Below are 68,906 nucleotides of genomic sequence, written 5' to 3'. Positions count from 1 at the left end.
CTCACCGCAACTGGGATCATCTGGGAACTTTTTAAAAATACAGATGCCCGGGGGCACCTGCGTGGCTGAGGGGGTTAAGCCTCTGCCTTCAGCTCAGGTCATGATCTCAGGGTCCTGGGATTGAACCCCACATGGGGCTCTCTGCTCAGCGGGGAGCCTGCTTCTCCCTCTCCTTCTGCCTGCCTCTCTGCCTACTTAATATGATGTCTCTCTCTTTGTCAAATAAATAAATAAAATCTTAAAAAAAAAATACAGAGGGGCACCTGGGTGGCTCTGTGGGTTAGGCTGCTCCCTTCGGCTCAGGTCATGATCTCAGGGTCTTGGGATTGAGTCCTGCATCGGGCTCTCTGCTCAGCCGGGAGCCTGCTTCCCTCTCTCTCTCTCTCTCTGCCTAACTCTCCATCTACTTGTGATTTCTCTCTGTCAAATAAATAAATAAAATCTTAAAAAAAAAATACAGATGTCCAGGCTGTCTTCTCACCAATTAAATCAGAATGTCTGGAGGTGGGGCCGGGGTATGGGTGTTCTCCAGACGCTCCCCAGGTAATTAGGATCGGAAGCTCCCACTGGGCTACATGACGCTTGTTATTCCCACCTCTAGTATTCCTTTGATGATCCCTTAATTAAATAAAGTGTGGCCATAAAGCAGTGGGATGGCTTCCCAAACCTCTCATGAAAAGCTATCTGAATGCCAATCTTTCTCTTTGCGTAGTTGATGGAATCCAGGGCAGCTGTGGACAGACCAATTTGCAGCATGGTTTTAGAATCTTCCAGTGCTACACATCTGGGAGATAATGATGAAATCTTAGACCAAAGGAGTGTTGAAGTCAAATTCTTATGCGGCCAGGCAAGGAATATAAATGTGTGACTGGCGCCTGGGAGGCTCAGTGGGTTAGAGCCTCTGCCTTCGGCTCAGGTCATGATCACAGGGTCCTGGGATCGAGTCCACGTATCGGGCTCTCTGCTCAGTGGGGAGCCTGCTTCCTCCTCTCTCTCTGCCTGCCTCTCTGTCTACTTGTGATCTCTATCTGTCAAATAAATAAATAAAATCTAAATAAATAAATAAATAAATGTGTGACTGAGGCCAGGTATAACAATAGGGAGGGGTGGGGTTTGTGGAACTAAATGCATGTGTCCTGCCTACAGGCATTCAAACAATCTTCTCTCCCTTCCTTCCTTCCTTCCTCTCTACACTCCTCCTTCCCTTTCTTTCCTTTCCCTTCTCTTCCTTTCCCTTTCTCCTTCCCTACCCCTTCCCTTCCTGCTCTCCCCTCCCTTTCTTTCCTCTCCCTTCCCTTCCTTCCTTCTTTTCCACTTTCCTCCCTTCCTTCATTTGTTTCTTAAATATCATCTTGGCAGAATGCATGATTAACTTGTGTGCTTGCTTCACCTGTGCGTCGCCCGTTTGAGACCCCTACTCAAGACATTATGATACATTAGAAAAATAAATAATGAAAATATCGTAAAAACTACTGCCTCCTTACTAGGGCTCCCAAAAGATATGTCTCCTACATTCCACATTGCACTAGACAATGACATTGAGAGAGAGACAAGAGGACCTACTGTCAAACGCTGCTCAGACCTACCCAACCTCCCTTTCTTCACACATCTCCGTGGTTCTACAAATTTGGTTCTTTAATCTTCAATCAAATATATGCTTCCTGTTCTTTGGGTTCTGTGCACCACTCTGATTTCCCTCTTGGGCTTACTGTACCATCTTCCTACATGGAATTCTGAGCAGAAGCTCCTCTCAAGAAAGCATACTCTATAGCTTCAGGGAGGAGAGCCTCTCCAATCCCCTCAACCCTGGAGGGCCTCCCAACCAGCCATCTCCTAACTCAGGATTTCTCGGTCTCAGTATTATTGACATTTTGGGCCAGATAATTCCTTTGTGGGGTGCTAGCCTATACCTTGTAGGATGGTTAGCAGGATATCTGACTCCTACCCACTAGATGCCAGCAGCAACCCCTCCCACAGTAATGACAATCAAAAATGTCTCCAGACATTTCCCAGTGTCCCCTGAGGAGTGGAGACCCACTGCTCTAAGTGCACACAGTGTTCCGGTGCCTGCGAGGAAAATGGTACAGTAAACTCCATCAGTTTGGGACATTGCCAACATAATATCTAAGCTTCCAAAAGAAAGGCCCAGCTGAAAAGGGAACAAGCTTCAGTATGATCAGCTGTGTCAGTTCTATTTAATTGTAAATTTGGACAGGCTCTGCTGACTGAAGTACAGAATGTTTTTCGCCTTGGGCACTGATATTATATTAGAATAAAAGCAACCTGAGAGGCATTTGTTTTTGTGGAAAGTGCATGCATGGGCAAATCTCTGCTCATCAGATTGTTTTGAATTAATGTGGAAGCTATAAATAAAGTTTTTTCTCTTTTGGGGGCTGGCTTTGATCTATTGTTATCCCTTCCTTTTTAGAATCCTTTAAAGGCAATTTTCATTCAGATTCTTCATCAGCGAAGCAAGCCGACTTCAATAATTCCACTCAAAAGCCTCTGTCGCTTTCTGCACACAAACCCCATGTCAATCAGCCAGGCAGCCCTCTCCCCTAGATGACTGTCCCCCTAATGCCCTGGAGAATGGAGGGTGGATAGGCTAGGTTGAGATAACTCAGACAGGCGTGTAATGTGAAGAGAACACGTTTGACTGACATTTTCCTCTTATGTTAAGGTTATTGAATAATTATGGGAGAATTACTGCAGTCACAATTCTTATGTACCCTGGAGGAAGGGGCAAAAAAGAGATGATTGGGGTTATGGGCATGATTCAGAATTCTTATGCCTGGTTGAGTCATTAATAAGTAAATTTCTAAAGCAGCCAGCATTTCTGCAATTGCCGAAATCCACATGTGAAAGATGACACGAGCTTCCATTGTCACAAGGCAGAAGTGAGTCCAGAGTAATCGAGCATTAATGTTGCAGATGGGTCTGGGAGGAGTGTGGTAGGAAGAAGAGAACAACCCCTCCTCTGAAAGAGTCCCAGGCCTGCCTCATACTTGTCTTGTAGTGTGAATTCCTCTGAGACTCAAGTTCCCTTGTGTTTAAAATAAGGGCAGTCCTATTTTCTTCATAAGGCCATAAGAAGTTCTAGATACTACAGCAAGTGCCTGGCATAATTCTTTGTCCATGGAATGTGCTCCCCATCATCATTGCCATCATCATCATCATTCTCTTCCTCATCATTGTCATCATCACTGTGACCACAGCCATCATCATAACTGACACCCTCATTTCTTCTTAGAGAGGTGAATGGGTCAGTGGGTATGTGTTATAGTCTCCTTTTTGTCAATGAAGATAGGTTATTCTTTCCCTGGGCAGGTGGGAGAGAACTTTCTCAGTCTCTTATTTCTACATAAAAGTGGAAAATTCCCCAGAAGTCTGGTCATTGTAGACATTCCATAACCAAGTGGATAATAGGAATATTCACAAAGACTTAGTTCAAAATTCCAGATGGCTACAGAAGGGCTTGTGCAAATTGAATGTATGCTTTCCTGCCTTTCTTTCCCTTGAAGAGTGTGGGCTGTGATTTCATAGATAGTGAAGACCCACTTGTCAGCAAATATCCTCTCCACTCCAACTTGCATGCCAGGGTTGGTTAGTGAAACAGTGTGGATTAATGGGTAGGCCTTGGATAAAGAAGTCAAGTGCATAGGGGATTTTAACACTCCCCTCACTGAAATGGACAGATCATCCAAGCAAAAGATCAACAAGGAAATAAAGGCCTTAAATGACACACTGGACCAGATGGACATCACAGATATATTCAGAACATTTCATCCCAAAGCAACAGAATACACATTCTTCTCTAGTGCACATGGAACATTCTCCAGAATAGACCACATCCTGGGTCATAAATCAGGTCTCAACCGGTATCAAAAGATTGGGATCATTCCCTGCATATTTTCAGACTACAATGTTCTGAAGCTAGAACTCCATCACAAGAGGAAATTTGGAAAGAACCTAAACACATGGAGACTAAACAGCATCCTTCTAAAGAATGAATGGGTCAACAAGGAAATTAAAGAAGAATTGAAAAAAATCATGGAAACAAATGATAATGAAAACACAACGGTTCAAAATCTGTGGGACACAACAAAGGCAGTCCTGAGAGGAAAATATATAGCGGTACAAGCCTTTCTCAAGAAACAAGAAAGGTCTCAGGTACACAACCTAACCCTACACCTAAAGGAGATGGAGAAAGGACAAGAAAGAAACCCTAAACCCAGCAGGAGAAGAGAAATCATAAAGCTCAGAGCAGAAATCAATGAAATAGAAACCAAAAAAACAATAGAACAAATCAATGATACTAGGAGCTGGTTCTTTGAAAGAATTAATAAGATTGATAAACCCCTGGCCAGACTTATCAAAAGGAAAAGAGAAAGGACCCAAATAAATAAAATCATGAATGAAAGAGGAGAGATCACAACTAACACCCAAGAAATACAGACAATTATAAGAACATACTATGAGCAACTCTATGACAACAAATTTGACAATCTGGAAGAAATGGATGCATTCCTAGAGACATATAAACTACCACAACTGAACCAGGAAGAAATAGAAAGCCTGAACAGACCCATAACCAGTAAGGAGATTGAAACAGTCATCAAAAATCTCCAAACAAACAAAGCCCAGGGCCAGATGGCTTCCCAGGGGAATTCTACCAAACATTTAAAGAAGAACTAATTCCCATTCTCCTGAAACTGTTCCAAAAAATAGAAATGGAAGGAAAACTTCCAAACTCATTTCATGAGGCCAGCATCACCTTGATCCCAAAACCAGACAAAGATCCCATCAAAAAAGAGAACTACAGACCAATATCCTTGATGAACACAGATGTAAAAATTCTCACCAAAATACTAGCCAATAGGATTCAACAGTACATTAAAAGGATTATTCACCACGACCAAGTGAGATTTATTCCAGGGCTGCAAGTTTGGTTCAACATCCACAAGTCAATCAATGTGATACAACACATTAATAAAAGAAAGAACAAGAACCATATGATACTCTCCATAGATGCGGAAAAAGCATTTAACAAAGTACAGCATCCCTTCCTGATCAAAACTCTTCAAAGTGTAGGGATAGAGGGCACATACCTCAATATTATCAAAGCCATCTATGAAAAACCCACCGCAAATATCATTCTCAATGGAGAAAAACTGAAAGCTTTTCTGCTAAGTTCAGGAACATGACTGGGATGTCCATTATCACCACTGCTATTCAACATAGTACTAGAAGTCCTAGCCTCAGCAATCAGACAACAAAAGGAAATTAAAGGCATCCAAATCGGCAAAGAAGAAGTCAAACTATCACTCTTTGCAGATGATATGATACGATATGTGGAAAACCCAAAAGACTCCACTCCAAAACTGCTAGAACTTGTACAGGAATTCAGTAAAGTGTCAGGATATAAAATCAATGCACAGAAATCTGTTGCATTTCTCTACACCAAGACAGAAGAAAGAGAGATTAAGGAGTCAATCCCATTTACAATTGCACCCAAAACTATAAGATACCTAGGAATAAACCTAACCAAAGAGGCTAAGAATCTATACACAGATAACTATAAAGTACTCATGAAAGAAATTGAGGAAGACACAAAGAAATGGAAAAATGTTCCATGCTCCTGGATTGGAAGAATAAATATTGTGAAAATGTCTATGCTACCTAAAGCAATCTACACATTTAATTCAATTCCTATCAAAGTGCCATCCATTTTTTTTCAAAGAAATGGAACAAATAATCCTAAAATTTATATGGAACCAGAAAAGACCTCGAATAGCCAAAGGAATATTGAAAAAGAAAGCCAAAGTTGTTGGCATCACAATTCCGGACTTCAAGCTCTATTACAAAGCTGTCATCATCAAGACAGCATGGTACAGGCACAAAAACAGACACATAGATCAATGGAACAGAATAGAGAGCCCAAAAATAGACCCTCAACTCTATGGTCAACTAATCTTCGACAAAGCAGGAAAGTATGTCCAATGGAAAAACAACAGCCTCTTCAATAAATGGTGTTGGGAAAATTGGACAGCCACATGCAGAAAAATGAAATTGGATCATTTCCTTACACCACACATGAAAATAGACTCAAAATGGATGAAGGACCTCAATGTGAGAAAGGGATCCATCAAAATCCTTGAGGAGAACACAGGCAGCAACCTCTTCGACCTCAGCCACAGCAACATCTTCCTAGGAACATCGCCAAAGGCAAGGGAAGCAAGGGCAAAAATGAACTATTGGGATTTTATCAAGATCAAAAGCTTTTGCACAGCAAAGGAAACAGTTAACAAAACCAAAAGACAACTGACAGAATGGGAGAAGATATTTGCAAACGACATATCAGATAAAGGGCTAGTGTCCAAAATCTATAAAGAACTTAGCAAACTCAACACCCAGAGAACAAATAATCCAATCAAGAAATGGGCAGAAGACATGAACAGACATTTCTCCAAAGAAGACATCCAGATGGCCAACAGATACATGAAAAAGTGCTCCATATCACTCGGCATCAGGGAAATACAAATCAAAACCACAATGAGATATCACCTCACACCAGTCAGAATGGCTAAAATTAACAAGTCGGGAAATGACAGATGCTGGCGAGGATGCGGAGAAAGGGGAACCCTCCTACACTGTTGGTGGGAATGCAAGCTGGTGCAACCACTCTGGAAAATAGCATGGAGGTTCCTCAAAATGTTGAAAATAGAACTACCCTATGACCCAGCAATTGCACTACTGGGTATTTACCCTAGAGATACAAACGTAGTGATCCGAAGGGGCACGTGCACCCGAATGTTTATAGCAGCAATGTCTGCAATAGCCAAACTATGGAAAGAACCTAGATGTCCATCAACAGAGGAATGGATAAAGAAGATGTGGTATATATATACAGTGGAATACTATGCAGCCATCAAAAGAAATGAAATCTTGCCATTTGCGACGACGTGGATGGAATTAGAGGGTATCGTGCTTAGCAAAATAAGTCAATCGGAGAAAGACAACTATCATATGATCTCCCTGATATGAGGGAGAGGAGATGCAACATGGGGGGTTATGGGGGTAGGAGAAGAGTAAATGAAACAAGATGGGATTGGGAGGGAGACAAACCATAAATGACTCTTAATCTCACAAAACAAACTGAGGGTTGATGGGGGAGAGGGGGGGTGGAGTTATGGACATCGGGAGGGTATGTGCTATGGTGAGTGCTGTGAAGTGTGTAAACATGGCGATTCACAGACCTGTACCCCTGGGGATAAAAATATATTATATGTTTATAAAAAATAAGAATAAATAAAAAAAGAAAGAAAGAAAGAAAGAAAGAAAAGAAAGAAAGAAAGAAAGAAAGAAAATCAATTGCACATGGAATCAAATACCAATTCTTCCATGTATTGGTTGTGGGACCCTTACTCTCTCTAGGCTTCAATGTCTTATCCTGAAAAGATGGGTAAAATAATTGTTACCTCACAGAGGATTATTCTGGTGCAGTTTCTGCTAGGATGTGAGATGAACTAGAGGGGAGGATTGTGTTCAGTGACAGAAGCGCATCAAACAAAAATAATTTGAAAACTAAGTGCTGTAAGATGCTGAGGCCAAGGCAACTGTTTTGTCCTAAGTCAAGAGTTGAATACCAATGAGAGAGGAGAATTTCCTTCTCCTCCACCCAAGTTACTGGCCACACTGTGTAAGGCTGGAGGGAGAGTAGAGGGGGAGGCTCTTTTACATCTGTGATCTAAGATGCAGCTGGTCCCAGACACAAAGGATCAGAGAGCCACAGGCAAAATATCAGGAGCATCGGAAATGTTTCCTTAGGAGGAGAGTCAAAGTCATCTGTGGGTTCACAAAAGACAATCCAAGAGATCTGTGAGCCAGAAAGGAAGATTAGGAAGGAGCCGAGTCTCATAAATTGTGTTGTTTAGGATGAAGTCGGAAACTGTTGCTTGTTTATTGTGACCCTAGTGTGTCATGGGAAGCAATGGTGACATGTGGATTTACAAACTGCTCATCCTTGCAGCAAACAACAAATGCAATGTTAGGTTTTTTTGGAAAGGCAGAATTCTGTCCCAAAGTGCCTTACTAGTAATTAGGATTCCAGTTCCTAGACCCAGCTCTGCCCTCCCTGTGCTGCTGTGGATCATAAACTAGATTTTGCTGATTTGACAGTCATCTATAAGATCAATTGTTGACTTTGCTGGAGAATCCTCATCTGGAAGGTCAAGCTATTGAATTTGGTAGTAATTCTGTGGTTGTTCTATCTGAACCTTCAGGAACCTATGTCCAAAGTTCTCGGGATGTGTTTCAGTGAACAAAGAAAGACTTCAATCTTCAGTCCTCCTAGAACAGAGGACAATCTCTCTACACCAAACCTAGCTATTAGCCCCAAACACTCAAGGAATCAATTTTATTCTGTTACACAATTTAGAACTCTGTTCTCTCAGCAAAACGTGGCTAGCACATAGGTCTTCCCTAAGGAAAGAAAAAATACCCTGGAGAGAAATCCCATTTTAACCAAAATATGACATGTGCACCTCAGAATGGCATCATCCCCCTACAACGAGATGTCTCACCTGTCCTATTATACAGACCTGAATTGCTCACCGAAGGCTCTCAGTAGCCCATGGGGAAATAAAAGCAAAAACAACTTCGCTTTTCAGAGACTTTAGAGACTTTTCCTCATTTGGAGTGTGTGCGGAAATGAATTTTAAGCACAAATCCGTGCTTACTGAGCTTGAAACAAATTGGAATCTTGACCACAAGGAATGAAGGTGGCTAATCTAATTTGAAGAATGCATGCAAGCAAATGAGTGCCTGTGAGCTTCCTGGAACCCATGGCCTTCTATTGCCAAATACTTGAGAAAGAGAGCGAGAGGAATAATGCATTCATCTTCTAGGCAGGATAGGTCCTCAAGAAATGCTGAGAGCTTGCTTCCAGCTTTAAAACAGTTTGACTGCATGGGTCTGGCCTTCTGATCCTTAAAAATTACCTGATGAACATAGAAATACACTTCAATAGGTTCACAAATACTAGTAATGGAAGTTATCCAAGCTACTTTTAGCAAACACCTACAATATGCCAAGAAATATTAAACAAATCTCTCTTTCTCTCTATATTTTCCCTTCATAGACAGATATAAATATAGTTTCACACCAAGAACCCTAGGATTAGCATTACTATAGCTATTTTAAGATGAAGAGATTGAAGTTCAAAAAGGTTACAGAACTTGACACTGATAACCAGCTAGAAGATGGAAGAGTCCACCCTTAAACTCTGATCAGTCTGACTCTAAGTCAGACTCTAAAGTATCTTCTACCATTTCATCCTTCACAGCCATGTATTGGATATAGCATATCTACAGAAACATAAAGTAAAAAACAGTCCTAGTCATAGTGGTTTAGTCAGTATAGTTTGGTTTAACTATATATAACTAATATATACATTAGCTAGAAATATCCCCCAAAGAAAAGAAAATGGATGGCAGTTTCCTGTGATGATTCAAAATAATAGGACAGGACTATACCCTAAAGTATGAGGTGTCACATTTGGAGGGCATTTCCTCCCAGGAGTCATTTAGGGTCTTGCTACACAAAATATGGCCCATGGACTAATGGCATTGACATTCACCTGAGAGCTTGTAAGAATCTCAAGCTTAGTTCTATGGCTACTAGATCAGAATCTGCCTCTCAACTCCAGGAGTGATCCTTATTGGCATTAAAAGTTTGGGAAGTATTGATTTAAGGACACCAAAGAATAATATGGATTGTTCATGAAACCATGGATACCCACAGATCTAGGCTTCTGGAGGGGTGTGAATTATGAAGATTTTAAAATCTTTTACAGGGGTGCCTGAGTGGCTCAGTGGGTTAAGCCTCTGCCTTTGGCTCAGGTCATGATCTCAGGGTCCTGGGATCGAGTCCCGCATCGGGCTCGCTGCTCAGCAGGGAGCCTGCTTCCCCCACCTCTCTCTGCCTGCCTCTCTGCCTACTTGTGATCTCTGTCAAATAAATAAATAAAATCTTTAAAAAAATAAAAATAAATTTAAAAAAAGAGAACAGTATATGATAAAATGACAACATGTATTGAACACTAACTCTATCTCAGACACAGTATTAAGCACTTTGCATTTATTGTTTTATTTAATTCTTATAATAGCTCAAAAAAGTGGCCAATCAGAGGCACCTGGGTAGCTCAGTTGGTTAAGCATCTGACTCTTGATTTCATTATAGGTCATGATCTCAAGGTTGTGAGATCAAGCCCCGAGCACTCAATGGAGAGTCTGCTTGTCCCTCTCCCTCTCCTTGCTTGTGCTTTCATTCTCTCTCTTTCTCTCTCTCTCAAAAATTAAAGATGGCCAGTCATTATCCTCATTTTGTAGAGTAGGCACTGAAGTTTATAGATATCAATGAACATGTTCAAAGTCACTGAGCTAGTAAAAGGTGGTTCTGGGATTTGAACCCAGACAGCGTAATATTAGGGCTTCCACTTTGAGTTGATTAGTGTACTATGCTGCCTCTCCAGCCCAAATAAGGGAACATTCATGGGAGTCAGATGGAGCACTGTGCTTCATGGAGGTTAGGTAGCATTTCAGTTTTCAACAAGAGCTTCACTACACCCAGGTACAACCTCCCCATCAGTTACCAGTTCTACAGAAGGAAAATTTATTAGCAATTAAATGTATTAAATTAAATTTATTACTAATTAATTAAATGGAGATTAATTAAAAAGTAAATTAAGCACAGTGATCAAGCAGTATCAATAATAATGGTGAGAATGGACACGATCTGCCTCCTGGTATGACACACTGACATAAGCCCAACCTCACCACATACCTGCTTGCCAAAAGATGTTTAACCTGGGCGCACCTGGGTGGCTCAGTGGGTTAAGCCTCTGCCTCAGCTCAGGTCATGATCTCAGGGTCCTGGGATTGAGTCCTGCATCAGGCTCTCTGTTTGGCAAGGAGCCTGCTTCCTCCTCTCTCTCTGCCTGTGTCTCTGCTTACTTGTGATCTCTCTCTGTCAAATAAATAAATAAAATCTTAAAAAAAAAAAAGATGTTTAACCTGGATCAGATCAGAAGGGTGACAAACCCAGAATGCTGTTATAGATTACAGAAGACTGAATAGACAAGCCAACCCAATGCTCTGGGTAACTCCTGTCTGAATCCTGAAAGGGTTAATGCTGGCAGAGATACCTGTAAGTGGTTATGGACACAGTTCAGGATATATGATTAGGAACAGTCTGTATCTTAAGTAATAGAATTTTAGTGGTGTTGAATTAATTGAGTGTGACCATTGTATTCTAATTGTGCAGAATGAGTCCTTGTTCTTGGGCTATAGATGATGAAGGATTTTGGGTTTGAGAATGATTTATATGTTTCTTCTTACATGGTTCAAAAATAGAGGAGCAAGATAAATCAGATGTGTCAAAATGTTAATTTGTGACTGCAGATGAAATAAATATGGATGTTCGTTATACTATTCTTTTGACTTTTCTATAGGTTTAAAACCTCAAATTTAATATTTGGGAAAAAGTCACTGGAGTAAGAAAAAGGATAGTGTGTGGTGGGGAAGAGATGTAAGGATGAGGAGCTAGGGAGAGAGTCATGCTTGGACGACCATAAACTACCCGAAACTTCGTTGAGACAAAGGTAGGTCACCTGCCAGTGAATGTCATCTGTATGTATTTGGAAGTATAAAATTACAACCTACAGACAGATCATTGATGACTTTGGTGTGGTTTGTCAGCCCTGCTCTACTATCATTGGTGGGTAGTTAACACTAGAGTCCCAGGATTCCCCCAACACCGTTCATTTTGAACCAATATCCCCAAGCATCTTTTGCCTCAACCCAGAAATGTTTGGGGAAGTTCCTCATGACCCCCAACCCACTTTTTTTTTTGTTGAAGAGTTTGTCCTGGGCAGTCACATTTGTCCCACTTTACACTCACCCATAGCCACAGGGACTATATGATTAGACACCTAAACTGAGCTGGATCAGTCAGATTTCTCTCCCAGGAATCTGAAACACAGAGAAATGAATCTGTTCTGGAGAATCTGAGCTGTAAAGTAAACCATGTAGGACTAGAGCAAATTATGGCCAAGAGGATGCTGAAGCTATAAGGAAACAGAAACCATAAACGCACAGAGAAAGGTAGTCATTGGCAGAGAGGAGAATGGACAAGGTGTGTGGAAAAATACAGGTGAGAGACTTAAGTCCCCAGAGAATCAGAAACAACATATCTTTTGCATCATCCGAAGGATTCTTTTTTTTTTTTTTCATACAAAGGATTCTTAACTCCTACCTCCATTGCCCATTAGCCTTCACTTCCTCCTCACCCACCCCCTGAGAATCCTCTCTTCCTCCCTTCTCTGAACTAATAATTAGGTAAGTTTCATTCCTCTAGCAGGCAACATTCCCAAGCCCCAAAATATTCATTCCACCCTCCCCATCCCTTCATTCAATCCCTGTCTCTGAGCCAGCCCTACACCTTGGCTCACTTGAATAGCAACATGATTTATTTTACTGTTTCCTTCGTTAATGTACAGGTTGGTGGGATATTTGTTCTATTTCCAGTATACTGATTGCCTTAGGGATTCTAGAGGGCCAGGGACAGGAGCTTATGTTTTTATTAAAAAAGTAATACATGTTGATAATAGAATTCTTGGGGAGAAATAGAAAAGGTGAAAGAAGAAAAAGAAAAATCATTTATAATTCTATCATCCAGAGATAAGTCCTATTAATATTTGGGCTTATTTCTTTCAAGTCTTTTTAGACTTAACAGTATAATTCAGATTACATAGCACATACAATTTTGAACCCTCATTTCCATTACGTAGAAAGCATTTACTTATATATATACATTTTTTTTAAGATTTTATTTATGTACTTATTTGAAAGAGAGAAAGAGACAGTGCACAAGAAGGGGGGTGGAGGAGCAGAGGGGGAGCGAGAGGAAAAGAATGCCAAGCAGACTCAGCACTAAGCACGGAGTCTGATGCGGGGCTAAATCTGGTGACCCTGAGACTATCACCTGAACCAAAATCAAGAACCTCAACTTACCAAGCCACTCAGGTGCCCCACCTATATTTTTAAAGTTCTGTTAAAGTATTCTAAAATCAGCATGATGTTCAATTTGATATAAAAAATGTAAAACATATAAATATATGAAATAGTCTATTTATACCCCTATTACTGTACATGTTGGTTATTTTCATTGCTTGTCAACATAAATAACTCTGGGATCAATATCTGTGTGTGTTTTAGATTCTTAATGCAAATGGACAAACCAGTTTCACAAAAGGTTTCACTATTCACTTTCTCCTCTGGTATAAAACTTTCTTGCATAGCATTGCTGCCATTGTTTCAATGTTTACAGATTTAATCAAAAAAATGGTAGCTCATATTTGTTTGCATTTTTTAGTTTTTATTTAAATTCCAGTTAACATACAGTGTAATATTAGCTTCAGGTGTACAATGTAGTGACTCAACACTTCCATACAACACCCAGTGCTCATCCCAACGAGTGCCCTCGTTAATCCCCATCATCTGTTTCCCCCACCCCACCCCACCCAACGCCCCTCTGGTCACCATCAGTTTGTTCTCTAGAGTTAAAGGTCTGTTTTCGGTTCTCTTCTCTCTCTCTCTCTCACTTTTTTTTCCCCTTTGCTCATTTGTTTTGTTTCCTAAATTCCACATATGAGTGAAATCATATAATATTTATGTTTCTCTGATTTATTTCACTTAGCATAATACTTTGTAGCTCCACCCATGTCGTTGTAAATGGTGAGACTTGTTGAACTGATCCTAATATTTTTTTATGGCTAAGTAATATTAATATATATTAATATCTCCTTTTCCTCCCAGGTCTAGGTCAGAATCACTATTCCTGAGTTCCCAAGAAAAGGAATGGAGGTAAGGGAAAGTCTAGTGACTCATTTAAGTTATGCTAAGATTTAGAAGGAGATGGCGAACTTGATGAATGGGCCAAAGGTGCAAACTTCCAATTACAAGATAGAGAAGTACCAGGGATGTGAGTACAACATGATAGCTGTGGTTAACACTGCTCTAGGGTAGATTTGAAAGTTGTTGAGATAGCAGCTTCTAAGAGTTCTCATCCCAGAGAAAAAAAGCATTTTTCCTCTTTTTCCTTTTATCTTTCTATATGAGATGATGGCTATTAACTCACTATGGTCATCATTTTGCAATATATGTAACTCACATCATTATGCTGTACACCTTAAAGTTATACCGTACTGTATGTCAGTTATATCTAAAAAAAAAAAAAAATTAAAAAAGGACTTAAAGACTTTTTTAAATCCTCTTAAAAATGCCAGAGAATCTCACTGTTCAACTGACCCTAAACTTATTTTATATGGGAAGAAGCTATTGAAAATGCAATTTAGTCTTCCTTTGTTCCTAATCTCCAGACTTGTCACAAGATGTTCACATTTCATTTTGTAATTGTAATAGCAGAAGTCATTTTATATGTCTACAATTTTACCTCCCATAGAAGCTAGAGATGGCTCATACCAGATCAGGAAAGCTGATTGTTAAATCTTGAGGAATTTCGTGAGCCCATGGTTAAATTACATCAGCTTAAAAATCTAATAAATTATAATTAAAAAACAACAGTTTAATAAATATTCCAAACATCATTTCCTAATTATTTTGCTATACTTTATTACCATCTGTGTTCTTGAGTTTATTTGCATCTACTGCATCTGTGATGGAGACTCTATACAATGGTGCGTATCTCTTCCCAGCTTTGCATTCTGTGATGTCACATCTGTGCCTTGAAATTTGCCACGGTAGTACGTACTCCACTGAAATTGGAAAACACCACAAATCAGGGCTTTCCCCCTCTCTCCCACAACCATAGTCCACTCTGCAAAGGCGACAGCCATTTTTGAATTCACCAGCCCACCAATGCAAGGAGAGTGTATTCGTTGGTGGACAGATTCAGGATTTATGGCAAAAGCTTGCGTTCCAAAGTCAGATAAACTTTTAAGTTCTCCTTCCGCTTCTGTCATTTACCAACACTGTGACTTTGGGCACATTATACAACTTCTCTGAACCTCACATCTCTCATTTATAGACTGAGAAGAATATCTGTCAAGATGATTTTATTTTGAGATATTGACAACCTAAATTTGCTAGGTATTCTTCAAGGTGTATTGTCATATCAAAGAGATTCAATAAATGCCATTATTATTTTTACTACTATAATTATTGCTCATTAGACATAGAAACATAAAATTAACTCTAAGAGTTATCACGTCAGATAAGACAGGAAAAAAAAATCTCTCCCATTTCTATAGCAGAAGTAACTACGTTAGGGCTGAGAATAATCCAGGCTACATAAATAAAGAGGAAGGAAGTGTTGGGGGGTGGGCAGAGAAACAGAGGCAGGAGACAAAGGTGTTCCAGTGGCACAATTGGTTAGCATGCACGGTACTTCTACAGAAGGAGGAGATGAGGTTGCAGAGGGAAACGGGGACAACGTGTGCAAAGCCTGTGTGCCCCACTAAAAAACTGTACATGTTCTCAGGCCAATTAGCAGCTGTTGAATGGATCCAAGCAAAAGACTGTTACAATCAAATTTTTGTTTTAGGTAGATCATTCTGGCATCTGCATGGAAATGAAATGTAGAGAGTAAAGCTGATGAGAAAAATGAATTGGGAAGCTACTTTGGTCTAAGCAAGAGAGAACAAGGGTTTGAATTAAGGTACAACAGTGAAACCGAGAGCAAGAGCTGGTAAGGAAGACACTAAGGACCTGGCTGCCTACAGAAAGGTCTTGCCATCCTCCCGCCCTTCCTGCAGAGATAAACAGTACTAGACCAAATGCTTGTAACATTCCAATTTATCATGAACTGGAAAGATAAATTCATGCCTCCCTCTCACTGCATTCTTGATTAAAATGGTCATCACCGAGGAGCACTGAAAGATAATGGTATTAAACACTTTTTATTGAGTAAAAATTATCTAAGAATAAAATGACAAATTGATACGCTACCTGGAACTCTCTAGCTCAGGAGTTGGGAAAAGTTTTCTGTAAATGACCTGACAGTAAATACTTACAAATTCAAGAGCCAAACAGTACTGTCGCACTGACTCCATTTTGGGGTTATAGCATGAAAGGCGACATTGACAACTCTTGAATGAACAAGCGTGGCTGTGTTTTCACACTCTAGACTCGGCACTCAAGAGCACATGTTGGGAGGAGAGTCTCTGCCATTTTCAAATCCTGACATGTCATTATTCAGTGCTCAGTGGAAAGTCAAATGGAAGCTTGATCAGATGAAATCCCACACCTTGAGAAGGAGCCTTCACAAGTGTTTTCATTTCTCTCTGTATCCCTTAATGTGCAGTGGACACCCCCATATAACCCTGTTTCCCCAGCTTGACCCAGTGATGACTTGCCAGTAGCCTGGCAGGCTGATGCCCGGAGGTGGACTGCCAATGACCTCTCTTCTTTAAGATCCTGAAGCCTTCTGTACTTCTGAGATAAGCACTGAGCAAAAAGACCAGGTCTTGAGGCACATCTCTAAGACTTTCCCACCATATGACCTTCAGCAATCATTAAAGTGCTACTTCGTAAGTAGAGGTTGTAAGAATCAAGTGAGATAGTGAGCTTTGTTGACTGAAATTTTGAGAGATTGTAACACTGTTTTATTACTACTCCCAAAGCAGCTTTTAAAAAGTGAAACCATTTATACTCAGTCTTCTGTCCTTCTTAAGTGCCATAGAAGTTTGTGTGATCTATGCACACATCACACCACTCCTTCCAACAACCTCCCTTAGTGGTTGTTGTGGACACAATTTAAGAAATAAGTGAAGGGGAGGAGAGAAGTATAGTGAAAAGAGCCAGAAGGCCAGAGGTCTGCTCCTCACTCCATCATCTTTGTGACTTTGGGAAGATAGCATGTCATCTTAAGACCTCACATCTATACAGTGATGGGGTTGGAATACATCACTGCAGAAATGCTCAGACTAAATTTCATTTCTAGGTCCACCTTGGGGCTACATCCTCCTTCATTTTTACCTTCCCCCACTTCCATTTCACAATAAGTCCTCCCTTCTCAGTCAGTGTTTTTAAGGATGTGATCCAGGGCCACCCAATCACAATCAGCTGGGAAGCTTGTTAGAAATTCAGATGCCCAGGGACACCTGGGTAGCTCAGTCAGTTGAGCCTCCAACTCCTGATTTCAGCTCAGGACATGATCTCAGGGTTGTGAGATCAAGCTCTACATCAGGCTCTGACGCTCAGCAGAGTGTCTGCTTGAGATTCTCTCTTCCCCTTTGCCCCTCTCCCTTGAGTGCACATGCCCACTCTCTCTCTCTCCGAAATAAATAAACACATACTAAAAAAAAGAGAGAAAGAAAGAAATGGAGATGCCCAGATTTAAGTGATGAGGAAAAAAAAAAATGGGGGAGGAGGGCGTGAGACTTTGGTATCTTTATTTTAACAAGCCCGCCAAGTGATTTATACTTAAGAGAATTGACAAATTTCTACTCTAAGTTTCCTGCCTTTAATCCTCGAGGACATGGAGCACATCTGTTTTGTTTACAACTGTATTCCAAGCACTTAGTACAGCGTCTGGCACTCAGATGACATGCAATGAGCTTTTTGAATGGGTCAGTTAATGAGTCAATTGAAAGAACTCTTGAGTTCTGGAGATTTGGTCCCTCCCTTCATTGAAAATGTCCACCCTACTGGCTGCTGAGAACCTAATCAATATAGCCAATGGTTATTATTGGAGCTGCTAAAAGCACCAAACTGTGAATCTGTTTCTCCCACATGAGAGAGGCTCTGTGGACCTTTTCCTCCTGTAAGTGCTGGGTGGGGAAGGATTTTTGGACAGGAGAGGAATTTGGTGTCCCTCACTGTCAAATCACCTAAGAAATCTATCTGTTGTAATTCCCAGTGTGAAACCTCCAACTGTCTATGCCTAGAGCCTGGTAGCTTCAGAGCTGGGGTCAGTAAGGTCAAGAGGTCCCTAGTAGCACTCACTGGTCCTGCCAAGGCTTGCTTGGAGGTCACTCTGCACCCTAGTCCCAGCTCTTTGGCTATGCTAAGGATGAATATGAATTTTGGAGGTCTTCCAGTGTCTTTGACTGATTTAATCCCTTATCACTCAGATCCAGCATCCTCATGTTATCACCAAATTGCTCAAATATTATTGATTTATTCACTTAAAATTTACCCAAGACTATTAAACATCTACCAGAAGCTGACACTGTGTTGTGTGCAGACCAAAATAAATAAATAAATAAATAAATAAATAAATAAATAGATGAGTAGAAAGATAATGAATAAATAAATAAGACAGAATTGCTACATTTAAGGAACTCACATGATAAAGGGTTGTTTTATCAGAACAAGGAAGGTTAAGATATATAATAGTAAATCAAAGCAGAGTGATATTCTTAACCTTAGGGGGTGACGTGGAGAGTTGGTAATACAAACAAAGAATATTTGTTTTATACATTTATGCTTTCCACAGACATTTATGGAGTGCCTACCAAGCACCAACCACAGTCTGGATTTTCTGGAAATACACCTTTGAACATTCAAGAGCTTGAGTGAATTTACTAAGTGCTCAAGAATTAAGGAAATCAAAGGCAATGGGAGTGGCCATCATAAAGGAATGGAGCCAACCATCCACAGGACTTTCAGGTATTTTTTTTTTTTTTTCAAAATTTGCCAGTTCCTGTTCCTGTGGTGCACCATAGGATACAAGACAGACTATTTGGTAACTTGCTGATATACACTTCCACCAAGACACTCATGTCCCTAAGGTTTTAAATAATTCCATAAATGAAACTAAGGGCATTTAAGGTAGCTCAGGAGGGAAGATGGATGTGTGTGAAGAGACTGTGTGCTGACTACCAGTCCCCACTTCTAGGCCTTCTTTTATTAGTGATAAGCCTGCCTCTGCAGAGAGCTGCGGGGTTCCTTCATGAAGACTTGATGACTGAAAGGTCCAAGATTGTAGAGATAGCATCCTCTCTCCCTAGATTCTAGTAGAGCTTGTGGAACAGCCCAAGTAATTGTGGCCAAATGGGGTTCACTTTTTCAGATACTCAAAATAAATGAACTTTCTGGTACTCAGAAGTGGCCCTTGCTGTTAGAAGCTTCCAGAAGAGAGGAGGGTGGGTGATGGGAGAAAACTGTTAGTAGCAGAACAGATTGGCCAATCTTTTTTAAAAAAATTTTCCAGCTTCATGTGAATGATTTAGACACTGCAGAACCACTATGTCACATTGGAATATGTGCTTTTCACCCCTCCTGTCTAGAGCAAAACTCTTTTCCTCTTTCTTCAACCCCTTCTGACAATTTGTAGTTGGCATCAAGCATTTTGAATGTGGCATTTTGATTTGGATGATGACAAGATATTTCTTGAAACTGATTTATCTTATGCCGAATATGAAATTGGATTTGTGATGGTTGGAGCAGATGGAAAACCCATGAAAAAAATACCAGAGCGACCACATTGCAGGCCCAGGGGCTGTGAAATCAGCTTGCATTCATATGAGGAGAGGTGGTGCCCTAGGGCCCTAGCTCAGGACAGAATGGAAGAAAAAACCCAAGCCACTTGAGTTCCCTCAGGTAGATCCTCCCTCTTGCCTTCCTCCCAGGTCTCCACTGTCCTCTGGCTGCACAGATACACATAATTTCTGTCATGCAGACCTTTTCTCCCTCCACTCACCCTCCATCTCTGACCCTCGATTTATTTCCCTCACTCTCCTGACTTCTTCCTTCCACCCTTCTCCTCCTGCACCCACCCACTTCTTTCTCCTTTCCCATCTTATTCTGCTGCTTTGATGTGCAGCTTCTAGGACTCTGTTCAAGTTCATTTTTCTGTTATTAACAAGGAAACAAATTAATGACAATTATCAGAAACAGGACAGAAAGCTCTCCTTCCACTCCCTCTGTAAGCATGGGGCGTGCACTTCACATAGCAGATGGGTGGGGAAGAGGAGCCATGAGTGCAAAACCCACAGACCTCGCTGTGGAATTCTGCAGACCCCTCAGATGGGGGAGTCTGTGCCTCCACAGCTCAAAAGAACCCCCCAGGATCTTCAGATTCAACAGAAGTCTGCTGTTTCCTGCTTCTCTCCACTTGGACCCCTGCCTGCTTTGGATCAAGGCCTCTAACAACACTAGCAAGAAAAGATGAAGGCTACTCTTAGCCCAGGGCAAACATTCTCTTGAAACCTAATATAATTTCACAACCTCTTCCTGCTCCCATTTGCAACAACCCAACCTGTTAAGTAGATTCCATGCAAAATATGTGAATGATCCCTGGTCTTCTCACCTTTTGGACAAAGCCCAAGTTCCTTGCTGTGGCTCACAGGACCCCCCATCCTCTGCTATATTTCTCTTCTGAGGTCACTCCTCTGACTGTCCCATATCCCCATCTCTTTATAATCTAGTCATGGTAATGTATACATCTATCCCTGGTCATTGGTGGAATCCTAGTTCTCTTGGTGGGAACATTCTCTCCACCCTTTTTGCCAGTCCACCTGCCTAACTCTAATTGTCCTTTCCCTTGAAGCTTCAACATCGACTCTGCCAAGAAACCGTCCTTGATTTCCCTACCACATACACCTATAACCTGCATCCACATACATGCCCTATTCCCTGCACACATGTTAAGTATACATTCCATCCGTACAACCCACACTCCCCAACACATAACACACTCATCTACACAGAAATCCATATACCCACGCTTATGCCACTGACACTTATGTCCACCCATATACATAAGATCAAACCACATGAAATTTCTAATATTAGATTTTTTTTTTAGCCTCCTTATATTCTCAACCTATGTATTCTCCCACTTTTATCCATAAATACACACCTATTCCCAAATGCACGTTCTCTTGCTCAATATAAAACCTCCTAATTACCCCTTCTACTAAGTATGATGTAGATAAATTGCATGGTCTTCTCATCTCCCTCATGCTCAACATTTTGGTGACACCACACATTTCTGGTTGTAAGTTGGGTATTAATGCCTCAGTATATACTTTAGAAAGATGATCTTGCTCTTCCAGTGCCCCAGAAGTCTAGGATGATTGATGCAAGGACACCTGGAATGAAGTCCCCCCAGTATTTCAATAATTCTATCACATTATAGAGTAGAAAAAATTCTTATATCAATCTGTAGAGACTTCTGAATGATAGCAAAGCATTTAAAAACAATGCAGAAGGTATAACATGGAAGAGGATATAAAGAAAACAATCTAGCTCCTTAAATATTAAAAACACACTATTTGCCAGTGTTATGGACTGAATTGTTTTTCCCCCATTCAGATACCAAAGCTAACCTTCAGTGTGACTGTACTTGGAAATAGGGCCTACAATGAGATAATAAAGGTTAAGTGAGGTCATAAGTATGGAGTCTTAATCCAAAGGGTTTGGTGTCCTTCTAAGAAGAGAAAGAGAAGCCAGACATCACTCAATCTCTCCACTGTCTACACACACGAAGAAATGCCATGTGAGGACATACCCAGAAAGTGGCTGTCTGCAAATCAGGAAGAGGGTTTCTACCAGACATCAACCCTAACCTGACAGCACACTGATCTTGGATTTCTAGCCTCCAAAACTATGATAAAATACATGTTTATTGTTTAAACCACCCAGTCTGTGATATTTTGTTATGGAAGTCTAGCAGACTACTATAGGCAGGCATACTTTTCCAAGCATGAGCAATAGGGCAGTAAGCAAAAAAATGAGGTCTCCAGACTCATGGAGCTTACAAGCTCGTGGGGAGGAGACAAACAAATACATTAAGTAACCTAATTAACACTAAGAAGATAAAAACAGCAAGGAAAGGAAAACAGAGAGGGATTCAATTGACAAGACCCTGTAAGGACTTGAAAGCTATGATCAAACCTGGAATTTAATTCTATGAAATGGGGGCCCATTGCAAGGTTTTGAGCAGAGTGGTAACCTTAATACAGGTTAATAAGGCAGGTCACTGTGGTGGAGGACAAATTAGGTGGAAGCTCCAGGGGGCCGTGCGTGACCACCATGACCCTGGTGACACTGTCTTCCATGCACTGTGTAGAGATGAGGAAACCATGGGTGGGGAGGGGGCACAGCTCAGGCCAATGTCGGGGGCAGGATTCCCCTTGGCACACACAGAATAAATTCATTCAGCAATCAGTGGCCAAACTCAGCCCCTTGCTACCTTGTTGAAATTTAAGATATTGTTTGATCTCTCTACCCTTCGCTAATTTTATTTGTAAAACAGTGTTTGAAATAGTATTTCCTTTTGCAGTTGTGATGAGGAATAAAGGTGATTACTCCAGAGGATGCAGATAATTTATAATTAGTGCCACTTTGGATTCTTCTTACGTTTTTCTCCTAACACTGTTCTCTGTGCTTTTTATATATTTATGCAATCAATGCTCGTAACAACCCTCGAGTTAGGTAGTTGAGGTTGCTCCTTGTCTCTTTGGAGCTTGTGTATAAAGCAGTAAAAGCCTCCTTTTATTTTACTCCCATCTGTTGGAAAATTGTCATAATAAACTATTCTGTTAGAAGAAGACATTCTGTTGGCATCTGCTGGGAAACCTGGGGAATAAATATACCAGTCTCTCATGCTGATGAGATGAATGGTGTTTCCTTAGATCAGGTGTCTTCTCCGCCCTGTACCACGCACATGCTGTAGTGTGCAGCAGACCTGCAGATATAACTTCTATCCCCATTTGAGAGGTGAGAAAACTGAGACTCATGGAGTTTAAGTAACTTGGTTGACATTCGACCAAGAGGTGTCACTGTGCTCTGAGCCAAGGCAAAAGTGCCAGGTACAAAGTAGGTTCTCTCTAAAGTCCAGGTGTGGTTTTTGTCATTATTAGAACTGACTTAAATAGGCAAAGTGGCGTCCATTACAGGCTTTTGCCTTAAAAGAGAGATTATTCTAATGACAGCAAAATGGACAAATTAGAGGGGGAGATAATTGTATCTCATGTTGGAATTTGCCCAGCGTTATTACCTGGTGGTACTGCATAGTTTAGTATTTGCTGTTGTCACACAACCTTTTTATGTGTGTTTAAAGCTTTGTTAATTATTAAAACACCTCACATCTGACATTCTTCATCTTCTTCAAAGGATTTCTACATTTACTCCTGGCAGTAACCTTAGCTCAGAAAGGGCACATGGAACTTTCCAGATTTCACAGATGTGAAAAGGAGACTCCGTGTCTAGCATGCTCGCTTGTTTGTATATTAAAGGGCTGGATGGGTAAACCTTAAATCTGCTTGGCATCAATGATAAATCCTTGAAGGAACTGGCCCTTAAGCCCAGGTCTCATGTTGAACTTCTACTCTGCCATTGGGTAGAATCCCCAGAAGCACCTAACCAAGACAGCTCCCATGTCCCAGCTGCACAGCAGCATCACTCTGGACAGAAAGTACTGAAATAGGCACACTCAAAGGGACAGGGCAACAGAATGTCCAAAGTCTCATGTAAATCTGGGACACAATAACACAGAAAAGGTTGTTTGAGGATGAAATGAACTTATATATGTAAGCATTTACACATTTACACATAGTCCCATTTAAGTCACACACACACACACACACACACACACACACACACACACCTTACTCAGCTCCTAGAGGCAAAAGTACTCAGTTCTTCAGGGTCTACTAGGAATAAGAGGTTTCAGAGAGTAGGGAACTGTCCTGTGTATTTTCCCCAAAAGATTTAACAAATTCCTTGAAAGAAGAAACCAGTGCACCCACCACAATTCAACTCCTGGTCAGCAGTTTTTGAAGTATGGGGCAATCCCCGTAAGTAAATGAAAACTTGCCAAATGCCAATTTTAAGGATATTTTCAAAAACAGCAAACAAACAAACAAACAAACAAAAAACAACAAACAAACAAACAAACAAAAAACACAAAATAAAAAAACAAAAAAAACTTTCCTCTGGATTTTAAACTGAGAATATAAGATGTAACATAACCTTTCCTTAATGCCTCAAGATCAGCCTTTTGCTGTTGGTGATCTTTTCTCCTGGCACCTCAGAGCCATTCCTAACTCTACACAGAAACCGTCCATGGATGGGTCTGAGAGGGGCATCTCATCTCTAGTAAGTGAAATGACCAGGTGGTGGTACAGCCCTTTGCTCCTTGCCAGCTTGTTATATCAACTTCCCACAGCCATGTTCAATGCAGAAATTTGACTTCCAGAGATATGCAAATTCCAGATGCTTCCTTCACTTCCCCTATGGGACCTGGATATGCACTGGGCTGAGCACACATGGAACTTGGCAATTCTAAGACTCCCTGGACTGTAAGACACATCATTAGTTAATATCACTAAAAAAAGAAGGTGCTACCAAACAATGCCCTAAATGCCAAGGATGCAAAGATACAGGCCAAAGATGCTTCATCAACAGTGAAACCACATCAGTTATAAACAGACACCCCTCAGAGATGGAAGCAGTTAGTTAGGGGGTGGGGGAGGGGCTGCAGACAAGGGCTGTGCTCTGTGTAAAGAGTAGGGTAGGAGTGAATTCAGGGTAATGCTGCCAGCATGCATTGGTTGCTATGGTCAAAAATGTATTTGTAGGTGATAAGGGTGTTTAAAGCAAAATTTCCCACTGACTTATAAAATTTGGGTTCTGGGACATAGACAAGTGGGCAATTCACATCAGAAACACCCAGAAGCTCACCTCATGGACACATTTCAGACTTCCAGAGTCAAAGTGTTTCCTTTTTTAGTACTCGGAGCCTTTCTGAGAATGTCAGGCCTACTCCTCTCCCATCTACGGGAATGAATGCAGAGAAACCTTCTTATCAGGAGTGCCTATCCGGAGAGTCTATCTCTCCTTCCCTCTTTGCTGCTTTTGACTGGGGCTTCTGACATTTCTGAATAAAAGACATCACCCCTTCTCCATGGGTCTTGCTATTCGAAAAGACTTTTTGAAAAAATTTTGCGCTAGAGCCATCAAACTTTACAGTGACTAATCCTGACAATGGTAGATGTTTATTAAACAGTAGGTGCTCATTAGATGAATGCTCAGTAGACATATGACCAATTCAGTGGCCGAGTCCTGCTACTGGAAGGTTTTAGAGGAGTTACTTAGCCTCTCTCATTTTTCCTTTCCTCATTTCAGGAGGTGGAAATTGTCAGCAGGGTGCCTGGTACACAGTAAGCCTTCAATTAACCGCAGCTGAGAAACAGTCATTCACTCTTTCATCAGATTTGCTGAAACCCACGGACATCAAGATGAAGACCTCAGAGCCTGCTCCAGAGGAGCTCAAGGCTCAGTGTGGGAGGATAGGATAAAAGGTACAGATTGTGCTCTGGTGCAATGGGGCTTTGGCAGAGAGAGCTCACGGGGTCTGTCATGGCCCCTCTGCACCTAAGCAGGCAATCCTGGAACTGAACCATCATCTGCCATGCAGACACATGGGAAAAGAGAAATCTAGGAAGAATATGATCCATGTCAGTGGGGTGGAGGCTGAGCATATAATGCCCTAGTTCTGGGGGCAGGAGGCATAGGGAGGTGGTGAGCTAAACAAATGGACAGGGAGCCTGACACAAAGGTTTTATGTGTAGGCATAAGGACTTGACTTTTGCCCCATAAGAAGCAGGGAGACAATGAGTAGGAGCTGTACACATAAAGCTCTGTCTTCATGTTCACTGTGATATGACAGATGGGCTGCCATGTGTGTATGTGCTGGGGGCCTGGGGAGAGACCAGGTAGGGAGGTGATTTCATTACTGCCTCCCAACTCTAATCCCATAGACACACTCCAGCGTTCACAGACCAATTCGTTGTAATGAGTTTACAAATTCTCACCCACTCCAGAGTTGAACATCCATGCAGGAAGCGCAGATTTTGAAAAGTAGATTTCTTTTTGTCATTATTTGGGTATATGCTCAATCCTGACCCTTAAATCATCCTCTGCTATCCTCTGCACTAGAATGCTGCTCGCACATAAAACCGACAGACAGCAACCCGGGCTCAGAGTAGTAATCCATCTGTCTCCTCTTCATCTTAATAACAGCTGCCACTTAGTCATCCAAAAATAGAAGCAGAATGCCTACCACATATCCACCCCAAAGTTTAAGGTGGGGATAATAGGGTGGATAATAGAACCAGAGTGCCCACCCTCAAGGAATTTTTAGATTGACAGAGAAGTTTCTGCTGACTGGATGCATTTCTCTCATGTGCTGCTCCCAACAATGCTAGAAGATGCGGGTATCATTATCCTTATTCTGGAGATTAGGAGACAGGTTTAGGGAGCTGAAGTGACTTGTCCAAATACACATATAGAATTTCTCTTTTGTTCTTAATGTCTTTTCTCTAATTCTTAATCATTACGTTGTCAAGAAGGGAACCCCTTTCCCATTGCTGATATCTCCTTTCTGTAGATAGAACTCCACTAGCAAAACATGACCAATCCCTCTACTACTTCTAGGCACAGAAGAATGACTTGAGGTGACTGGAAATTTGGAAGGAAGTTGAAACTGCATAGCTAGTTTTTTTGGAAGGAAGTTGAAAGATTTTTTGGAAGGAAGTTGAAACTGCATAGCTAGTTCTTTTCTTCCTGAGACTTGACCTAGTCTCAAAGCACACCTGCTGTCCTCCTCCATGGTCTCCTTTGCCCCCCACCACATCACCAGCAAAACCACTGCCACTGAACAGTTAAGTGACCTGTTCGTGGTTACCTATAGGTTTGAAGCTAGGTAGTTTCATCCCAGGGTCTCTATCCTTGAGTGCTACATTGGTGTCCTAGGGCTACCATAACAAAATACCAAAGACTGGTTAGCTTAAAGAACAGAAATATATTTCCTCACAGTTCTGGAAGCTATAAGTCTGAGATCAAGGTGTTGGCAGGGTTACTTTCTTCTAAGTCCTCTCTCCTTGGCTCATAGATGACCATCTTCTCCCTGTGTCCTCACAGTCTTCCCTCTGTGTGTGTGTGTCCTATAAACTCCTCTTCTTATAATGACATCAGTCATGTTGGATTAAGGCCTAGCTGATGGACCTACTTTTACCTTAACCATCTTTTTAGAGACCTCATCTCTAAATATCCTCACTTTCTGAGGTATAGGGGATTAGGACTTCAATGTATGAATTTTGGGAGAACACAATTCACCCCATAAAGAGTCCAGTAGCTGGACTCTTTCATGGCTAGACAAGATTGATACAAAAATAATGGGAATGCAAGGAAAGAAGCTATGTAAGCTCTCGGGAATGGATAAACAAATTAATGTGGGAGTTGAAAGGAGGAGTAATTACCTCCAGCTCCTGGAACTGGGCAGGGCTGTGAAGAAGCTAAAGGAATGTCCATCAGAGTTCTTAGCTGTGGGCAAAAGAGACCAACTCTGGCTTCCACAAGTGGATAGATGGTTCACAGAATGCAAGAAAAGGGTGAAGAAGCTGGCATGAGAAAAGCATAAAATAAAATAAAATAAAATAAAATAAAATAAAATAAAATAAAATAAAGAAGTTATCCTAAGGGATCTGGGTAGCAGAAAGCCATGGAGAGCCTTCTCTAAATGCCCTTTCCAAAATGAATTCACTCTACTTCTTCCCTTATAATACTCCCTTTGAGAGTTAGATTCCCAGGATGGGGTACAAGGAAGCTGGCTTGAAGCATGTGTCCACTCCTTGGCTTAAGGAGTCCAGGATGCCTGGAGCAAGGCTGCATCCAGTAAGGGTGGATGGGTAGTGCCTTGGGGACAGATGAGGGGCTATCACCAGGGAGGGTGAGCAAATGCTGAGTAGGCAAAAACAGCACCACAGTGGAATATGTCATTGTGATATTATAACTAGAGAAACTGAGTCTTAGCTGTTTTCAGTATAGCTAGTAATTTTAGAGAGCTGAGATTTATAAGAAGTTCTGCTAATTCTAAATGATGTGCTCTTTCTGGCTACCCCATAGTGCATCAGGTCGCCCAATTCCAGGGTGAGTAAATGAATATATGAGAAAATATATAAATAAATAAGCAAGCAAACAAGTACATGACAAGGCAAGAATTCCGGAATTTTAATCCACTAATAAATACAAACTCTCCCTTCACTTCTAAACTGAAGTGAAGACTGAAGTATGCTTAATAAGAGAGCTTTCTTTGTTTGGTTATCATTAATATTCAAGAGAGGATTTGAATCCACATAATCTACCTTTGGCAAAAGAACAAGTTCTTGTTTTCCCTCCTATCAATTCATCTGCGCCATGACGAGCGAAGGAATCTTTGCACACAGCTCAAGTCCTGCAGGTGACCTCTGCTTTCCTGCCATTTGGATTATTAAGCCTTCCGGACAGGGGTCAAGTTCAACTCTGTGTTTATAGTAGCACGTGATATACTGGTAGATCTCAAAAAACACAAATTAACATTGGCAATGTGGATAGGTTTGTCATGTATATGTGAGTGGGAAGGCTGAGGTTCCATGTTTGGAGAAAGATAATTGAGATGGGATGGGGGGGTCAGCAGATCCTGCATCAGTCAATTTATTGGGTACTTACTGAGCCCCCCACTTATATGTTCAGTGTTATGCAAGCCCCCCCAAAGAGAGGCAAATGAGTAAGCCAACAGCAGAGTCTCGGGAATGTTTTATCTTTATAGCTACAGGTTTTATAACTAAAACTTGAGCTCTGGAGTCTGAGTTTAAAGGCCAGCTCACAAGGGCATGTCACTTCCACAGTATTCTTTCCAAAACCCAGCATACTAATTATGAGAAAAACATCAGACAAACCCAGACATTCTCCAGGAGAGCCTGGCCAGTACTTTTCAAGAAGATTTTCATGGTCATGAAAAACAAAGAAAAACTAAGAAACTGCAATAGACCAGAGGATAATAAGGGGACATAATAGCTAAATGCAATGTGGTACCCTCAACAGATGCTGCAACAGGAAGGGAGCAGTAGTGGATTGAATAGTGCACACCCATGCCCTCCAGAATCTATGTTTACCCAGTACCTGAGAATTTGACCTTCTTTGGGGATAGGTTCTTTGCAGAGGTAATCAAGTTATGATGCAGTCATATTTTTTTTAAAGATTTATTTCTTTATTCGAGAGATAGAGTCAGTAGGGGAGGGCCTGGGGGGGCCACAGGGGTAGAGGGAGAGTGAGAATCTCAAGCAGACTCCATGCCCAGCATAGAGCCCAATGGAGGGCTTGATTTCACAACACAGATCTTGACTTGAGCCAAAAGCAAAAATTGGATGCTTAACCAACTGCACCACCCAGGAGCCCCAAGATGCAGTCATATTTTATTAGAATGACCATAAAACCAGTATGACTCGTGTCCTTATAAAAGGAGGGAGAGGCTATACACAGAGACGCAGACCAGAAGGGAGAGGGCCACGTAAAAACAGGCAGAGGTTGAAGTGATGTGTGTCTACAGACCAAGTGTCTGAGTCCATTCGGGTTTCTCTAATGAAACACCACAGACTGGGTGGCTTACGGGCAACAGAAATTCATTTCTCACAGTTCTGGAGGCTGGAAGCCCAAGATCCAGGTGCCAGCATGGACAGGTGAGGGCGCCCTTCTGGGTCTCAGACTTCTTGCCAAAGCCTTACATGATGGAAGGAACAAGAGTGCTCTCATGGGCGTCTTCTATAAGGACATTGATTTCCAAAGGCTCCACCTCCTAAAACCATCACATTGTGTTTTAGGATTTCAACATACAGATTTAGAAGGGATACAAACATTCAGACCACAGTACCAAGGAACTCTGCAGATTGCCAACAGTCACCAGATGCTAGAAGAGGCAAAGAAGCTTTCTTCTCTAGAGTGTTTAGAGAGAGCATCACTCTCTGAACCCTTTGCTTTTGGACTCCGGCCTTCCAAAACAGTGAGAGAATAAATTCCTATTGCTTTAAGCCACCTAGCTCATAGTATTTTAATGGTAGCCCTGGGAACCTAATGTAAGAATATTAATGGGAAAAAAATGCTGAAATCACAGTAAAGGCTGGATTTTAATTTAATAATAATAAACTGATATTCTTAATTCAACAAATGTACCACCATAATATAAGATATTGACAGGGGTGCCTGGGTGGCTCAGTGGGTTAAGCCTCTGCCTTCAGCTCAGGTCATGATCTCAGGGTCCTGGGATCCAGCCCTGCATCAGGCTCTCTGCTCAGCAGGGAGCCTGCTTCCTCCTCTCTCTGCCTGACTCTCTGCCAACTTGTGATTTCTCTCTCTCTCTCTCTGTCAAATAAATAAATAAAATATTTAAAAATAAAGATATTGACAATAAGGTATATATCTGGATGTTGGGTGCTCTATTTGCACACTTTCTATAAATACATAATTATTCCAAATTAGAAAATTTAGTTTGGGGGAAAAAATCCACTTACAGGCTGTATCATCTTTGGATGGTCACTTCCCTAGACTTAGGTCAGCTCATTAATAAAATGGAGATAAGGGCAGCTCTACTGAGGGTTGTGTTTAAAAATGTGATCGTGTATATCAGTACTTAACAGGCACATCATTTTTCATTATGATTCTGTCACTTGGTTGATTTGACAGTCCTTCCAAATTCACATCAGAATGAATTTGCCCCATTCATACTACCCTCATCCATGCCATTACTTAAAACCTTGTTGAAGAAAGGGACAAAACCTTTCAGGCTTCTGTTGGATTGAGAGGCAGTATTCCCACTGAACAGGGGCACTCTTCAACCTGCTTCAAATCCAGGCGAATCATGTATTCTACCTCAGGCGAAACCTAGTCACCCTATGAATCAACATCTCCCACATGTCCACTAGTTGCATAACCTTAGCAAAAAATAAATGAGGTTAGTTTGGGGTAGATCTGATGTGTTCCTATCTTTTATAGGGGACCATGTAATGTCATGGCTAGGTAGAGTCAGATTCATGGGGTTTAAACCTTAGCTTGTGCCACTTACTAGCAGTGTGCTATTGGGTAAGTTGGTAACTCTTAGATTCACTGCACCTGTCTGCAGAATGAGGACAAGAATACCTTCCTCATAGAATTATTATAAAGGCTACAGTAAAGTGCTAAGCCATAATACACAATAAGCATTGGAACTTAGTGCATGTATACACCCGTGTGTGTATGTGTGTTTTCAGTGCCTGGTACAGTGACTGTCATATTAGAAGCACAAAAATTGTATGTTTCAAGAAAAAGGCCTAGATAAGTGAAGCTGTTGCAGATTGAAGAAAGATAGCGACTTGAGCAGCATCATAGTGGCAGACAATAACCGGTAGATTACCCGTAGAGCACAGGACTCCAAGAGCATTGACCCTGTAAAAATCTGGGGAATAATCTGATGGGTTTTATTTTGTAGATATGGAAACAGAATCACAAATAGTCAAGGGGACTTGTCTGGGCACAACAATTCATTAGTGGTAAATACTATACCTCCAGCTTATGTGTTCTAACTCCTAGTATAGGCTTTTCTCTCTGTCCTCTGGATACTCCTCACAGCACCTAGCAAAATCTATGCAGAGGGCATCCAGCTCAAAGGGTTGATTGTTGTTATGCAGCATCTTGGAAATCAAGCGCTGCTCTGAGAGTTACCAGACCTTTGAGCTAGGGCACTGAGGATGAGGACAGTCAAGCCAGGGCAGCTTTGATTAAAACATAGTGCTTTGCTGAAATACCTGTGGCTATATCTTAACGTAAATACTGAAAAAGGCACAGTAATCCCAGAGGCTTCAGCAACGTACATCAGAGCTAAGCAGTATTTTGGCAACTCAGGGAAGCACCCCGACTGTTCCAGCTCTGAATTGTGAGCAAATCATTTCTTCTAGCTGTACCACAGTTAATAATAGAAATGACAGTGCCAGAGAATTTCAAGATACTTCATGGTTTTTGAAAAGGTGTTTTGGATCTTAGCCATGGTCTCATCTGTCCCTCTCAAGAAGCTTCAGATTATTGTTATTATTATATTACAGCTTCTATATTTCAGATAAGACAGGTTCAGTGAGATGGAGTGATGTTGTGTGTGTGTGTGTGTGTGTGTGTGTGTGTATAAAACCAACAATGAAAATAAGGAAAATAGCAGTTGTTCCTATTTCCTGAGCATATACCACTATCCCAAGTATTTTTTAAGATTTTATTTATTTATTTGAGAGCAACAGAGAGAGAGAGAGAGAGAGAGAGAGCGTGTGCATGAATGGGGGGAGGGACAGAGGGAAAAGCAGACTCCCTGCTGAGCGAGAAGCCCGACAATAGGCTAAATCCCAAGACTGCAGGATCATAACCTGAGCCTACGGCAGACACTTAACTACTGAGCCACCCAGGCACCATTGTCCCAAGCATTTTAAGAATATTTGTCATTTAATTTTCACATAACTCTGTGAGGTTGTTAATATTGTTATCCAGTTTTATTCCAAGTCACAGAGACATTAAGCAATTTGCTTGAGCTCACACAGTAGTAAGTGGAGGAGTCAGGATGTGAACCCAAGCAGTCTGGCTCCAGAGCCCATGCGGAACAGTGAGCTGGTGAGGCACAGATACACCCTTCTCCTTAAAGAGGTCACACTCTAGTTTGAGAAAACTGACATGTAAATTAGATCATTAAAATTTAGGAAGATAAAAAAGTATGAGGCTCACTGTCATGGCAACGACAGAGGGTGACTAAAAATCAATATGGTGGAGATTGGATTAAAACCCAGACTTCCTGACTGCATAATCAATATCCATTTATTCCGTCATTCAATAAACACTTAATATTAAGTGTTAGAGATTGGAAATAATAATGACAGTAATAAAAAGACATTGTTCTTCTCCTAAAGAACCAGTTACAGTCCAGAGATAACACTTTCCTAACCACTTCGAGCCTATAGTCTTTGTTCCAACATGAATGCACCCAGAGTCCAGGGGTCACCAGCTGATGTGAGGACTCTTTAGCTCTCCAGTGCCATCCCCTCCCTCCTCTCCTCCTGGCGCCGTCCCCTCTCCCCCCAACCATGATGAGGCACCTAGGGCCATTCCATGCCAGTCGCATTAACAGTGGTGGCCTGATTTAATATAACCTCAAGCTCAATTGCCTTCACTAATGCAAACTTAATGGGGGCCCCTTTAATTCCCTTAGAGATTTCTTCTCAGTAAGTGGGTGTTGGCTCTTCCCTGAGAACTGTGCTCTCTGGGGGAGGGTCTGCAGTAGCCTTCGGTCAGCACGTTCTACCCGTATCAACTAGAGTTTTGGAGTCATCCTCACAAGGATGTCTATGAAGGATGCAGTCAGACATTCCACACCTACTCCCTAGGGGGTCAGAATTATCTCAGAACACTTTCCCCGATGTTTTGAGGATAGAACACATGAGAGTACAATTCAAAAATGCTAAAGATGGAGTTTTATACCCAAAATAGTTCTTAAAATTCAGCTATAAATTTCACTACCAAGCTCAGAGTGTGTGAGGTAAAACTATAAAATATGCCTGCTTCAACAACGTGACTTCCAAATATGGTTCTAGTTCTTTCATCTTTTTCCAAGTAATTATCAGAATACCCACTTGGCCCATGAGCAGAAGGTCAAAAGTTGATGGGTCCCAAACAATTGCTGTAGGAGTCCATCATCATATTTATTCTATCTAAAGAGGGAGGAAGGGGAGGGTGTTGATTCTGTTTCTAAATAACAAGAGGGGAGAGAATGCATATCTCATCTGTCAACCATCATTTCTTCTCACAGCCACACTGTACTATCAGACTGGTTCTGCATAACTGGACACTTGAGACATGTCCACTGCTGCTAAGATGACCTTATTGGTCTAGGTCATTGGCCAGAGTGCACAAAGAATCCTCAGGTTAGACAAGCTTGGCCATGTGGCCCCATTGCTTAACCAGGGTGCCTGGGTCCAGCTTAGCCACCTACTTTGCTGAACCCAGCTGTGCCTTATCCCTCTCCACCTGGAGTATTTGCATGAGTCTGGAGCAGCTACCTAGGCTGCCTCTCTTGCAGAGCTTTTTGATCTCTTTCATTGGGCTTCATATGGACCACCCTGGCCCATCGTGGTGCATCTTCTAAGCTTCCTATTTTCCTGGCTTTTTTCTGTCCTTGGGCTACTGATGCAAACTGGACCCCTGTTTCCTCCTCGGAGACCAGTGTTGCATACCCACGGTCTCAGTGATGGACAGCCCTTCACTCAGGCTGTGACCTCTCAACCACCACTTCCTCTTTTGGATGTCTGTCATTCTTTAATAATGCAATTGAAGATGTCATTAAAGCCTCTCCTTTGAACAGAGGTCTCCTGCAGGACTTTGTCACGACATCTAGTTTGAGAGGGACGGTTTGCTCTTCATCAGAGCACAGTGGGTTTGTCATCCTCAGCATCACCCGAGCGGCGTGGACTCCACATTGGGCAAACTGGTTGGGGCACAGAGGGAAAGCCACAAGAGCAGAGTGATTCTAGATTACCTCATCCATTTTTCTCTCCTCTGGCCTGGAAGCCAGGCAATGAGGGGCAAACCTGCCTGTGCTGATCAGCAGACCTGCAGAAGGGGACCTCAGGGAGGAGACGCCAAAGAAAGGCTCCAGGACAGAATTTCTATGCCAGCATCACTCACGGCCAGATCGAGCTGGTGGTTCTCAAACATGAACCCTCAAGGCTGTGGGGCTGGTGAGGCTGCTGCTGTGAATTCAGAGTGCCCATTTACACAGGCAAACCTTGCCGTGGTGCTGAGAGCCATGGGCCCTTACCTGTGTTTGTTCCAGAAGCCCAGGCAGCTGCCTTCACCTGCTTGTCTTTTTCCACGGTCCTCCTGGTCAGATAAATCAATTAAAAACATCAACTGCTAGAATAACACAAACACAGGCAGCAGGAGAGGGCCTGGAGGGCCAAGTTCTGTTTAGTTACTCCGGGTTTCTAAGCACGTTCCAAAAATATAACCCCCACCGCCATGGCAAACCTACTTTTGATGAAACACAATGTACAATCTCTAATGTTGACACAGAACAGATGGGACTTTGATTTTTTTTTTTAATCTGTTCTTGATAGAAGAGAAATTGGCACAATGGATTTTTTTTTTCTTGATTTGGAGTTGTTTTCTTTTTTCTTCCTTTTTTCTTTATCACATGCACACCTAACACTGAGAGTCCTTTGGTTCTCTCTCCTTGTTTGTAGTTGATCCCTTCTATAGCTGGGAGTCTCTGGTGGACTGTGCCTTGCTTTTCTCATCAACCAGCAAGGATGAAGGTTACTGCCCCCCGTGTCCCTTCCATCTGGCTCAACAGAGTGGTTGTAGGAGCTACACACCAAGAGGGTCCTCCGACTTACAGACAGTGAGATCCTGGCTTGTCATCAATGATCTACAAAGCGATGGCTGAACGAGGGTCATGCAGGGCAGTTGGCCTCACCTACCCCAGATATTGCTATACTCCAAGGGAAACAGTGGGCATTGCCATGAAAAATTGGCTTCAAGACAAGTCTCAACAGATTGAAGCCCCCAAGCCCCTCCTAACCAAGTCTTTCGGAGCCGACCCAGGTCGCAAAATGTCCTCTTTAGCCTTCCCTGGGACTGCCAACAGAGATCCTTTGAGCATGGGCTAGGCACAGAATGTTCTTTGGTGGGGGGATGTCCACCCCCACGTGATTACATTCCCATAGCAACAGCTGTTATAGGGCAGAACACAACAGATGCCATGAGACGGGTTACACCCTACTATATAACTCCAAATTGTTTGATTAGATGATAACAGGTACAACTGGATAGCTGCTAAAGCCCCATTTCAAATTTGATTTACTTTCAGACTTTAATTTCCTCCCAATCATTGGATTGATTCAAAGAAACAAAGGTAGTGTGATGGGGAGTGGGATTGCAGGTTTCCCTGGTCTTCCCAAGTCCTGCTCACTGTCCCACCACCCTCAAGGGGTTGCTAGGGTGGCAAGAGGGCTGGGGAGGGTTACTGGTTTATGAAACTGGTAGGATTCTAGTCTTAGTCTCTCATCTTATGGTCACCCAGGTTCCAGTCTCTCCTGCACAAATTAAATTGCCTTAACCATTTTTCTGAAAGAAAAACCTGGAAATAGGAATACATCTCCAAAAACCATTCTTGCAAAGAAAAGGACAAGATCACACAGAATTTTTTTTTTTTTTTTTTACAAAAACAAAACAACAACAACAAAAACAAAAAACAAATCCAAACCGAAATCACTCTCTTAAAGAGATATCTCAGGGTGCCTGGGTGGCTCAGTGGGTTAAAGCCTCTGCCTTCAGCTCAGGTCATGATCCCAGAGTCCTGGGATAGAGCCCCGCATTGGGCTCTCTGCTCAGCGGGGAGCCTGCTTCCTCCTCTCTCTCTGCCTGCTTCTCTGTGATCTCTGTTTGTCAAAGAAATAAATAAAATCCTTAAAAAAAGAGAGAGAGATATCTCACCTCCATGTTCACTACAGCATTATTCATAATAGCCAAGACATGGAAACAACCTAAGTAGCCATTGCTGGGTGAAAGGATGAAGAAAATGTGATATGCAGACTCTGTTGTGTATTATTCAGCCACAGAAAAGGAAATTCTGCCATTCATGACAACAGAGGTGGACCTTCAGAGCATTAAGCTTAGTGAAATAAATCTGACAGAGAATGACAAATATGGTAGGATCGCTTATCTGTAATCAAAAACAAGCTGGAACTCATAGAAACAGAGAACAGATTGGTGATTGCCAGAGGTAAGATGGGGGATGGGATGGGAATGGGGAAAATGGCTGAAGGTGATGAAAAGGTACAAACTTCCAGTTATAAGATAAATAAGCTTGAGAGTCCATTATAGAGTATGGTGACTACAGATAACAACACTGCATTGAATAGTTGAAAGTTCTTAAGAGAGTAGATTTTAAGAGTTCTCATCACAGGAAAAAAAAATTAGCGATGTTATAATTCTCATCATGAAGAAAGTTACAATTTGGGGGCACCTGGGTGGCTTAGTTGGTTAGGTATCCAGCTCTTAATTTCAGCTCGGGTCATGATCCCAGGGTCGTGATTTCGAGCCCTGTCTCAGGCTCCATGCTGGGCATGGAGCCTGCTTAAGATTCTCTCCCTCTCTCCCTGTGCCCCTCACCGCCTTAAAAATGTTACAATTTTTCATCATTAAAAATTATAATCTCTCATCACAAGGAAAAATGTGGACTATGTTGCAATTATTACACTGTGTAGATGTTATGAATGTTAACTAAACTTATTGTGCCAATCATTTCCCAAGAGAGACATGTAGCAAATCATTATTTTGTACACATTTAACTAACTAATACAATTTCATATGTCAATTATAGTTCAATAGAGCCAGACAAAAACTTACAGAGGGACAGAAAAGATTGCTGGGTTGTCTTATATTGTGAGTTAACTCCAGAAAATAAAGTCTATTTCTACTTTTTATATATTTCACAGGCTTTGGAAGCATGTCCTCTTGGTGGTTCTATTTCCCAGACTCCATAACTGTGTATGTAAACAAGAGGACACTTGTCATTTTGTTTGCTATGTTGGACAGCAAGTGCCATGGCACATAAAAGATACTCAATAAATGATCTGGCTTTTAAAAACACGATTTAATTTTTTACTTAAGGAGTTAATGAGCATTTAGTAAATAAGCAGCAGCAGGAGGAAGAGAATGATGACAGCAATGACAGTGACCTTGAAACAATGAAGAGAAAAGCAAGATAGATAAATGACCTATGTGGGGTGACCTAGGGTTTTCTGATGAGTAAGTGTAAGTAAAATGGAAGTGCCAGGGCCTGGATTCAAAGCCCACTCTTACACTTAGGATAGTTATTCCGCAAGTCACATGCCCCATGCTCACTTTCTTCCTCTTTAACACAAGAGATAATGATTCTTCACAAACTGTGAAAATCAAATGAGAAAACTATACGTGAAAGCACTTCGTAAAAGGGTTTGTACAAATATAAGGAGGCAATTTTATTAATAATCATAAAGAACTACATAGGTTACTCAACACCCACTGAAGTGTTAACCACACGTCATAACCACAAACTAGCTATAAAAATGCAGAATGACCAAGAATGACATATTCTTTTTTTATTGCTGTGTAATAAAGACTACAAACTTAGCTACTTAAAACAACACATTTATAATGTTATAGTACTGAAGGTCAAAAGTCCAGACAGACTCACCTGGGTTCTTTGTGTGGGGTCTCACAAAGCTGAAGTCAAAGCTGTCACCTAGACTAGGTTCCAGCTACTATGGTAGCTCTTGGGAAGAATGGGTCCAGAGTTCATTTATGTTTTGTCCAAATTCAGTTCCTTAGGTAGTAGGACAGAGGTCCCCATTTTCTTGCTGACTATCAGTAAGGTACCACTCTCAGCATCTTGAGGCTCCTCTTAGGACCTAGCCCCCTGACTCTCTCCATCTCAACAACCTTCCTTATATCATACTCTCTCGCTCTGCCTTTCTCTGCTTCCTTTCAGTGAAAGAAAACTCTGCTTTTAAAGTGATTAGACTAGGTCCAGCAGGACAATTATTTTGAGTTAAATGTCAACTCATTAGTAAGCTTAACTCCACCTGAAAAATCCCTTTTGCTATGAAATGTATCATAATCATGAGTGTCATGTCTCATCATATTCACATTTTTGGGGATTAGGGCTGGACGTCAGGGGAAAGGGGCATCTTAGAATTCTGTCTATCCCAGTTTAGGAACTCCTTGGAGGAGAGCTTTGGAGCTGTATATTATGTGTCTCCTCATTAAGATTGGAGGATCCCGTTCATATACTCTGGTGCCTAGCACCATTCCTTACACACAGCAAGTGTTTGATATAGGTTTGTTAATAGAGACATGAGACCTCTTTAGGGAAATTTTCCTTGAAATTTCAGCTTTCATAAGGAAAATAAGGACAAAAAGTATTTTTCCCATAAAAAAAAAAAACCATAAAAAAAAAAAAGTATTTTTCATCCAGCTGATAATTGTAGTCACCTCACACTTCTGCCATGTAGCAAAAATACTCAACATATAGCAGGCCCATAATATCATGAATATGATTTGAATATGATTTAAATCATGAATATGAAATGAATAAGTGAATGAATGAGTGGAAGAATTTTCCACTGAGGCTTAACTAACCATCACCTTTGGTATCTATATATCCAGCTAAGTTCTTTTGTTTTTGCTTTTGTTTTTTGGGAAGAGAAGAAAGCAAATAGGACGATTTTGTTTTTCATTTTACCTTTTAGACACTTTTTTAAAAAGTTTCTTTGGGGATTTGTTCCATGATGATCTATTTACACTGAATAATGCTTACACTTCCCCCTTGACACAGGGGACGAGACTTTCAGACAAGAGGGGAGATCTGCATAGGTCCAAGTAGAGTTCTGTCTGAGGCATCAGAAGGCACCTGAAAAAACGGCCACTCCAAGAGCTTTCTCAGAAAGAATTTAAGAGCCTTACCATTTTTCTAAGGAATCTGACTACACAGGGCATCATAACAAGCTAGATTCCAGATCAGCTAAAGAGTAAATGGCTTCTACCAGACAAAGCATGAAAATACTTCCATTACCCAACCACTAAAATAACAAAGCCTCCACACTGTTCGAAGCTTCTTCTTTGAAAGCTGGATTGACAGATATTGGATTGAAGTAACGCAGCTTAATATCAAAAACGACAGCTGGCAATGTAGCAGGGAAACACAACCCACCTCGCAGTGGATAAATCAATGTTCTGCTCTGAGCCATCACTGCATTAGTGGCTGGTTATTACTTAAAAATAAACACTTGCAAATGTATTGGCTACACCTTTATCAGACCGTCTCTCTGGAGGATTCTTTTATGATTCTTCTGTTTTCCAAGTTGCACAAAACAATTTTCCATTAACTATATCCCAGCATATTCTGCTTACTAAACCAAAGCCGTTTACATAATGGGTGATTTCAAACACACACATACACACACACACATTTAGCTAAATAAATGTGTAAACAAATACCTTGCTGAAGTTTGGATACACTTGAAAAGTACAAAAAGACTGTGGAGGAGGTGGAAGATAGAAATAAGGTATATACATGTTATAACTTAAAGAACAAAATAGATTAATATTATCTAATATTTATAATGGCACTTGCTACACTATCTTAAGCACTGTATTTATATTAATTCATTTCATCCTCACAGAAACTCTATGATGTAGATGTATTATTATCATCATCTCCCACTTACAGATGGACCTCTGATGGAGAGAGGTCAAACAGCAGAGCCGGGCATTGAACTCAAGAATATTTAATTATTAAACTCTACTACTGCTAGTATACCAAATATATATTAGAGAGAGAGAGAGAGAGACATCCAAACTCCTGAGGATAATTATTATAAGGATTATTCATTTTTTCTTTCAAAAGATATTCAGTGAGCATCTGCTCTATGCCAGGCACTGTCCTGAACAATAAACAGAACAGATAAACCCCTGCCCTCAGGAAACTTACTTTCTTAAGTGGAGAATAGACAATAAATGAAAGTGCAACAAAACTGTACAGACTTCACAGTCACTAAAGCAGTATAGAGTAGATCTCTTCACTGGGCTGATGGAGTACAAGCCCAACCCTTGAGGTGAAAAAGCCACTGGGACCCATGGACATATAGAGATAATGCTCTCACATTTCTCTCACCCTTAGAAAAGTTAAGTTTTGGTTCCAGGATACCATGTCTAGTGAATGACGGAGACTGTGTTTTGCACGTCTGCTTGTGGGATCCTTGGGTCAGTGGTCTTTCTTAATGGAGATGCTCAATAACTCATCATTTCCTAAGCTGCCTGCAAGAGAAGAATCTTCTTCCTTTCTTTAGGTTTTACATTATGGCTGGCTTTAGCACAATGATCAAAGAAAAAGTTGGCAGAGATGGCAACTTGATATTCAGGTACCAATCATGTGAGATGATCCATCAAGACATCACTTCTGTGCAGAGAATGTCTCTCTCCCAGAGTTGGTCAAGGTCATCCATAGAAACATATCAAGATATGCCATCCCAGGAAAGAGGCTGATGAGTTCTTTTAGCAACATGTCACTTTCTATTGTCAGAACCAAGCAGGGTGATAAATCATCTCTTTTTTCCTGGTTCCTCACCTGCAAAATGGGGCTAATAGGAGTGGTTTTAAGTGTTGAGACAGCACCACTTGGATGTTTGAATTAGATACCTCAAATTAAACATATCCAAACATACCTGAATTAAACATGATGATTCTGATTTTCACCTCCAAACTACTCCTAACCCAACGTTTTCCATTTCAATAAATGGTAATTCCATTTTTCAGGGGGCTTAGTCTAAAAACAAGCCAACAACAACAACAAAAAAAATAAACTTTCTGGAATCTTCCCATCCACCCCATATGCACTAACAAAATTCTGTCATATCAATCTTGAAACCTGCCCAGAATCCAACAACCTCTCACCTTTACCTGCTGGAACCCTGTTCAAGTCACTATAATTTTTCACTGGATTGTTGCCATGACTACTTAATGGTCTCCTTGTTTCCAGCCTTGGCCCTCAATTGTCAATTCTCAAAACAATGACTAGCAGAATCCTTTAAAAACATAAATCAGCTCATAATACTCCTCAGCCCCAAACCCTGCAATGGCTCTTCCCCTCTCACACAGAATAAACTCAAATCGTTACACTGGTCTACAGACCCTACACACAGTCCCTCCCCCATCTCTCTCTAACTTTGCATCCCCTCTCACACTCTTGTGAGGTCATAAAGGTCTTCTTGCTATTCCTTGAAAAAGCCATTCATGCTCTTGGCTAGGTCCTTTCCTGTGGCTTCTCCCTCTGCCTGGAATCAACTCTTCCCCTTGGCATCTACATTCATGCCCTCCCGCCCCTTCAAGGATTTCCTCCAAAGTTCCCTCTTAAGCTAGGCCTTCCTTGAACATTCTGTTTACATTTCCAACCACCAACCCTCCAGGCAGCACACACATGCCCTTCTTTTCCTTCTTCCCCAGTCCCCCCCCACTTCATAGTATACAATCTTTATTGCCTTCTAACATAATTGACAAATACTTACTTTTTAAATGGTTTGCTTCTCCTCATTAAAATAAGTTTCACAAAGGCAGGGATTTTGTCTATGTTGTCCACTGTTGTATCTCTGTCACCCAGAATAGAGGTGCTCAGAACTACTGACATTTTGGGCAGGATAATCCTTTACCACAGAGCGCTCTCCTGTGTATAGCAGAGTGTTCAACAACATCCCTGGTCTCGGCCTGGCACCTGCCCTTCCCCAGGTACAGCAAGCAGAATGTCTCCAAATACTGCCAAACGTTGCCCCTGGAAAGCCAAATCTCTCCCAGTTGACTATCACTGGTCTACAGCTATGTGTAATACAAAGCAAATGCTCAATACATACTTACTGAAAGAATAAATCGAAGTGAAATGAGTTAATATCTTAAGTACATAGAACAGTGTTGGACATATAGTAAGGACTCAGAAAACACTAATTATGATGAATGTGTTATTTTTACTATTATTGCTGCATTGTTGTTACATCCAGAATAAACTATGGAGACAACCAAACTGTATCATGCGGGAAACACTAGGACTTGATACAGACTTCCTTTCTAAAATATATTTGAATTCTTTTAAAAACTGCAGTACAAAGCCTCACACCGAGACGAGTGAACACGTTGGCTACCACCAACTCATTAACTTGTGTTGCCACATTAAATTGTTCTGTGTAGACCTCAGAATACATCATCTTCTGCCATCTCTGTGCATATATTTTAACTTCTTATAAATGTGCCACTGATTCGGAAGGCTACAGTTTGGCACTGGTGTTTATTTTTATTCCTGTCTATTCCCGTCGGTTCATGTAAAACTGTTCAAGCAAGTATTCCATGGTAGAGTTGTATCAAACGTACATCGATTTAATCTGCCCAAATTCAACTATGCACGCTTGGCCAAAAAAATAAAGAGAGAAAGCATAATTTTCATTCAATGTGGACCCCTAAATGCAAGCCAATTCCTTCATCTGGTGCTCAACTAAGCAACAGCAATCTGTTCTACCCTGGAGGGACAATTGGCTGTATTAAACTTAGCATGAAAAAAAAAAAAGGGAAACTCTACACAAAACCGATATACCATATTTTATAGGTGATTTGGGGTATTTTTCATGGACAAATTTGACCATGTATGTTATAGTTCTTTTTTATCTACAGTCTCAAAATCCAAAAAGTCTTTGAAAAATAGCATTTTGGAGGAACCCATTTGGCAGCAAATTCCTTGAGGTGATTTATGGTCATTGGTTTCCCAGAGTGTTTGATTACGAGATGCTGCCCCAGATCCTGCTGGAGGTGTTACAAAGGAGAACACACATTCATTCTCGCCTTATGAAAATTCTGATTTTCAAAACACATGTGACTGCACAGGTTTGGAAGACAGACTGAAGACCAGCACCTGGTTTTCAACTCACTTGCTACTTTTTACCCCGATGCCTGAATAGGATGTTGCCTGGTGGTTTAGCAATACCACTGTTATGTACCCCACCCCAGATATGGTCCCTGCTTGTGTGTCTCCTGTCAAAAGGATAATCATGAGTGAAGGCTTATATAGCATTTGGGTAGTTTTTGTGCTTAATATTAAGTTTGGGGTGCTTGTGGTCTCATTTTTATATTTACAGCATCAAATTAAAGTAGTTATTATATAATCGGTTAAGCCACTAACCATGAAGACTGAATATATACAACACAAAGTCTTATTTATTTTTATAATATTTATAAGCATTATCATTGTCATAGTTGGTGGTTCATCTTTGAAATCAGATTTCTTACTAGTGTTCCTTCACACTTCAGTAACAGTTTATTTGAAGAGCATCCTGGGATTACAAGGCAAACTGTTAAAAACTGTCACATCTGCTCACACATGTATCCTCTTATTTGCTCAATGCAAACTTTATCAGAAAAGCTGATAAGCCACTAGCCAGATGGATTAAGTAAAGGAAAGAGAAGACATAAATGACCAAAAGCAGAAGTGAAAGAGGGAATATCATCACAGCACCCATAAATACGAAAAGGATAGGAAGGAGTATCTTAAATAACTATGCCAATAAATTTGATAATAAATGGACACATTCCTTGAAAGACATAAACTACTGAAGCTTACTAAAGAAGAATCTGATCATTTGAAATGTCTATTAAAAAATTTAATTCCAAGTTATACCCTTACCAATGGACCCTAATGATTTCATTTGTGAAATCTAGATTAAGCATTTAAGAATGAAGGCAAAGGAGTAGGAGAGATCTTTTGGGGGATTGAGCAGAAGTAATTTGTATCTCACCTGTGGTCCAAGCTCTGTAATATATACATCATTCAAAACTTTTTGAACCATACACCTAAAATCAGGGTTGCGTTTTACCACATGTGAATTATATATTAATACAACTGAATAAAGAAAGATGGTGAAAAAAGAGAAGTGGAAACTATCTGGGGGCCACGTATCCAGGCCATCTGAGACAGCAAAAACCAGCGTAAGAATGCTCAGATGACAAGCCCACAGAGGTTCACAAGCAAGAGGGTCTAAAGGGTTGTGGGTTTCGCACCAGTTTCAGTAGAAGCCCCACCCACAAGCACAGGTTCCCTCTAAAACCACCACAAAGTCCCACCTTCAACTTTCCACCCAGCAGGCTCTAGAAGAACACAGAATCAATCTAATGTCTGGTAGTTTTCCTCCCTTTTTTTTAATTTAAATTTAATTAGCCAACATAGAGTACCTCATTAGTTTCAGATGTAGAGTTCAATAATTCATCAGTTGCATATCACACCCAGGGCTCATCACATCACGTGCCCTCCTTCATGCCCATCACCCAGTCATCACCCAGTCACCCCATCCCCCCACCCCCTCCCCTCCAGCAACCCTCAGTTTGTTTCGCATAGTTAAGATTCTCTCATGATTGGTCTCCCTCTGATTTCTTCCCCTTCAGTTTTCCTCCCTTCCCCTATGATCCTCTGCACTATTTCTTATATTCTACTTATGAGTGAAACCATATGATAATAGTCTTTCTCTGATTGACTTATTTCACTCAGCATAATAGTTTTCCTTTTGCTGGAGAAATATTTCTCTTCCGTCTCCATGGCTCCTGTGAGGAAGTGCATGTATATGTCTATTCAGTGGTTATGACCACTTTCTTTGGGAAATAACCTGCTATTCTCAAATGTGGAAGAGACAGTTTTAGTTTAACAACAAAGGCCTGAAAAAGGAATTAAAATAAATTTCTTAGCTCAAAGTAAAATACACAAAATTAAATAATTTTGTTTGTCTCCCTTTCACTTCTAGGACTCAAGATTTTATTAAGGTTCACAAATGTCACGTGTAGACCCAAGTGTCATCATTTTTGTTTTTTTTCCCCTACTTTATGAGCTGAACTGTGTTCCCTCTAAATTCATATGTCAGAGTCCTAACCCTTAATACCTCAGAATGTGACTGTTTTTGGAGATACGGTCTTTGAAGAAATGATGAGGGTTAAATGAGGTCACTGGTGTGGGCCCATGTCCTCATAAGAAGAGGAGATTTGGACACAGACACACACACAGAGGTAAAACTATATGAAGACACAGAGAAAATGGCCATCTGCAAGTCAAGAAGAAAGGCATTACAAAAAGAAAGAAAAAACCCAGCAGACACCTTGACTTTGGTCTAAAGTCATGAGAAAAAAAAAATTCTGCCCTTCAGTCTGTGGTACTTCCTTATGACATTCCTGGAAAACTCAAATGGTGACTTTCCAGGCCATGCATAATAAATACAGGTCCAACTCTGCATTCAGAAGTTACACCTTGCTAGGGCCATATCACAGAAAAGGCAAGAAACTCCAAATGTGCTTGTCCCAAATGGAGTCAGACGTGACTCAGCCAAGCTGGACACTGATCTCAGCCTTCAAGTTCATTTTAGCAGCCCTGGAGCAATTACAATATGAGCCTTTTCTGTAGGACGTCCTGATGGCATTTGTGCCTCATTGGTGCCCATATCTGAAAATGAACAAAACAGGCATTTGGTTAATCACATATTTTTCAACCTGAACAAATTTTATTCCTGAATCCAACCCAGCTTGTGTTTTCACTACTCCAAATGCAACAGTGAGCTGTGCGGGGTGACAGAGTAATTTTCTACCCCAAAAAAAAAAAAAAAAAAAATCACAACAATAATTTGAGAATCCTAAAATTCTTTGGGAAGGAGGGCAGGGAGAGGAGGACAAAGAGGATATTTATTTTCAACTGAAACAGACTAAGCATGTTCTCCGCACCAGCCTCTTGGTCAAGGAGCACAGAGCCTTGGAGCTCCTATGTTCTCTGAAATGCCTACTTTACAGCATAATGCTTCACAGCAAGGACTTGAAAACCAGAATGACTTGGGTATCAGCTCTGGTTTCATCATTTATTGCTCTATTTCATTCATCTAGGGGCCTTAGTTCCCTTTCTTCTAAGATGGTAATTTTATTATTGCTTGGAAGGCACGTATTAGTTATCACCATTTATATTCAATAGAAACTGTCATCCTTGTGATAAGAATTTGAGACATTGTAAAGCACTTCTAATACACTCTTGTTTTTAACCCTAACATGCCACTCTGAAGTCAAGGAAGGGTACTGTTACACCGGTTTTATTTGTAAGGAAATTGGGTCTAAAGAGGTTTGATGACTTGCCTGTGGCCCCACAAGGAGACGGTTTTCTACTTATGTCCAGGTCTTCAAACTTACAATGCTATGCACTTCCCCATCAATACACTGCCTTCGCCCTTACTAAGGGTGACCTGGCAGGTTGCTTTAGGACAAGATTTATGTTAAAAATCTGTCTTCCCTCCTTCAAGTTATAATCAACAACCCATAAACCAGCTAGACTGCAACCATGCCAGACAAATGGAAGTCTGCTAAATGCTTTCTGCTAAGACAACGGTTATCAACAATGACGATCTTCACACTCAACCAAAAAAATCACACACATCCCCCAGGGCTTCCTGCCTGGAATCAGGTCATTTTAAGAATTCATTTAATACAACTGCTTTGAAAAGCACCTGCCTTTGGCTCAGAACGACACTATCAGAAGGCAGCCCATTCCTGGAGCCCTAGCTGCTGAAGGCAAAGGCCATTAGCTAGCCTCCTGGCTTTTCATCACAGAATTCCCCCTGAGGGAGGTCTGAGTGATCTTAGAGTCAAAGGCCATTTGCCTGGGGTGTGCTCTCTGATGCAGAAGTGTCTGGGCCTGGGCCTTGGCTTATAAAGCAGCAGAGCTCAGACTTTTTTAAAACACAATCTTCAGTAAAAGATATATTTACATCATGATCCAGCAACACGTGTGTTTGAAAACAGTGGGTATAGAATCAGTTTCATGACTACAACCAACACTTTTAAAAATGAATTAGAATAGAAGGGAATGAAGTGGAATGGAATAATGAAAACAGAATAGAAAGTGCATTGCATGTAGTAAGGACTAAGTATCTGTCCTCTATCTATCTATCTATCATCCTGTATCACTTTATCTATGAACTGGGACTTCAAGTTTAATCTACTTCTGACTGTGAGTCATAGTCAAACATGTTTGGAAGACCATAGTGTAGATGATGTCAACAGAAGGGGGTTGTAGTGGTTAGGGATTTGAAGAAAAAGCCTTAAAAAGGTTTGAGAAGATGAGGACGTTCTACTTTTCCCCTGACTGGGTTCTTTCGGGGGGTCCTCAACCCATGCCCCAGAAACCCCCTTCCTTGCTGGGTATGCACAGTCACGTGTGATCCAGGCTGCGATATCTCCAGCCTCATGTCTGACCCCTCTGCTTAAGTAATTAAACGAGAGGGCCATGAGGCTGGGGTGGCTCTAATGCCTTAGAGGCCCATAAACAAACCACAACCTAAGCCAAGCTCAATGCATTCAAACTTACAAAATGAAACTTGAAAACAATCATCAGAGATGACCAACCAGGCTTTCCCAAATAAGTCAACAGCTTCAGCTATAGCCAATCAAATAATCTCCTTGCTTTTGTTTCCACATCCCTATAAAAACCTAACCCCAAGCTCCTGTTGGTGGGGGGCTCCCAACCGCCAAGGGTTCGGCACTGTCCTACTCAAATCAATGTATGCTCAAGCAGACTCTTGTAAGTTTCCATGTGCTTTGGTTTATCTTTTAACAACTCCCATCACCATCCCACCCTCAGCTCCAGTGACGCCAATGCATTTGCTGTTTGGGGAACAATCCAAGCTCCCCCATCCCTTCAGGCCTCTGCTCACATGTCGGTTCTAGCTAGCATTCCTGTTCTCACTGTGCCTTTGCATGGATGATTCCTGCTCAGGGCTTTCAATTGTTCGTGGAGTGGCCACCAACTCCTCACTCAGCATTCATGAATACATTTAGTATTTAAACAAATATTAACAAAACACAGACCGAGATACTGGAGATAGAGACTTTGGTCAACAGGACAGAAACACCTGCCCTCCTGGAGTTTATATCCAGTGAATGCACAGATGATAAATAAACAACTAAATATATAATATAATGTGATCGAAGACAAATGAAGCACAGCTGGGAGAGAGGAAGTAGTAGAGGAAACCTTCAGTGAGGGATAATTGTGAGCAGAAAATGGAGTTAGGCTATGGAGCAGGCCACGAGTATGTCTGGTGGAAGAGTGTTTGAGGTCAAGGGAACAGCAAATGCAAAGTCTCTGCAGCGGGACCAGGCTTAGTGGTCCCTGCTGACCGAACCACGTTAGTTATTCCTACTATAAACTCTTTAGCACTTGATATATACTCTTATTACACCAAATGATGTTTTTTCATTTTTTTTTTTCCTACATAAATGAGCTCTTGATGGCATCTGGGAACTAACCAGGTTAGTTCCTTCTACATATTTGAGTGTGTAAATAAAGAAATTAACAAGCAAGTAAGGAAATGATTGATAGGTTGAATGAATGGATGAAGCTTGTCCTTTCTTAGGATCCTCCAGAGTGAAGCAGGCCTCTATAACTAGGAGGCATGATGGGGAGGATATGGTCCCTCCTTGACAACATAGATAAGGAAATTGATACCACAGAAGAAAAGTCACTTCCAAGGGTCTTGCTGGAAATTTGTGGGAGTAAGGGTCAAATTCCTGGTTTCCTGAACAAACCAGGTCTAGAGACTAATCTCTCCACTAGCCCTGTAGCTATATCCCGAAGGGAAGGGGTTAGCAGAGGAGACAGGGTTGTCTCTGGTCTTCATCCAGGCAGCAGGGGGGTTCCAAGAAACATATACTTTCAAAGGGAAACTCCGGAAAGGAAAAACAAAAAACAAACAACAACAACAACAACAACAAAAAAAAAAAAAAAAAAAGAGAGAGAAAGAGAGAAACAAACTTTTCCTAAAATTAACCCAGCTGATATAAGCAAAACCAAAAGAAGAGGTGAGTAGATTGCTTAATTCTTTGAAAAATGTGCCCCATTAGGCTGAACCATCCAAACTCATTGTTTGGGAAGTAAATTGCCTTTCAAGATAGAGTTGTGTTGAATCAGTGTTTAGAAATTCCTCTTGGGTTTGTAATATTCAGTCTTGTGAAAAGAGATGCCATGCCCATGAAAATATTTTCAACTGTCTGGAAAGTGAATCCTAAAATATCAGAGCTAGAAGGAAAAGATGAACTTCCCCCAAAGTCCTCAAGTGCTCTGGCTTGCGTGGGTTCTGCCCAGAACCTGGCCTGTTCCCTCTCGTGTCAGGGTCCTTGACTCCTATCATACTGCATTCTTTTACCCATTGAAGATACTTCTCTCCTTCAGTTTGTGAGACAACATTCCCTCCAATTATATGAAGATAACTGAAAAGCATAAATCTTTATTGGCCTTCTCCCAGATTTCAAGATATCAGAGGAAAGATTGCAGCACTGTCACATCAAATTAAGTGTCGGATGAAAAGAGCTCCAGAGAATCTGAAATCCAAGGGCCCATTCCTATCTTACTCTGGGAACTCCTACGGTTCAAATAAAGTTTAACGGGAGCTAACCTCAGAAATACCCACTTTTGCTCGGCACAGATTATATTGGGAGACGATTTAGAGATTCCTGCCAGATAATGTCAAGGTTGTGAAGTCTGCTCAGTGATAGCATATGACTTGGAAAGTTCTTTGCTTTTTACATTTCTTAACCAGTAGTCAAAGAAAAAGAATATTGTGTATTTTTAAGTATTTATTTTAGGATATTTTTTTGGTTTAATATCTGTTGTAAAGATGGTGCGGAAAGTTCCCATAAATCCCTCACACAGTCTGCTCTATCATAACACCTTACATTACTGTGGGACATTTGTCACAATTAAAGAACCACGGTCAGTCATCATTATCAACTGAAATCCATACTTCATTTGGATTTCACTGATTTTTCCCTAATGTCTTTTTTCTGTTCCAGAGTCCCATGCAGAAAACCATATTACATTTAGTCACCAGGTCTCCTTAGACTCCTTGGATCTGTAACGATTCCTTCAGACTTCCTTTCTTTCCGATGATCTTGAGAGTTGTAAGAACTCCCCCTCAGAGATTCCATACTCCTTCACTTTGCATTTGTCTTATATCTTTTTCACAGTGAGATCAGGGTCATGGGTTTTAGAGGGGAAGACTACAGAGCTAAAATGCTGTTCTCATTATCATTTCATTTTTTAAATATTATTTATTAATTTGAGAGAGATGGAGAGTGAACATAAGTGGGGGGTGGGGGGTAGCTGACTGCACTGAGAACAGAGCTGATGTGGAGCTCGATCTTATGACCCTGAGATCATGACCTCAGCTGAAATCAAGAGTCTGACACTCAGTGAATTGAGCCATCCAGGTGCGACCCCCATCATACCATTTCAAAGGTACATGTGATCAACATGTCTTACCACGAGTGATAACCTTGATCATGTGGCTAAGACATGACTAAATAAAAATGGCAAAACTTTTAAACCCTGTATCAGAAATCACTTAAGTTGCCAATACTCCTCTCACTACACTTTCCAAGAGCACAGAAGCCACGTGGTTTGCAAAATATACCCAATTCTTCTTCCTCCCTTTTGTTCATGCTGCTTCCTCTGCCTAGAACTCACTGGCCTTCTGTCTTGACTAATCCCTATTCATCCGTCCATATTCAGTCCTTCCTAGACTTATGTTACTTCTTCTGGAACCCTCATTGCCTATTTGGGCAGGATACCTCTACTGTTTGCTCCCCCAGTGCCCAGTTCTCATCCCTTAGCATGCCCATTTACATGTGCTTACTCTTCTCCCACCTCCCTTTCTTCTGTGAGCTTCTGGAAGAACACGACCATGTATTATCGATTCTCATCCTTAGGGTATACTCATAAAAGGAAGTTGAGAAATGCTCATTGAATAAATGAGTGAATGAATCAACCTGAGCCTTTCAACCTTGTCCAATAGAAATCATCATTTTTAAAATGGTGAAACCAAGGCTCGGGGATACTAGGTAACTTCTTGAAGTTCACACAGCTTGTAAGCACTATGTCCTTCATGTCAATATCGGTGCTAAGATCTTAAGAATCTGTCAGTTAATTGGTCATGTGCACAAATTCCTCAGTGGCTTTAGGCTGTTATTATGCTGTCTTGCCTCTTCTTCTAAGTTCAGCTGTTACTGTTTCGGTCTTGACTTCAGTGCTCTAATTTAATGTACTTGATATTGAATCTTCATTGTGTGAGCTTCATGTTCTCTCCTCAAATTGGATGCAGGGTCCTCAAGGGACTTCAAGGCTCATCTCTTTGAAGGTGAGTTTAAGCACATGCCTGATGTTGGCAGACCAAATGTGATCATGTACATTATTTGCACTCTCGGTTTGTCATGTTTTTTCTAGGTAAACAGTTGATAATCCTAACTGTGATACAATCAAGGGCCCCAGTTCATAGAGATCACCAAGTTCTGAACTCATCCTTTGCTTTGTAGAGGGTGACACAGAGATCCAGATAGTGAATTACCTGCTGAAGGCTGCTCGGCTAGATGGGGATGAGATGGTATGCTGAACCCTCTCTCAGTGCCCTTCCAGTCCATCCCTCAGCCTGTACTAGAGCTGGCTGACCCCCAGAATACTACGTAGTCCATACATTATCTCAGGAATATGGTAAAATCTTAGAGTTCCTGAATACAGAATGAAGCGTACCCAGGCCATATGTATAGCATTTCTCCCAACTCTTCTTTGTCCTCCTTTGCTCTTTCCTCTTCCCTTCCCCTCCCTCTGCTTGACAAGTGGGTTACAGTAAGAGAGACGAAAAGTGGGCAGAATGCCAAACCAATTATAACATCTAAACTTAACCTACAGCTAAACAAACATATGCTAGATTTTCTAGACGAGATCCAATTTCAACGATTTTGCTCACTCTCCCTGAAGAATTTCTCACAATGCTAAATTCAAACTGGGAACCTCAGCACTCTCAGCAAAGGTAGGCATTCTCTGTGGCTGTGCCAGAGGAACTCCAGCTGACTGGCAACATGGATAAACTTTTCCTTCCTGGCATTCTGCACCATTTTTGTTTTCTCACACAAAGTCTCAGATTACTGATTCCCCTTAATCATTGGTTAAACATCCTATCCGCTATCATCCACAGCTGGCAACCCAAGGACATCCCAGCTACAACAGCATTCATCAAACCAATGTGCTCCCCTACTCAGGTTTTTTTTTTTTTCTTTTTCTTTCTTTCTTTCTTTTTCTTTCTTTTTTTTTTTTTTTGGTATGGCCTCCAAGCTAAGAATGCTTTCTGCATTCTTGAATGGTTGAAAATAAATCAAGAGAATAATAATATTTCTTGACATAGGAAAAGCACATGAAATTCAAATTTCAATATCCATCAAGTTTTAAGTTCACCATTTAAAAATTTGTAAAAAATTTGTTTTCTCTTTTTTCATCCGAGTACCTATAGAGTAGCTTCCATGTTGCCTCTTGGCCCACAAAGTTAAAGTATTTATTATCTAGCTCTTTCCATAAAAAGCTTGCCTCCTGTTCCAGAGAAAAACTGCCATGTCATGGCTAAAGGCTCAGGTCTTAGAATCAAGCTGATTGGAATGGAATTGCCCACCGTGGGGCTTCAAAGCTGGGTGACTTTGGACAAGTTACATATCTCTTGCAAGTGTGTTCATCTATTAAATGGGGGAAAAATGGCACTTGGTCTGAAGGAATATCATGAGGATTAAATGGGAAGAGACACAGAAGGCACTTAAGCATGAGCCTGGCACATGTGCCTGGCTCAGGAAGTGTTAGTTATTATTGGTGTCTACAGCATCATCCCTATTATCATTTATTATTAAAGTAATTCTTCTGAAGCTTAGTTCTGGAACTCCAAATCTCTCTAAAGTGGGTCCTCTACCAAAACGGTGATTACCAGGAGAAGATGATAACAGGAAAACATGGAAAACTCCCTTTCAGGCTCCTCTGTCTAAGTTCTGATAACAAGGATGCCATATACTGGGCTCTCGTGAGATGTGGATCTAATTAGGTTTATTCACATTAGAGCAACTACAAGTCTTAACCTTCAAAAGGAGACTTTTTTTTTTTTTATTAATAGAGTTACTTGTTTCACAAAATAAATCTTTAGTTGGTGAAATAAGTAGACAATGAAGAAGGGAAATCTGTCAGTGATGGTAGAAAAAGAATATCTATCTAATCTTTGTGCACAGGAACGAGTCTTCCCTTAGTCCCTGTCATTGCCGGCTTGCATACTTCTCGATACCCCCATTTGGGATTGTTCAGTAACCCTGCCTCTGCTTCCTCCAGTCCAATATAGATCTATAGTGCCTACACACACACTTAAATTTGTCTTCAGGAAAGCCAGATATTATTATTTTGTTTTTAAATATTCATTTTCATGATAAATGCAATACTACCAGGGACGCCTGGGTAGCTTAGTGGGTTAAGTGTCCAACTCTTGATTTCCACTCAGGTCATGACCTCAAGGTTGTGAGATCTAGGCCTACGCTGGGCTCTGCTGGGCATGAAGCCAGCCTAAGATTCTCTCTTTGCCTCCCCCTCTACTTCTCTAAAAAACAAAACAAACAAACAAAATATAATATTAAAAATTTGACAAACAAGGAAATAAAAGAGAAAAAAGCCAGTATCTCACCTCAGATCTCACTTTTCCTGAGCATATGCCTGCTCAGAGTTGTAATCGTTATATAGTTATATTCACATCATTCAGTGAATTCACACACTGCAGTTTTCACCTAGTTGGTGAAAACACTTTTGTATGTTATTATACAGTCTTCATACCACTGGTTATTTGTATGCAGTAAACAACTAACCCAAATGGCAACTCTGAGGGAATTAGAGAAAGACTGTCTTTTCTCCAAGCCAAGGAAGACCCACATCAAGTACACTGTTAGACAAGCAATGCAGATTTCAATCTTTACTGGTCTCCACTTGCCCTTGGTTGGATGTCCATGTACAATGAATGATCCAAAACGTTATGCATGGCAGCCATGGCCAAATGTCTACCTGTTCGCATCCCTAGCCTAGAGTCTTAGACTGTGAATCACAACCTGCCAATTGTGGAACAGTCCTCGGAGCTGTCACTTCACCTATGTTTTGACACTGCTATCTGAGTTTCAAATTTTCTTAAAGTATGATAGGTGTAGGAATGCCAAAGATAGGTTGGGGAAATAATTATAAAATAACAAACAATAACAATAAAATAAAAACAACAAGCAGGACTCAGGAGTCAGATACCTAGGTTAAAATCCCTCTGCCCTACCAACAGTTGTACCACAAAGGTACAATAAGACATTCATTTAGTCTTTGTCCCCAGTTCCTGGCACAGAGCTTCTAAAATCCTTGGGGTTCCCTGGGTGATGGGAGTGGCTTTCATTATTCATAACAAGCCCCTTTTGACTACACTTGAGTTTATGCTAATGAGGTGTCACAGGGTGGGTGTCCTAGCTTCAGGATGGGAAAACCTAACCTGTGATCAGTAGGTAAGAACTTTCAGCCCCTCTATCCATCCACCCCACCCTAGCGTTGAGGGAGGGAAAGGGCCTAGAGATTGAGTTGTAAAAAACTCTTGAATAATGAAATTCAGAGAGCTTCTGGGTTGGAAAACACATTGATGTGCTCAGAAGGTAGCCCCCATATACCTCACCTTGTATGTCTCTTCCATCTGTTTGTTTCTGAGTTCTATCCTTTGTATTAAACTGGTAAATGTAAACAGGTTTTTTTTGGACTTCTGTGAGATATATTAGTAAATTATAGAACTCTAGGAAGGGAGTCACAGGAAACTCCAAATCTGTAGAGAGCTGGCCAGGAGTGCGGGTAGCCTGGTCATTCCATCTACGGCTGGCATCTGAAGTAGGGCAGGCCTGTGGACTCTTTGCTATCTCTGGGTAGGTGGTATCAGAATTGCATCAACTTGCCGGATCCCCGGTTGGTGTTGGAGAATTGGAGAACTGGCACGGAAAAGTGGCACACATTTGGTGTCAGAAGTGGGGTCAGAAGATACCACACAACACTCTTCATTGACTGCCAGTGACAGTTCACAGAAAAGGGGAAAAGATTTCCCTAGCATGGTCCAACAATTCTCAGGCTCTCCAGTTCCCATTCCTTCCCAACCTCCCACTGGTGGGTGTGGAGACACACTCATTAGACAAAACACTCCCAATGTATAGCCTTCCTAGGACAAGTCTGGAGAAAGAATTAATCTCCACCATAAAAACAAAGAAACTATTTTGGAAGTGCTGCATAATTTGAAAAGTTCATCTCTACCCATAGCATCTGTAAATCACATTATCCTGCAGAGTAGAGTTTAGTCCTTTTTATTTAATGACCCCCCCCCCCCTTCCAAATCAGGTCTCTTGGAGCTTGCAGGGAAAAAGAACAGACCCCATGGCAAGAGCTGCTTCCTTCATTACTAGAAGAAAATCATTGCAATTGCTGTCCTAGCAAGGATTCAATTAAATTTCTTAGCCGAAGGCCCTTGTTCTCTGTAGTTTCTATCTAGGGAAAGAAGGCAAGAGAAAGCTCTTGATCTGTCAGTGACTCCAGGTTTTGCTCTTAGCTTCATCAACATTTTATTCATATCTCTGTAGTGGCACCCAACATTTCAGGATTTACCTTCTTGCTACCTGCCCCCCTCATCTCCACCCACCCTATTAAACCAGAGGCACCTCAAAGACAGGGTTGACTCAGCTGGTGCAGCAGAAGCTAACAGAGTATCTGGCCCACAGCGGGCAGCCAGTGAACAAGTGGGTAACTCTGTGTTTCTGTTTGTATAAATAAGGCATGAACCAATAAATGAATAAATAGCTAATCCTACCTTTCAGGATTCTTGCCAACAAGAGAGGAAAGTAGAGGAAACATGGAACACAGTTCTTAGTCTATGTCTGTGCTCAGGAAATGCTGTTTGTTCTAGTCGTTTTCCAAATACAAAAGCTCCAATTTTGCTTCTGTGGTTTATGATATCATTATCATTTATATATTGGTTTACTGTAGTAAGTAGACACTTTGAAGAAGTCCTCAGCTCAGTTTTTGTCTGTGCTTTTAGCTATTATATGGTTATTTTATGATGGCATTGCAGTGTATTCCTGGGAGCAAATCTCTATTCTCATGTTATGAGCAAAAGGCCTCCTTGCCAAGGATGGTTAAGGGCTAAGTACAGTGTCTGTTTGGGTTTACAACTGGGGTCCTTGAAAAAAATTCAGGATATATAGAAAAGATAAGCTTTAGCCTAGAGGGGGAAAATATCTGCATATTGTAGGAATTTAGGGAGAAAGTGGTATAAAACATCTTAATTTTAAATGATACACCCAGACATTAAAGAAAGAAAATGATTTAACCTAACAGAGGGAAGAGGGGAGACCTGAAAATATTGTAACAGTTTATAGAAAAAAAAATTGCTAGGAATATCTTAATTCAAAAGCAGATACTAAAACTATGCATCCATAACCAGTGTGTAAACACAAAGCCTTTCCAGATATTATATTTGATCATTAAAAGAGAAAGCATTTTCAAGGTCTGCTTTTCTATTTTATTCTGTTTAGCTGTGCATATGTATGTGGTTCCTTTTATCTTTACTTAATGAGAAGAAGCAAAAGTAATAGATTAAGAATTGTTAAGTCAAGTATGTTCATTTTAGTCCATCAGAGCTTTGTTTGTTTGTTTCCCAGAGAACTGGGGGACCTAGTGAATGTTCAAAATAAACTAAAATGGGATTTTGTTTTTCTTACTCATGCCCAACCTCCTTAAAACCAAAACCACTCTGCCCATTGAGCTGCATCAAACTGAAGTTTGGCATCCATAAACCAAGCGACAGTTCTTTTAAAACCTTCAGAGTCATAACTACTCTCTTCCTTCGATAGAGCCACAGGATACCTAACTATAATTACCATTTAATTTGTTTTCTCCTTCTTGGGGATGACAAACATTTTTGCGGCTAAATTCCAGTTGGGAAAGAATTAAGAGAAACCACTCCTCTCTGGATCCAAGCAGAATGGAAGGGGGCTCCTGGCTTGGGTCTTCTAAATGGGAGAGAAGCCAGATTATTTGTGTAACTTAATTTATATCCATTACAATTACAATATGGTGAGTCTGATGCCGGTAATGATCACTTGGAAGCCAGCCACTGTTTCCCTCCGTCTGGCTCTGGCAGGGTGTTCCTTTCAAGAGCCATTCCTGCCCAGGCTTTCCTCTATTGTCCATAACCAAAAGCCTTCCCATTCAGGCTGCAGCAAGCCCAACTCTGTACCCATGGCCAAAGAAGGAAAGGATCGGCACATAAATATATCTGACAAAGTCATCAGGGATTAGAAAACAGAATTGGGCAATAAACATGGTAATTAGATAATTTGAGACTTCAGCATGGGGTTCTTTGAAAACGCAATCTCAGAACTGGAGTCTGGAGCTGATTTCGGCACCATGAAGGAGAATTATGAAAGGGTGGGCAATTTTTAATGACATTTATGTATTTTTCATTGGCAAATTAATAACTTTTCTGTCCATGCTAGGTTAATTTTAATGACGCAGTTAGGAAAAAGACCCCCTCCCCCCAACTCCATCCCAAGCTGCCCAGTTATAGAACTAATAACCCCAGAGCAAACTCCCTCCTCCGTGGAAGCCAAAACGCAGTTTGGCTTGAGTACGTAATGAGCACTTGTTGGATGCTTAAGAATTCGATTCAGCTGCTATTTAGAAAATTAAAAAAGGTAGAAGGAAAGAGGGAAGGAAGGAAGGAAGGGTGGCAGGATGGGTGGCAGGATGGGAGGGAGGGAGGGAGGGAGGGAGGGAGAAGAACGAAGCAACCATCTTTTTTCCCCCTCTAATTTAATAGCATGGAAGTTTTAATTATGTTTTGCCATTTCGTGGAGGAGACTTTTGGATATTTAACCAATCTGCAGGTTGTGCTTCAGCTTGGTGTGTTTGCTGTGAAGAAGCCTTGATGCATCCAGGAAGGCTTCCCTCTGTGTTTGGAAAAGGGAGAGAGAAGCTGGCTCACTATGACTTCCTTCATAAACACCCTTCATAAACATTCCTTCTAAACACCCAAGACTGAGTCCTGAGCTCCTGCTGGGGCCACTGCATCTCATCTCCCTCTGTACCCTGACAAGGACATGGTTGTATTGATATCACTGGTTTTCTGGTCTTTCCTCCTCCCCGAGCTTCCTCCTCCAAAGAAAGGACTGTGTGCTATTCCCTCTGGGATTCCAAGTCCTTCCAGAGCTCCTGGCTCATAATGGCTGAGTTATTTATTGAATAAATGAGGGGATAGGGCCCAGAGGAATAAAAAATGTTCTCATAATTTAAAAAAAAAAATTCTGTGTTGGAAAGATTCCATATTCTATTTTCCTGCTAAGGCTATTTGCTTAATTCCTTATACCATCCTAAAATATAACGTTTGAGAGACCAAGATAAAAAAGAACCTTGGACTAGTAGCTCTCAGCCTGATCAATGATCAAAATCACACTCAGAAGTTAAAATATCGATTTCCTAATGAAATTCTCAGATGGAGCTCTACAATACTGTTGCTTTATAGTAGTAGTAGTAGTAGCAGCAGCAGCAGCAGCAGCAAGATCTCCAGTTGATTCTGAAACATTGGAACCCCTACTTTTGAAATTAGAAGATCCAATCCTTCCAATTGACGGATTAAGTCATTGATCAGAAAGAAGAGACTTGCCCAAGGTCAAGAGCAAATTAGTGGCAGAGGTAGGACTTGGACCTATGTTTCCTGATTCTCAGCTCTTTTATCTCTTTCTTGCATTTCGAGAGCTTACAGGTTTACTGAGCACTTATTATTAACATGCCAGCACTCTGCTGGGTGTTGAAAATAAAAGACAAATAGTAATAAAGCTCCTTCATTAAACACTTGGTATATATGTAATACTGAGTGAGATGCTTTATTATATAACACAGCCCTGTAATGTAAGTAGTAGCATAATTTAGAGAATTTTGACTTAAACAGGTTACCTTGCTCAGTAGCACTAGTTTTTAGATAGTGGGCCCTGCTGTGGGAGAATTCAGTCTAACAATGGAGTTCAGATAAGCACCTACAGAACCAGTGCTATATGGTAGAATGGGGTTTTTGCCTCTATCTTTCCTAGAGCTACTGACTTGGATAAAGTAACAAACTGAGGAGGAGATAGACTCTCTTCAGCTAATAAGATATAGAATATAATAAGGTACAGAAGATGTGTCTACAGGAACCAGTCTTCGTGGAAAAAAATCTTTGTGGCTTTTTTTCCTCAATATCATCCTCCTGCAGACAGTGCACTGTGAAGCCCAATGCTTCTCTTCCCTGCTTCTATCCCCAAAACTGAAACTCCTGCTAAGCTTCTTACAGCTGCAGAAATGAACACAGGAGGTTACCAACCTTGAAGAGTGGACTTTGAAGATAGGACCGGATGGGTGACAGGGTTAAAGGGCTCAGGGTGTTGATTTAGGAGGAAAAACGGTAAGTAGGAAAGGCCCCAAGGATCAGACTCTGCGGATGATGAAACTGGCCTGAACCGGCTTGGAAATCCTAGAACAAAAACCCCAAACTCCCGAAACGGAGTGCAGGGCCAAGGCAAACCGATCTACAAAAGCCACTCCAAAATGCCCTTCATTTTACAGATTCTCAGTCAATAGGAAAGTGAAATATATTATCCAGGACTTCCTGTGCTCGTTATGCCCCTCCCATATTAATTAACATTTTGTAACACGCTGTTCCACCCTTCTCTTCCATGATGGGGTGGAGCAGGGAGCAGAACAATGAGTGCATTCTTGAAGTTCTAAGGAGCCCACATAAAAGAGAAACTGGATTGGCCCGAGGCTAGGGGTAAGATAAAGAAAATTATCAGGGAAACCAAGACAATGCTGGGGGAGTCTTGCAAACAGAAAGACCCATTTAGAACACAATGCCTGGGGTCTCCTGTTCTGGAAACTTGAGGAAATGCAGATTTCTAGACCTTCTCTCTGAGACTCTAATAGGTTTAGAGTAGGGTTTTTGTTTTTTTAACTTAGTATACATAATTCAAATACAGGAAGTCCCTGATCTTGGGCAGGAAACACTTTACATCTTTATTTCCACCAACCTTTAAGTGAAGTTGAGCATTTTGAAAGTCGGCAACAAACTAGGGAAGCAAAGTATCTGTGATACCACCAACAGAAACCACAAATTATTTAAAGTCTGTAGATATCTCAAAATCATGTTGATGTGGAAACAACGGAAGTTACTGAACCTGATGCTAAATCTTATTGAATGTGTTAATAAATAAATGTATCTTACTACATCAGAAAATTGATATACAGTTCTAGAGACACTAAACTATATAATTATTTTCCCTTGTGATTCCATGTATTTAATTGCCTGCATTGCTGTGAGAAGGGAGTCCAAGGCCCAAGAGGTCTGTAGCATGAAACATGCCACTACTTCTTCCAGAGTAAGTTCCAGAAGTCTCCATTTTTAATATGCAAACCTGATATTTCTGATGCTAGCCGAGTCTACGGACCACACTTAGAGAGATGCTGGTGGAGGTTATATGTGTGTGTATGCGTGTGAGTGTGTGTATGTATGTACATGAGTATGTGTGTGTATGTGTGTGAGTGTGTGTGAGTGTGTGTGAATGTGTGTGAGTGTGTGTATGTATGTATGTGAGTATGTGTGCCTATGTGTGTGTGTCATGGGTTGGTATAAGTTTGGGAGGGTGGATGTGTATGAGTGTGTGCATGTAGGTGTGCATGAACGTGTGTGTGTGTGTGTGTATTTCTAATGCAGAGGAATCTGGGGTGAAATGGGTGAAATGGAGCAGAACAACAGAGCATGAAAATGAGACAAGAAAGTCAGCCGGGCCTAATATGCAAGTCTTCCCAGGAAAGTTCGTTAAGCAGAGTGCAAGGAATGTCACACTCTCAAACTTAAACGTGAAGTCATAAACGAGTAATGCATGCCACTTAGCCACCCAACTGTGATTTATTCTTCCCTCCCCACAGTCACCGTTAAATCACAGAAGCAAAGCTAGCAGGCTTTATGACAACAGTGGATTTATGTATACACTATGTCTCTTATTAGCCTGAAATCCAGGCCAAGAACAGGAATGAAAACAAATGAGCTGTGAGACAAAAGGAAACAGGAAATGCCAAGAAACCAGGGCTCCACTGGTAACAAAGGTGGGGACCTGCGGGCTCCAAGATCCTTCTGGCAGACTGATCTCCTCTTGGCTGCTGTCCACAGAAAGAAGAGGCTGCAGCCACAAAGGGAGAGGCTACGCGTGCTGCCCACCACCTTCCTTCAAGTGTTTTATCTGACTTCTCCATGTTTAATTATAAGCCACATCCATGTGTGGGTTCAACAGGAACAAAGAACTAAACTTAGTATATACTCCCTGCCACCCAGGTAATTGACATGCTTGATCTCATAGGACTTTTAGGAAGCTACTCTGGGCCCCATTTGCCTGTTAAATGTGGCTCAGATGGGTAAAGATAGTATTTAGCAGGTGAAAGTGCTACTCCCATGATCAACCCTTGCTACTTTTACAATTCCACACTGCTTCTCTAATGTGTGCTAAGGAATTTCTGCAGTTAGGTGGGGAGAACAATTACATACTAGTTTTCTTTAAAAACAAAATCAAGTTAAAGACGAGGGCATGCACTCACTCATCTCTTCCTCTGGACCCAAATGCGGTCCAAAGAGAGTAAAGGGATAATTCTAAGGACAAACCCTCAGAGACAAAATAAATAAATAAATAAATAAAAACAAAAACAAAAACAAAAACAAAAAAAAACAGGACATAATAGCAGCAAAATCTGAGAAGTCATGATGCACACAGGGGATTGATACAACAGTGAACAAAAAGGGCAGATCCAAAGCCTGCAGTGGGAAAGCTGGTTGTATGGCTGGTTTATGCCACATGTGTCCTCAGAGAAGCAGAAACTGGTGGAACTGTGTACCTCTGCATATAGGGACACTGGGGGCGCACAGCGAAAGGGTTCTCTTTAAATAGGTTTAAGAAGCTGTTAAACCCCACATTGATTTCTCTGTGAATCACAGCCAAGATTCAGTTGCTTTACTGCAGCAAAAAAGCCTGGAGGTTTATTCTTTGGAAGAGCACAGCCAACCAGCCTTCCCTCTCTGTGACCACCCATACATATTAAGGTGAATTAGGGTTGGATTTCCACATCCTCTCCCTCCTCTGTTGTGTACTGGACTCCCCGTCCGTCTCCTGAAAACCTGCTGAATCTGGAAGATGGTGATAGATGACCCAGGCCCTTGCAATGAAAGGATGGTCTCAAAAACACAGAGAAGACACGCTGGGGATTGAGAAGGCAGGGTAGCCAGAAAGAAGCATAAATTTCCCCACCATCAGTCCACAGAAATGCTGACACTAAATGTTGTGGGAGAGAATTTTGCAGTGAGTGTCTGTATGATGCCAGATACCACAGACAGTTGTAAAAAATGTCCAAGTTTCCCCTGAAATTTCCTGGCAGGACAACTGGACTGGGCTTTACACTTAGAGGTGCACTAAGTATAGTAAATGTCATGATTGGACAGAGCCTTAGTACCAGGGGACCTGATTCTGCCTTCCCCTTGTTTGCAGGGAGAGGAAGGAGCATAAGGAGGACCAGCATTTGGGGAGGACCAACATTTATTGATTCACTGCAGTCATCTGCTGTGTGCTTCCCCTAAAACAGCAAGAAAGAAAAAAGCTAAAAGCCCTCAGGACAGCAGAGAAGAAATTCTTTCCTGGCCTTTCTCTCCTTCTATAGGGGATGGGAGAGGTTTTTTGTTTTTTTTTTTTAAGTTTTTTCAAAGTTTCTGCTTTGCTAAAAGTAAGGATATAGGATGAATAGCTCACTAACTTAGGGAAACATTCAAATGCTCTTTTTGATTAGGAAAGATAAGACTCTGTGATCTACAAGGAGGAGGTTGACACCAAGCAGAGATAAACTCCTGGAAAATAAAGGGAGTTTTCAACCCACCCCAATCCCCCAACCCACACCCCAGGAGACCTTTGGGTGGAAGAGATAGGAGCACAGGGCTGAAGGGAGGGACCAATGCCCAGATGATGTTGCTAGGCTGAGACCTAAGGAGAACGAGGCTGGAAATGTTCCATGGCTGGAGCTGGCCTGGGAAGTGTAGGGAGAATGATGTTAGATACACACTCTAAGGGGTTCCTTTTGTTCTTTACAGGAATCACTTGACATTGTTTTTAAAATATCAAGTCATTAAAGACAAAAATGGCTTTACTAGGAAGTCCTTTGGAGGACTGTGAGAATCTTCAGATGTCTTGGGAGCATGTTGAACTTCTCTCGGTCATGTAGACTGGGGACTTGAGTTGGTTTATTGAGGTCCTCAAGGCAAGGGTGACATGATAGAAGGCAGAGGAGCACAGAGATATTAAAATATTGTCTCTTATAATCATTAGGAAGATAGGAAGTGATTATTATGTTTTGGTTTTGTTGTTTTGTTTTGCTTTGTTTGTTTCTGACCTCAGTGTTCCTCTTTGCTACTTGAGTTGTAGAGAATGTCCTCAGGTCACTTCTCAGAGTGTACAGTGGTACAGAAGGGAGTCAAAATATCTGGATCCTCTCCTCCGAAGGACTCCCCAGGGGCTTCACGTAGAGGGCAAGTTTGGCTCAAAAGGGTTATCTATTTCACTGAAGATTAGGGAGTTTCATGGATCATAAACTCTTGAGTTGTTAGTAATTTCTGGAAGAAGTTTGAAGGTCAGTAAGACATGGTGAGCAAAATGCAGTACAAGGAGCTGCAAACTACGTAAGAAAATTGTGTGTTCTTGTCACAAGAACGGAGTAAGCCAAGAACACGTAATCAGATTAAAGAGAGATGAAGTCTCCATAAAGACTGTGTATTCATCTTTCCTGGTTACCTTGGTAACTCCTCTTTGGGGATCATGATATTATAAGAAGGGAAAAAAAAATTAAAGTTGTACATGTGACCTAGCAAGAGCTTCCTGGAGGAAGGTCTGGGAGTGAAAGAACTGAGTTGGGCACAGAATTTGGCTAAGGGGATCATCTTGGGTGTTGCAGACCACTGTGCCCTCTGCTAATTGGGCACAGTCAGTTTAAATAATAAGCTGAATGTTTGTGGAAACACAATGCTTCTCCTGCCACACTTCAGGTCCCCTGGCCTGTGAGAGGCACTTTGCAAACCCTGAGCAGGGATGGTAGAAATCTAGGCTCAGATGGCTCTACCTCCCTTTATTATCTGCACAGCAGAAGGGGTGTGTGGAAGTCTGGCCAACATCTTTTCATCTCTAAAAGGAAAGTGGGGATGTCCCCAGCCCCAATCTCAGAGGGGTTTAGGAGGATTAAGTGAGTTAATATACAGAAAGCATTTTGAACAATGTTTGGCGTGTAGTAAGTTTTCTTAATAAGTTAATATTTTAGGTGTTCATAGTATCTAACAGACAAAGTTGGAGTAGAATCCAGAGTCAGCACTTCAGTGTCCATCTGAGCATGATATCTGGGATGGCAAAAAGCAGAAAGGGAGGAAAGTGTTGGTTTGGGGCCAAGTCAAGTCCAAAATGCAGAGCTGCTGGGTCAGAGTCCCTGGCTCCCAGAGAAGACACAGTGCTTACACCAAGGACAATGGTTCTTTGAGGGTGAGCTGAACCACTTCCCAGGGCTATACTCTGTGAGAAGGACCCCAAGCCCCAATGGGCTTGAACCTCAGGCCCAATTTCTTCAATAACCAGTTTGTTCAGCTCAGGCCCAGAGAAAAAGTTGTTCTCAAGTGTAAGTCAGATTCAGGAGGAACTGGTTCCAGCATTCATGCCCCTACAGATGTGCAAACACTCAGCACTTTCTCATCTTCTGACCCAGTTGTCAGGGCCAGCCCACTAGTCTCAGCACAACCACCCTCTTGATGTGGGTTGAATTGGGTCCTCCAAAAAGATATGTTGGAGTCTTCACCCCTTGTGCCTGTGAATGCAACCTACTTAGAAATAGGGTCTTTGCAGATGTTATCAAGTTAAAATGAAGTCATGCTGGACTAAGGTGGGCTCTAATCCAGTGGCTGCATCCTTACAAGAAAAGAGAAATTGAAGTTCAGTTACGGAGGGAATGTCATGTGACTGTCAGAGGCAGAGGTTAGAGTTGATGTCTCAACAAACCAAGGAATACCAAGGATTGCCGGCAACTACCAGAAGCTAGAAAGAAGCAGGGGAGGATTTTTTTCTCTAGAGCACTGAGAGAAAGCATGGCCCTGCTGATACCTTGATTTCCGATGTCTAGCTCCAGAACTATGAGAGAATAAATGTTTGCTGTCTTAAGCCACCAAGTTTATAGAATTTGGTTGCAATAGCCCTAGAAAGATAACACAAAAATGAACTTTGTGGCCCCACTGCCTTTGCCTACTTTTGAGCAGGTCATGTTCCCTTTTGCCCTCCGAGTAGCTTTTTCTAATTTGGAGTCTTTGGAGAACATACTGGAGGAGGCATCAGTCCTTTCTTATAGAATATCATCTGGGTCCCTTAGGCAGTGATGCACCACTCTCCAGGGCTCTGCATACCACAAGCATCAGCTGGCAGCAGTCCACAGGGAATAAAATTAAGTAGAAATATAATTTTGGATTCACCTGCTCTGGGTAGGGCCATCTGACATTCCCCTGAATGCCTAACATGCCCTAAAGATCAGTATGAAGGTGACATTGCAACCCTGCCTGGCCTAAGCACAAGGAAGTTTGGGCTTCCTAAGCAGTTTGGGCTGCTTCATTTCGAAGAGAAAAAAATAAGTCAATCTCCAGAGAGTCTCTCCAATTTATTCCCAACTTAAGGATTAAAGAACTGAGACTCAGGAAGGTAAACCAATGTGTAATAGTAGAAAATAAAATTGAATGCATTTGTAAGCATGTCCCCTTTCTGTAATCATAATAAATGTCCTAAGAAAAATATGCCAAATAGAAAAAGGTATGGCGTAGAATCAAAAGACCAGGGTCACTTAAACGTTCTTCACAATTTTTGTTGTTTCCATTTGTGTATTGCAAGGAAGGGTGTGACCTGTGTGGAACAATAGCAGGGATTTTTTTTTTTTTAAGATATTATTTATTTATTTGAGAGAGAGGGAGAAAGCATGAGCCGGGGGAGGGGCCAAGGAAAAGAGTCAAGCAGATTACCTGCTGGGCAGGGAGCCTGACATGGGGCTCAGTCCCAGGACCCTGAGATCATGACCTGAGCCAAAGGCAGTTGCTTCACTGACTGAACCACCCAGCCACCCCTGGAACAATGGTAGGAATTAACCAAAGCTGATACTCAGAAAACACTACAGCAAGAGAGGGACAGATCTGAGAGAGCTGAGGAAGAAGGAAAGGAAAGGAAAAAGAAAAGAATAGTTTTAAAGAAAAAAAGGGAAAAGAAATAGAACAAAGTCTCTCACAAACTCAGATGTCCCAGCTCTGAGTTAAGGCACCAGCCGGGGACAGTTGGAAAAAGCCAGTTCAAACTGGAAAACCCTCAGCAATGTGTGGGACTGAGCCAAACCCCAATGCCACGGCTTACATTTCTGGCTGTCGGACACACATTGATTTAATAACAGACTTCCAGAAGAGGCGGGGAACTGGGGAACCAACCTTTCATTAGCTGTGCACATCGATGTTGTGGTTTCTCAGAGGCAATAATTACAAGCCTACATCTTCTGAGTTTGGAGACCATTGACAATAGATACCAGTGTCATTTAGGAAATAAAACATCAACTTCATCATGGATGAAACTGGTTTGGAGGACTACAGCTTGGATCGGCTGCCAAGAAGAGGCATTGAACATTTTCCAAGTTTAGGCCACCACCCTATCTTGGGTGGAGTTTGCAAAGCAGTAGGCCTGCAGGGGAACCTTTGGCGGTAACAGAAAAAGGCACCCCTTCTGGTGAGAGCGGCTCCTTGGGTACGTGGCCTGGCACACAGCGTGAGGGCTGTATCTCAGCCCCCACTGGCCGTCATGGCTGGCCAGGTGCTTTTGTGACTATACTAACTGTTCAATTCCTTGCAGCTGATCTGCCAAGTAAGCACTCACTCTTCAGTCTGCAGAACAGAGAAACTCCAACCTACTGATCCTCACAGAGCGCCAGGGAAACCCTGGACCTCTGAACCTGTCTCCAGAAAAGGCCTGGATCCAGGTGCCCTGACTACATTGGAGATGAAGCAAACAAAGGAAACATCATACTCCTTAAGCAGGAGAAGTGGCCTGAGAAGGTGAAGACAAACAGACCACACAGACCCTGTAATGGGCCTTCAAGGTCAAAGGACACCAACTAACGCAGAAGTTTAAAAAGTTTAAAAAGAGACCCACAATAAGAGATATGTTTTAGTTGGTGGGAATGCAAACTGGTGCAACCACTGTGGAGAACAGTAGGGAGGTTCCTCAAAAAATTAAAAATAGAATTTCCATATGAAGCAGTAATTCTACTACTGGCTTTTTAACCAAAGAATATGAAAACACTAATCGAAAGAGATATATACACTTCCCCCTCTCCTTAAAGAAAGGCAAACTGCAACCTGCAGCTCCTTATTTGCATATGTGTGGAGTCTTGGAAGCTTGACTACCTAAGTTCTCCTACAGGCAGACCCTGAGAGTTGTCTGGAGGTTCTAGCAGGGAACACAGCTACTCCTATCCCCTTGCCTGAAGAACAATCCTCCTCTAATGGGGGAAGTCATCTTTCTCGACTGAGCAAGTGTGTAGCTTCCAGAGGGAAGCACAAGGAGCGGTGAAGGAGGAGGGGACACCAGCCTAGTCAGTCAGATCAGCCAAATTGATACTAGTGATCAATGGAGTGACCGATGTCACCGCCAGATCACCCTCACATCCTATGCACCCCTAGGTTTATAGCAGCATTACCTACAATAGCCAAATTATAGAAACAGCCCAAATGTTCACTGACAGATGAAAGAATAAAGAAGAAGCTGTATACATATACAATGGAATATTACCCAGCCATAAAAAACGGATGAAATCTTGTCATTTGCAACAACATGGAGAGAACTAGCCAAGTATAATGCTCAGCAGAATAAGTCAGAGAAAAACAAATACCATATTATTTCACTCATGTGGAATTTTAGAAACAAAACAAATGAGCAAAGGAAAACAAAAACAAAAAAAGAGAGAGAGCTAGACAAAGAAACAGACTCTTCTCTATAGAGAACAAACTGATGGTTACAAGAGGGGAGGTGGGTGGGGGAGATGGGGAAATAGGTACTAGTGATTAAGGAGGTCACTTGCTATCATGAGCTCTGGCTGATGTGTGGAATTACTGAATCACTAAATTGTGCACCTGAAACCAATATTACTCTGTATGTTAACTAACTAGAATTATAATACAATAAATTAATAAATAAATACATAAAGATATGTTTTATATCATGATCCATGTGTGTTCACACACCCAAATGGAACTAAATCTTTCAGTAACTATATCTACAACATTCTCCATATGTATGTGGTGCAAATCTCAACCTTTATTGATTTCAACCTTTAATCAGCCACAACTCCAGTTTGAAAAGTTCTGACCTACTGGAAGAGAAACTCCTACTCCATCATTCAAATAAATGCTTCCTCCTTCCTTATGAAGGATTCAGTGAGGCGGGGTG

General features: G+C 41.4%; 1 long non-coding RNA gene across 1 annotated transcript; it reads right to left on the bottom strand.

Moving 5' to 3' along the window:
* Positions 1-14,670: 14,670 nt before the first annotated feature.
* Positions 14,671-38,359, bottom strand: LOC116876998. Its single transcript, XR_004384508.1, has 3 exons — positions 38,086-38,359; positions 34,666-34,727; positions 14,671-14,833 (listed from the first exon to the last, which is right to left on the bottom strand). It is a non-coding gene; the product is annotated as an uncharacterized LOC116876998 (long non-coding RNA).
* Positions 38,360-68,906: the final 30,547 nt, after the last annotated feature.

This window comes from Lontra canadensis, unplaced genomic scaffold (assembly GCF_010015895.1).
Source record: "Lontra canadensis isolate GAN:19392208 unplaced genomic scaffold, GSC_riverotter_1.0 scaffold49, whole genome shotgun sequence".
Taxonomy (NCBI): domain Eukaryota; kingdom Metazoa; phylum Chordata; class Mammalia; order Carnivora; family Mustelidae; genus Lontra; species Lontra canadensis.
Note: the sequence above shows the minus strand (reverse complement) of the source record. Positions and strands in the feature narration are given on the sequence as shown.